At 37.8% G+C, this 72,089-nt stretch overlaps 1 protein-coding gene and 1 long non-coding RNA gene across 2 annotated transcripts; both read right to left on the bottom strand.

Moving 5' to 3' along the window:
* Positions 1-32,491: 32,491 nt before the first annotated feature.
* On the bottom strand, positions 32,492-34,818 carry LOC110778427 (uncharacterized). The gene is made up of 3 exons (XR_008922540.1): positions 34,750-34,818; positions 34,567-34,665; positions 32,492-32,599 (listed from the first exon to the last, which is right to left on the bottom strand). It is a non-coding gene; the product is annotated as an uncharacterized lncRNA (long non-coding RNA).
* A 7,781-nt stretch (positions 34,819-42,599) lies between these two features.
* On the bottom strand, positions 42,600-47,554 carry LOC130463005 (uncharacterized). The gene is made up of 6 exons (XM_056832015.1): positions 47,409-47,554; positions 46,763-46,850; positions 46,579-46,677; positions 45,311-45,327; positions 45,117-45,222; positions 42,600-44,060 (listed from the first exon to the last, which is right to left on the bottom strand). Exons 1-6 carry the CDS (start codon positions 47,552-47,554, stop codon positions 42,600-42,602), a joined length of 1,917 nt encoding a protein of 638 aa, XP_056687993.1.
* Positions 47,555-72,089: the final 24,535 nt, after the last annotated feature.

Here is a 72,089-nt window from a genome sequence, read left to right on the forward strand (position 1 = left end):
AGTTCTTCCCAAAAGCAAAGTATCTTGATCAATTTTCTAAGCTCCGATTATCAAGACGGATCTGATCGTGTCGGTGAACCAAGTAGAGGAACGACAAGTGGAGTTCTTTGTTCGTGTTCGTTCACAGATTATTGTGGAAAACACGCTTCGAATGTAAGTTTGCTTAATCTGTGCTTTATACATGTTTCCTGGCTTTGGGGATTGTTCCGCACATGTTATTATGTTTAACTGTATTCCCCTACACCACCCACTTATTATATACGTGGTAAAAATAATAAATAAATAATTTATTATACTCTGTGGAGTATTTATGAATGAAAGAAACTATGATTGCTAAAACGCAAAATCAAAGAAAACTCACATACCACATCACCACGAAGAATACAATTTTATCTTGTGGATGTCCATCACTCGTCGAATCACTACTTATATATTCCCATACGTCTAACATGGTGGAGACAGACAAATGTTCATCCAACCTGCTTCACCAATTTTAATATTTTAATTGTGAAATGTGAAATAAAATAATTTATGGAGATATTGAAGATAATAATATCATGGAATCGAGAATACTCCGCACTCGTAAAGTCATAAAATTTTATATATTAGTGAATTTGTTTGGTGATAGTTTCTACCTTATTACGTGTTTTCAGTACGTTAATAAATAGCGGACAGCTTTAATAAGGGACACAAATTTTGATAGAATATTAAAGCATTCACCCGAAAAGGAAAACGTAAAGAACGTAAAGAACAAAAAGAGACAGAGGGAGTAGTTGTTATTAGTTTTTTATCATCCCGTCTCATGTGTGGCGAGTCACACCATCAACTTGACAATGTGACGTGCACATATGGAATTGGATTCGCTACTCAAACAACCCCCAATATTCTTGTTTGTTATATCCGCTAGAGAAAATAACATACAAAGCGACATGGAACAGTGGTTAAAACATTTGAATGTGTCTTGCTTGATTTTGGGTTCGAACCCCATTACTGGTTGTTTTTCGCCTTGGTTTTAAGTAAACACACAATGCTAAGAGGACTACGGTCTACAGAGGTTTGTTTTTTGGGTAAAGGGTCATTTTGACATATTTCCCGAGTTACCTATTATGTTATTTGGGAGTTACTTAATATAATATTTAGTGTTATTATTTTATTACTCTATAATAAGGGATATTAACTTTCTTTTGAACTGTTACTTTTTAATCATTTTGAGTTATATTTTATAAAAGTTGGTTACTTAATAACGGGGGATGAATTACTATTTTACTACTTCGTATTAAGGGATATTAACCTCTTTCAAAAGGTTACTTTTTGATCATTTTGACTTACTTATTTTATAAAAATTGGTTACATATTAAACGGGAGATGAGTTACTATTTTACTATTCCATATTAAAGGATATTACGTTTTTTTTCTAAAGGTTACTTTTAATCATTTTGAGTTACATATTTTACAATTTTTGGTTACTTATTTAACGTCATATGAGTTACTATTTTACTACTACATATTATGGGATACAAAATATGACTCTTTTTCCAAAGGTGATAATATATATTTTTTTTTAGTTACTTATTTTATAAAAATGGGTAACTTGTTATAAGGGAGATGAGTTGTTATCCTACTTGTTATGAGTTGCTAAGTTTTAATCATTTCAAGTTAGTTATTTTATGAAAATGGGTTAAATAATTATTATACAAGAGATGAGTTATTATTTTACGTACTCTCCTTATTAAGATTCTATATACTAAACGAAAGAATATTAGGAATTGTATATTAATAAAATAATAACTGTGCTTGTTAATTAATAAGGTAATCTACTAATATATATTAATAGGTACATTTTGAACAAAGTCAATATTAGGAGAAGTTATTCTTATTCTATATTTGGAATCATAAGATCTTAATATTCTATAGTAGATTATATTTAAATAATATCTGAATATTCTATATTAGATTTTTAACTATATTCTAATGTATCTAATAATGTAAATATATTAGGAATTTAGTTTTTTTAAAAATAATTAATTTGTTTACACAGGGACACTTGTCAGCTCCAAACTGAGCGCCCTGTGTTTTAGTAGAGTATATAGATTGGAATGCAACTAAAATTCCTTTAAGCTGTTCAATCTCTTTTAGGTATTTAATTGGAGTGCAACTAAAATTCCCTAATGTAAATCTATCTTGGACGGTTTACTACTTTTAGCAGGTACTTACAATGGCAGCTACTATAAAGAGAAGTTACTATAAATAGAAACATGGGTTTGGGTAAATGAGTCAGTCAGTCTTAGAACGTTCGTTGCATAATTAGGAATACGTTTTTTCAAGTGGATGTTTTATTTCATCATCAAACTTACCGCTTATATCCAGAGGCCAAATGTAGGCGTCTACATAATGCTATGCTTTTTTTTTCCCTGAAGATATGTTACTGGGTAATCCTATTACTAAGTATGATATAAGGGATTTTTCTATTTTCTTACAAGATAATCAGCTTTCTATTTTTAAGACGGTAGGTAACTACTTTACCTGGGTGAATAACCAGGATTGTGCTGACATAATCCACTCTAGAATCGATTGGTGCTTTGAAAATATAGAGTGGCTAATGTAGTTTGCTGATGTGGTTGTAGAAGTGTTAGAGAAAGGTGCGTTAGGACATTGTCCTCTTGCTATTAATTTAGAGAATCTTGTGATTAAGAGAAATACTCCTTTTTTATTTATAAATGTTCTTGATGATCATGACTAGTTTGAGGATATTGTGTTATAGATTTGGGAGCATAATCTGCATCTAATCCTTTGTTGAATTGTTTGTATAAACTGAAAGCTCTGAAAACTCCTCTTAAGCAGCTTAACAACTGTCAGACTTCATAATCTAAGAGTTGATTTAATTTCTACTCAATATCAACTTGCACATGATCCTTTTAATACATCTTTGATAGAAAATGAACGGAAGCTTCTGAATGAGTTGGAGAAATGGAGCTTGATCGAGGAGAAAATATGGCATTAAAAGGCTAGAATTGTTTGGGTTCAGTTGGGTGATACAAATACAAAGTTTTTTCACTCTTTTGCTAAAGAGAAGAAAAACCAAAATGCAATCAAAATGCTTATCAGGAATGATGGGTCAAGATGCATTACCCAAGCTGAGATCACCACTAAAGTCAAGCAACTTTATCAGAATCTCATGGGCAGCTCGGCTGACAATCTTCTTATGGTGGAAAAAAATTTCGTAGCTGGGGGATATAGTTTTTCTATGCAACAACAAGCTCACCTCTTGAATCCTTTTACTGGCCAGGAAATTCAGGCAGCTTTAATTGGTATGGATTCACAAAAAGCCCCAAGTATGGACGGTTTTAATGTATATTTTTTTCAAGAAATCCTGGAATGTGGTTAGTCATAGTGTCATTGGGGCTGTTAAAATTTTGTTTGCTACTAGTTATCTCCCTAATATTGAGGATTGTACATATATTTCATTATTGCCAAAGGTTCCTAATGCTAGTCAAGTAAAAGAGTATAGGCCTATTGCTTGTTGTGTTGTACTCTATAAAATCTTCTCTAAAGTTCTAGCTAACAGACTTGAAGATGTTTTATCTAGTCTTGTTGGGGACTGTCAGTCGGATTTTGTCAAATGGGAGTCATTTTTGATAATATTCTACTAAGTCATGAACTGATTAAGGGTTATAGGAGGAAGAATTTATCTCCTAGATGCATGATTAAGATCGATCTACAAAAGGCTTATGAATCTGTAGAATGGGCATTCCTTAAACAATTTCTTCTGGAGTTTTGTTTTCCTACTAGGTTTGTTACTTGGATTATGGCTTATTTAACTTCCGTCTCTTATTCTTTCAATGTAAACGGGGAGCTCACTGAACCTATTAGAGAAAAGAGGGGGATTCGACAAGGAGATCCAATCTCACCATACTTATTTGTTTTAAATATGGAACATCTTAATAGGTGTCTCATGGGTTTGAAAACAAATACAGAGTTCAGATTTCACCCTAGGTGTAAGAAACTAGACTTGACTCATGTATGTTTTGTGGATGATCTGCTGTTATTTTCAAGAGGTGATATTGATTCAGTGAGGCACATGCTAAGTGCTTTTTCTATTTTCTCCGAATCCTCTGGTTTCAAAGCTAACCATCCCAGGAGGTCCATCTATTTTGGTGGTGTTCCTCATCATATACATGATGACATTATTACTCTGTTTAATTTCTCAAAAGGAGAGCTTCTTTTTAGGTACCTTGGGGTTCCTTTATCTATTAAAAATCTTACTGTCATCCAATGCCAACCCCTCATACGGAAGATCCTGCTACGAATTGAAAGATGGTCTGCTAAGTCAATCTCATATGCTGGCAGAATTCAGTTGGTAAAATCTGCGTTATTTGGGATTCAAAGCTATTGGTTCCAAGTGTTCCTTGTCCCCCAGAAAGTCCTAAAAGTAATTCAAGCAACTTGTCGGACTTTTATGTGGACTGGGAAGACTGGTGCTTCAAAACGAGCTCTTGTTGCGTGTGAGACTCTTTCCTTACCAAAGGCTGCAGAAGGGTGGAAGTTAATGTGCATTAAGACCTGGAATAAGGCTGCACTTTGCAAGCGTCTTTGGAATTGGCCCAAAAGAAGGATAAAGTTTGGGTCAAATGGGTTAGTGAATATTGGATCAAGGGGAGAAACCTTACCACCATTACTATTCCATATCAAGCTTCTTTGGTGGTAAGGAAAATTTTGAGTTCCGTAGAGTACTTAAATAGCTTTCCTGGTGGTTATGCTCTTATTTATCAAATGTATTTGTCTGTCAGGTATGTAAATAATCAGTTAAGGGGTGATATTCCTAATGTGGGTTGCAGAAAGATTATTTGTAACTATCTTGCTGCTCCTAAGTGTATTTTTATAATGTGGTTGACCATTGTGAACAAAATGGTAACTTGTGATAACTTTATTAAGATTGGTGTACATTGTAGTTTGCAATGTAACATGTGCTCAATTGAAAACGAATTAGTGAATCACCTATTCTTTGATTGCAAGTATTCTAAAGTTGTTTGGAGTACCATTCTTCCATGGCTGGGTATTTGTAGAAGGCATGTGATGTGGGATATGGAACTACAGTTCGTTGTTAATCAGTTTCGTTCTATGTACGGATGACAATTAGGGGGTGCGGGTACGGGTACCCCTTCCCCCGCATCCGCAACCGCCAAAAAAATTTACACCCATCACCTACCCGCCACCCGCAGCGGGTATAATTTTCACGTCCACACCTGCCTAGCCGGGTATATTCCTATAACCGTACCCGCTCCACCACCCGCGGGGATATCCACCAACCGGTTTTACCCGCCTGCTTAATAATATAATAAAAATAAAAAAATCTTGTTTCTACTGTAGTTTGATAGCCTTAACAGGCTTTACAGGCTTACAAGCCAATGCATAACAAGTATCGTCCCTATCCAAGGATTTCAAGATCCAATAATGCAACATATCAATGTCCTGAAGCTAAAAATAAAAGTATTTTTACAACGTTCTTAATTAAATTAGTACATTAAATAAACACGACAAATACAGAAAATTAATAATGTCTCCATAAATTACTTAAAGAAATACAAAAGTCTCAATCAACACACACAACATTTTCTTCCATATTAAATGTTGCATCATCCTCATCTTCAACATCGTCCTCAAGATCATATATATTCAACACCTTAACGACACCACCACCTGCAAAATTGCATAAATATGTATAATTAGAGTCAAAATTTGATTTTAGTATATCATAAATAATTAAATCAAATTAGTTTTACCTTTAATTTTCGCCCAAATCCAATTTTGAGAACACATCAAAGCCTCCACCATATTCGGATGAAGTCGATTACGATGAGGATCAATTACACGGTCGCTAGTACTAAATGCAGATTCTGATGGGACAGTAGAAACAAGAATGCTCAATATATCCTTTGCTATTTCTTGTAGAAGGTGATAATTATTTCCATTTGTTTTTCACCAATTAAGAATATCAAAATTAGGATCCCGTGCGAAAACTTTTTCATTCAAGTACTTCTCCAAATCAGATTTTACCCCAACACCATAGTCTTGTGACACAAATTGTGCATACTCTTCCATGTACATCGGACCCATACTACTTGTAACATTAGTTGAAGGCGCTTGGCTACTACTTGCTCGATTGTTACCACTTTTATTCTCATATTCCTCCACCAATTCCTTTAGAAAATCATAAATCTTGTTTTCCTCACCTTCAACATCACATGCATCGTAAAGTTTACGAAAGTAAAACAGAATGAGATTCAACTTGAACCTAGGATCAAGTATATATAGTTGCTAAGCCCATAAGACCATTAACATCTACTCAATATTTATTGTATTTTTCTGTCATCACTTGGACCATTTGTCTTATGTAAATGGTAGGTGAGGAAAACCACTTGTTTAATAACAGTTTAATCTCACAAATGTTAGGAAAATAAACATTGGCAGTAGGATATTTGGAGGCATAAAATAGATGTGTAATATCATTAAAAACTTTCAATAACTCACATATTTTCACAACATTATCCCAATCTTCATTAAGTGGTGCATTTTTATACAAATTATCTCGAACAATTAGAACCACAAACACTTCCCTATACTTCAGGGAAACCTCAAGCATCTCATAAGTCGAACTCCATCTAGTTTTACAATCAAGTACTAGCTTTCTTGAACAATTAGGAATAACTTGCTTAGCTACTTGTTCAAAATTTTGAGCTCTCTTATGTGATGAGGTCCAAAAGACAACATTGTCCCTTATTCGTTCAATACTCTTTTTAAATACAACACTTAACCCATCTCGAACAATCAAATTTAGTATGTGATCACAACAACGCATATGAAGAAAACGCCTATGCAACATCAATGTACCATAAGAAAATTCCCCACTCAAAATATCCATCATCGCACCATTTGTAGTGCAATTATCAACCGTTATATAAGACAATCTAAGATCAAGATTCCAAGATTGAATGCATTATTTTAAAGACTCGGCAAGCACCTTAGCTGTATGAGGTGCTGGGACATACAAAAACCTATTAGATTAACATGTACCCACAAAATACATCACAATATAGAAAACTAATATACTACTATTAAGAAGCTCAAAAATAAAATAAAAAGCTTGCGTAATTAATCACATAATACCTTGCATAAATGAACACAAAGACTACACAAGAAAGAGAAACTACTATTAAGAAAAATTCTAAGCAAGTAAGCATAAAAATATAGAGCAAGATGAAACCTGATGATTCGACTTTGAAGCTTCCATGACTTATCAATGAAGTGTGAGGGGACAACCAGGTTTCCCTTCTTTTGATGATTTGCAGTCCACATGTCAGTAGTTATTGCAACCCTTCCTTTAACTTTCCTTAGGCAAACCCTTATCTTCTCTTTTTCAACTTTGTACCTTTGAGAATGTCTATTTTTGTTTTGTTACGGCAGGGAACCTTGAAGCATGGTTGAAGAGTCTTTGAGTACTTTCTAAATCCATAATTCTCAACTATACTTAGCGGATATTCATGGAGAATAATCATTTCTGCTAAGTCTCTTCTCCCATCTTCTTAGCTGAACTCATATGGGCCAATGTCAACGTCTCATTTGTATCACAAGGACTACCAACTGACCCGAATAACCTTGTTTGTCGAATATCCATGCATTTCCTTTTTAAAAATTTTGTTGCAAGCTCTTTCAAGTGACATGCTCCCGCTCTTGGTCCTCCAGCCAGTTTCTTCGAACAATGTTTGCATTCTGCTTCTATCTCTCTTCCTACTTTTTTCCTTGTAAAACTAGCCCAATCTTCTGATGTATCTCTACTGGTTAGGGGCAAAACAGAAGGATCAACAACATTTGTTGGATCTTTTCTCTCGTCGATTTCTTCTTCAGCACCATTTTCTTCACCGGTATCCACTATTGTGTTCGAGGTACGACTTGCCTTAGTGGACGGTTTTGAGGAAGACTTTGTATTGATGTTACTCTTTCTTTCCATTCTTTCCTGTGAAAGTTACATGTAACAAAATAAATATGTTATGAGTAATGGGTAAAGACTATTAGGCATTTTACACATCATAAATAAACACATTGTTCTCACTAGTATAACAATGAAGGGTCTGCAATTAACACTGTTCACAAATTTACTGTGTATATATTAAGGCTCTTCTAGTGTAATTTGTCTAAAGTACGTGAGGTCATAGAGTACATGAGGTCATAGAATGCTAATTACTAAGAATTATGTTTACATATAAACACCCGATTTCCCTCCAAAATCAACACCATAGTTGCAACAATTACTAGTTGGGCTTACTTTTCTTTTCTTTCTACATTACTTTACTTCTTTAAGTACTTATTTAAGTAAAAATGCCGTTAATCCTATCCATGTTCACTGAACAATTTTACCAGACGTCCCAAAAATCCTATTTTTAAGTGAAAAGTATGTCATTATGCATCCTAAAAAAAAGATTAAAATTGGACTAAGCCCCAATTCAACAACCCCATGAACATGTCATACGAAAGCCTACATATTTGTTTAGTTGTTACCAAGTCCACCTTTTCTATCTATCATAGTATGGATTGGTTTAACTATTAATTAACACCTTCCTACATACAACCTCGCCTTAAATATAACTCTAACATAATATATATCAAAACTATACTCAAACAACGTAATCAGATATTCTTTTCGGTTTGAAATGATTAAATTCCAAACATAATTTCAGATTTTAAATTATTCAATGCAATTAACAAATAACAAATCCCAACAATTATATTCTATTAAATCATCAAAAAACGAAAGTTAAATAACAATGAACTAAATAGGATGTAAATAGAAGAAAATAGAAAAAAACGAATTATAAAACATTAAAACTGACCTTGAGCCTTGAGGATGAACTGTGGCTCACCAGAGACTCGAAGGTACGGAGGACAAAGAGTTTCTGCTCGGCGAGTCGGCGGCTCAATGGAGGACGATTGGAGTGGAAAACGTGAAGGCCCGACTCGGAGACGACGGGGAGACGACTAGGGTTTTGAAAAGTGAATGGAGGGACCGAGGGAGTGAGGGAGGCGTCGTTGTGTCTAACACAGTAACACTAGAGTTTTCAATTTTTCATCTAAATGAGTAATAAGATTAAAGGGCCTAATAAAATCTGGGCTAGAGTAGTAGAGTAGTCAGTAGTATTGTACTAAAAATTTATAAAATAAAATAAAAAGATTGTGTGTAGGAGGCGGGCGTGCTGGTGATAGGTTGTCGTACACCCGTCAAATATAAAATCCTAGCGAATTCTCCTAACAATGTAGCAGGGTGAGCAGGGTCGAATCCACAGAGAGATGACTATTTAAATCTAGCTTTCAAAGTATGGAGAAACTAACAATGTCTCAAAATTTAGGAGTAAAGGTTTAAACTAAAATAATTAGGAAAACTAAAACTAATCCTACAGTCGGGTCTTAAAACTCTCAATTCAACATATGCAGTACGATTGCTAACATAATCAGAATTGCTAGATGTAGGTAAGCCTCTAAAAGTCGATCTTTCGATTCTAAACCCTATTAGCATGATTTAATCAAACAATTGATCAGATTGCCAAGATTAATAATATAAACCTAATCAACTAGAAATATCAATAAATAATCAAACCATCAACAATATTGATAAAGATTAATAATATAAACATGGATTCCCAAACCCTAGAAAGCAAACTACTGGATCATGAAATAAACAATGAAAATCAAGTGTAAGAATGAAAACATAATTAAAAACGAGAAATAAAATAAAGAAAAAAATCAATAATACGTCAAAGAGTTACATTGATGGAGGATGAAGAAAACCTAGAGTTCATGAAGGGAGAAGAGAGAAAAAGAACGTAAAAAGAAATTTGGAATAAAAAGCATGAGAAAAATAAATTAATTCCTTTGAAGTATTTAATTATAGTTTCTATTTTCTAAAATAAAATAAAATAAATAAATAATAGAAGCAATCAATGATTTGGTCGATGAACGATGATGTGGAAATGACATCCGAGCACGAGCAAGTCACCCAAACGACGCACAAGGGCGTGTTGTGGGCGCAGGCACCTCGCAAGCCGAAAGATCCCTCGCTGGCCGCGAGTGATCCCTCGTTGGGAGCTTGTTGTGTGAGACGATAAATTGGTGCGGGCAGCGAGGTTTGGCGAAGTATAGCTCGCTGGCTCAAGAATCATCCCTCGCTAGGAGCTGTGTGCGAAGCATCAGACAACGCGAGATCCCTTGCTGGGCATCGGGAGATCCCTCGCTGGGAGTTGTGTGCGAAGCATCAAGCAACGCGAGATCCCTCGCTGGACATCGAGAGATCCCTCGCTGGGGCTGTTTGCAAAGCATCAAGCAACGTGAGATCCCTTGCTAGACATTAGGAGATCCCTCGCTGGGAGCTGATGTGCGCGCGATGACAATGGTACGTGTGGGCTCATTGGATAGTCGAGTCATCTTTGTTTATGTCATAACTGTTGTTCTAAAATTCCCCTAGGGACGTGTGACCTATCGTTAGAAAGCTCTTTAAGCCTACATTTTAGCGCAACAAAAATCCTCTCATTCCGAAATGTAGAACTTGAGATATCATCAAAAGAGTGAACGCTTGTCCGTTTTGATTCTTAGAAAAATAATGTTTAGCTTCATTGTTGACTTAAAATTATTCCTAGAGACATGTATTGATCCTCGAGTCAATATCCCATACATTCTTCATCCAAATCAACCCTGAACACTCAGAAAGCATCCAAGTGACCGTAAAAAATCACCTGAAATATTGAAGAAAACACAAACGGGGCGTAATAAAGAACGATAACGAAAAATTATGCAAATGTGACTCTAAATGCAACTAAAATGAGACGAATGCCTTGAAATGTAACCTAAATGCGCCTAGAATACCCTATACAAATATGATTCATCAAATTCCTCCAAGCTAGGTTGTTGCTTGTCCCCAAGAAACACTAACCAAAAGACAGAGAAAAGTGGCGCACATGACTTTAATTAAACCATGGTAAGACCAACCCAACTCTCAAGAAAACAATCAAACAGAGTTATTGAGACAGAAATCTAGCTCGGATACAAATAGAACCCCAAAGCATCATGATTCACAATTGAAACAACCAAGCTTAGCCACAAACTGTTCTCAATCAAGCTAGTCGTCGCCACGTACCTTGTAGAATATAAATATTGAAGGAATTATGTCCTTCACCCAAGGTGCATTAAGTCTAATACCAAGGTTCAGATTAATTGCGAACAATTAATTCAGTAAGATCAAGTGATCGTAACAGCTAGTTGGAGCAATGCTTCCGATCAGTGAGTTCTAATGGATATTAAGCTCACAACTTACTCTTGACTGAACCTATAAGGTCACACCAATGACATGTAACAGATCAGTGGAAATTCATTTAATAGCTATTCGAGAATTAGTTTGGAAAATGTATTATGCGATACGACCTTGCGTCGGAATCGTATATCATATCGCGAATATTCGTAAGCTGGGCGAAACGAATAATCGTATCGTACGATGGTAATTCGTCGTATACGATACGATAAATTATAGCTGTAAGGCGTTAGTCGCGAATACGAGCCGCATCGGAGCTGTCGGCCCGTCGAGGCAAGCGCGCAAGCGCGCAAGGCCCAACGAGCCAGCGAGCTTGCTATGCAGCAAGCAAGCAAACCCGCGGGACGTGGCAGCGCATCACCGCACAGCCACACAGCAGCGAGTACGCAAGGCTCACGGACCCTTGCTCCTCGGCTGCGCGCGTTGTGGGCTTCGGCCTGCAGCGTGTTGGGTGGGCGCGGGTGTGTGGTCGTGTGTAAGTGAGGCCGGTCAAGGCCCTTGGTCTTGGCCGGTTACACTAATATAATAATTAGGTTATTATATTTTTGCACACACTCCAACATTCAGTTTTCCATCTAAGCAAAACCTAATTCCAAAATTACGTTCTTCAGTTTTTCTCTCTGAAAAACTATTCATCCCGAAAAGCAAAAATCATGTGCGTTGTCTAAGCTACAATAATCAAGACGGATTTGAACGTGTCGGTGAACCAAATAGAGGAACGACAAGTGGAGTTCTTTGTTCGTGTTCGTTGATACAATGCTCGGGAAAACACGCTTCGAATGTAAGTTTGCTTAAACTGTGCTTTATACATGTTTCCTGGCTTTGGGGATGTTCCGCACATGTTATGTATGTTTAACTGTATTCCCCTACAGTGGTATCATGAGCCTTATGTATTCAAACCATTTTTTAGCATGATTTATTGTTTTTGTTGGTTATCGAAATTTTTGGAATTTTTGTTGAATTTTCGGAATTATTATGAATTGTTGGATGAATTGCGTAATAGGTTATGAATTCAAAAAGTTTCGTATTTTCGACTTTTCTGACTCTAATCTGATTGAAAACGATTTTCTAAGATCAAGTCATGGGAACGGAATTGCAAAAACAGGCCTCGAAGTATGTGTTTTTGGGCGTTTTTGTTAATTTTCATGTTAAAATTAATAAATTCGGAAAGTTTTTCAATTAATTGGTCGACCTAAACTTCTCGGAATTGATTTAAATTTTGACACAATGCTGTTGGGTATATTATTTAATTACGGTAAATATTTCAGCCGTTTTTATCAAGTATAAACCCTAATTTTGCTTTCCTCAAATTCGTAAATTTTAGATCGCTAATTGATTTTGTAAATAATTTGGGTCTAGTAATTTGGTTAATTGGGAAAGGGAATATAATTTCATGTTCAGTGGCGAATTTTAAAAACTATTGGATTAAAATTTTGAATAGTTTCGTTAATTTTAATCGACACTTAAACCAAATTCGTAAAAATCTGAAATTAAAATTTTAGAACGATTTAAAGTTTTAGATTCGATTATTTAAAAGTTCAAAATTTCAGTTGAAATTGGTCGTTCTTAAAATTTGAATAATGTTGGCCTTGATTTAATAATCTTAACGAAATTGGATTGTTGATTAAATTAATTAAATCGTAAAAACGTTATTTTTCGGAAATAAAAATCGTTAATTTTGTGAAAAATAACTTAATGAAAATGTTCGTGAAATAATTTTTTTTTTTAATTAGTTGGTCCGTAGGCACGAACCAAATGCACGAACACAAGGGTGGGGTGGACGTGTGGCTCGTCGAGCCATGCGGGCTGCCACGCCTGTGCCGAGCCGCAGCGACGCGGGAAGCAGCAAGCATGTTGCGTGCCGCGCGCACGCTGGGCGAGGAAAGAGGCAAGCAAGGCTGGCACGCCCTTCGCTGCGTCAAGCACATCATCACAGGGGCAGCGACAGCTGCGGGTACGTGGGGCGTTGGCTGCGGGGGCGTGGGCAGTTTCTCGTGTGCCTCGTATGCCACACAACGTGCATTGCTGGGCTGGGCGCAAGCCTAGCCCGCATTGCACTCGAACATTTTTTTTTTGTTTCATTGGGCTTGACATTTATGTTTGCATTAAAAATTGGCTAACGTGATAATTAATAATTATTGTATTTAACTTGGGCCGGGCCGTAAGTTTAATTTAATATTTAAATAATTAATTATCAGAAATAATTATTGGTTTGAGTGGGAGCCGCTAAATGAAATTAAAAATTAAATAATTATTTTTTTAGGTCGCATTATTTTAATTAAATTCAATTTTAATTAGAATAAATTCTAAGGATTAATAATTTGGAAATTGATTAGTCTTTTAGGACGCGTTTATGTGAACGTGAATTTTAATTAATTCACGTAAATACTTGCATATTAACATGGGCCATTCATTTTAGCATACGAATGGGTGAATGCGTAGAATATATATTTTATGCAATGCAGGTACTCCAAGTGACTAGTATGGCCAATATAGGATAGTTAAATACGGTCTGCGTACCGTTCTATCTTTGAATGTAAAGTTTTAAATATGGTATGCGTACCATGGAAATTTTGATGTCATTTATTATTTTCAAGTATTTCTAAGTTTAGAACTTTAAGTTAGCATTGAATGAAGATTCAAGACGATGCCAAGCTAACAAGATGGTGAAGAAGATTGGATGCTTCAAGACAAGAGCTTTGGGCCATACTAGTTCACCAATTTATTCATGCACTATATATATGTTATGCTTGAATGAATGTATATTATGCATGAATATGTTGATTGTATGACTCGATTAGATTTAGTTCACTAAATACTCGAACCAACATAGAAACAACTAGGTCCAAAGAAATATTGAGTTCAAAAATTGCCTTCCAAATCAAGCACTTACAAAAATCTAAGGATCTAACGTAGTAGGTTTATGCCAAAGCGAGGTGCTATATTAGTTGACTTAGATGGTAAGGCGTCCCAAAGGAGCACGTTGTTTGTGGTTTCAACTCAAACAACAATGGCATTATGTTGTGGCAATGGGATGAATTATGGTATTAATTTATTAACCAAGAGTAATTTGGAGATTACTAGCAATAGGTTTTGCTTACCTAGAATCTTAAACTACTTAAGACATGCCAAAGCTGCTTAAGGATTTAGGACTTTTAGGGTCTTGGAATCTTTTCATTCATTTTTGGACCATGTTTTGATTTTTGCATGAATGAAATGTTTAATAGCTTTAATGATTGCATGCTAGCATTATATGTGGATATGATGTCTGGATTATTTTTCACAATTGAGAGAATTGGTGGTTTCGTCAAAGAGTCGATAGCTATTGCACTAGTGCTGAATTCTCTTCATAGGGATTATGAGGGGTTTAAGATGCACTATCTCTTTAATTAGAAAGAGATCACATTCTGTGAACTTGTGGAATTGTTCAAGAAATTCTAGAGAATCCTTAAGTTCAAGCAAGACCCTTTGTATGTGAGGTGCACCAAATTCAAGAAAGTGTGCAAGGGGAAGAAAAGCAAGGCTGGATCTTCATCCACTCCCAGAGGGCAACTGGCGCCTTCCAAAAGCAAGATGAGGAAAAATGCTTCTCCTTCAACATCGCAATGCTTCAATTGTAATAAAGTTGGTCATTACAAGCAAGATTGCCCTAAACTAAAGGAAGAGAAGAAGAACGAGAACGTTGCTTCTACTTCAGGTATGTATGTTATACATTGTAATCTTGCTAATTCTACTTCTTGGGTATTAGATATTGGTTGTGGCTTACACTAATGATCCAATTCACAGGGACTAAGGAGAAGTTTAAGGCTTGATAAAGGCGAGATGGATCTACGCGTGGGAAATGGAGCACGGATTGCTGCATTAGCCGTAGGATCTTATTTTATTTCCTCGCCTAGTGGTTTGGTTTTGGAACTAGAAAACTGTTACTATGTTTCTAGTATCACCAGAAACATTATTTCCGTTTCAAGTTTAGATTCTAAAGGTTTTAGTTTTCAATTAAAAGACAATAGTTGTTCTTTTGCTTTGAATGGAATGTTTTATGGTTCAGAACAACAAGAAAATGGTCTATATGTGCTAGATACGAGCAAACACATTTATAACATAAATACTAAAAAGGCTAAAACTGGTGATTCCGGTCTCACATTTCTGTGGCATTATCGATTAGGCCATATAAACACAAAGCGCATGGAATTACTTCAACGGAATGGAATTCTAGAATCATTCGACTTAGAGAAGTTTGATCAATGCGAATCTTGTTTACTTGGCAAAATAACAAAGCAAACTTTCTCAAAGGTGGGAGAAAGAGCAAGCGAACTACTAGGGCTAATACATACGGACGTATGTGGGCCTATGAGTACGAAAGCTAAAGGTGAGTTCAGCTATTTCATAACGTTTACAGACGATTTCAGTAGATATGGCTATATTTACTTAATGAAACCCAAGTCAGAATCGTTTGAGAAATTCCGAGAATTTCAAAATGAAGTAGAGAATCAACATGGCATGAAAATCAAAGCTCTAAGATCAGATCGAGGAGGTGAATATCTTAGCCACGTGTTTGATGACCATCTAAAAGAATGTGGTATTCTTTCTGAATTAACGATACGGGGACACCTCAATGGAATGGAGTGTAGGAATGGAGGAACAAGACCTTACTCGATATGGTCAGGTCAATGATGGGTCAAGCCGAACTACCTTTACAATTTTGGGGACATGTGTTGCAAACAGCAGCACTTACACTGAATCTTGCTCCGTCAAAGCTGTTGAAAAGACTCCATACGAATTATGGACTGGGAAACTTCCAAAGTTGTCTTTTCTAAAGATTTTGGGTTGCGAAGCATATGTCAAGCGATTAATTTCAGATAAGCTCGAACCAAAATCTGACAAATATTTCTTCGTTGGGTATCCAAAAGAAACAAAGGGGTATTACTTCTACAACAAGTAAGACAACAAGGTATTCGTTGCTCGTGACGGTGTCTTTTTGGAAAGAAATCATATTTCCAAATTGACAAGTGGGAGAATAATAGACCTCAAAGAGATTCGAGACGAACAACGAACCAAGAACTCTTTAGAAGCAGTTCCAGACGAAGAACCTACAAGGTCTTTAGAAGAGCCAGTGGGAGTAGTTCCTCAAAACGTTGTTGCCCCTCGTAAGTCAAATAGAACTAAGGTTCAGCCGGACAGATGGACAGGCGTCCTCTTGAATGAAAACTTAGACATTCTCATATTAGATAGCGATGAACCTATGACTTACAAGCAAGCTATGATGAGCCCATGCTCCATTAAATAGTTAGAGGCCATGAAATCCGAGATAGACTCCATGTCTGAAAATCAAGTCTGCGATTTGGTAGATTTTCCCGATGTGTTTACACCTATCGGATGCAAATGGGACTTCAAATTGAAGAAAGACAAAGATGGAATTGTATACATAGACAAAGCTAGATTGGTAGCAAAAGGTTACAGGCAAGTTCACGGCGTTGACTACGATGAAACCTTTTCTCCAGTCGCGATGCTTAAGTCTATTCGAATAATCCTTGCGATTGTCGCGTTTCATGACTATGAAATATGGCAAATGGATGTCAAAACTGCCTTCTTGAATGGTGTTCTTGAAGAGACTGTGTTTATGACGCATGCCGAGGGTTTTGACGATCAAAAGAATCAAGGAAAGGTATGCAAGCTTAAGAAATCCATTTATGGATTAAAGCAGGCATCAAGGAGTTGGAATAAAAGATTTGATGAAGCAGTCAATAAGTTTGGCTGCATCAAGAATCAGGACGAATCTTGTGTATACAAGATGGTCAGTAGGAGTAAAATTGCATTCCTAGTCTTGTATGTAGATGACATACTACTTATTGGAAACGACATTCCTATGTTGGAGTCTGTAAAGACTTGGCTTAGAAAGTTTTTCTCAATGAAGGACTTAGGAGAGGCACAGTACATATTGGTCATCAAGATCTATAGGGATAGATCTAAGAGGATGATTGGACTAAGCCAGAGCACTTACATTGACAAAGTGCTAGCTAGGTTCAATATGATGGAAGCCAAGAGAGGCCATCTACCCATGTCACATGGCACATATCTAAGCAAGACTCAGTGTCCCAATACATCTGATGAGCGTAGTGAAGGAAATAATGCCCTTGGTCCAAGTATGCATTTAATGTTAAGTCTAATAAATGCGGTTCAGTATTAATTAACAAGTTAATAATTCAGTGAGATCAAGTGAGCTGAATGCCTAGCTAGAGGCCGCTTCAGTTCAAGTGGAATTAATAATATTAATCCACAGCTTACTCTTGACTTAACCCGTAGGGTCACACAAATAGTACGTAAACGGAACAAGTCTTTAATGACATTAAATACTCCATCTATGAATATTCGGAATCGACGGATCTTGGTTTCAGTGGGAGCTAAGATCGTCAAAGGCAAGTAAATGAATACTCCAGAAACGATGATATTGCCGGAAACAGAAATATGGATCGTATCGGAAATATAAATATTATCCAAGACGTAGATGTTGCCGGAAACGGAAACATGGTACGTATCGGAAAATATTATCGGAAATGGAAATATTGCCGGAATCGGAAATATTACAGGAAACGGAAATATTGTCAAAATCGGAAATATTATCGGAATCGGAAAATAATTCTAGAAACGGAAATATGAAATATTTGTTCGAAACGGAAATTAATTCCGGAATCGGAAATGTTAAATATTGTTCGTATCGGAAATGAATTCCGGAATCGGGAATTTAATCGGAGGCGTATCGTACGAATTAGCATCAGACGAGACTTGCTAGACGAAGGCCCAGCACGAAGCCAGGCCCTCGCCCAGCAAGCCATACGCATCAAACCACACGCCAAAGCCTCGCCAGGCCTAGCGCAAGGCCAGGCCCAGCAAGGCGTGGCGCGCGCGCGGAGCAAGTGGGCTGCGAAGCAATGGGCTGGGCGCCGTGCAGTTCGTGTGGGTCGCGAGGCATGCGCACGGGCTTTGCGGTGCTCGTGCTCGTGTGCGTGCTATACGAATCCTAAAGCTATTGGAATTCGTGCTATGATTAAATCTTAATCCTAGAAGATATAAATTAATTAAATAGAGTTCTAAAGGGATTCTAATTAATTAATTTAGTTTTCTAATAGGATTCTAAATCCTTTTCCATGATTCTATAAATATGTGCCTAGGGTCACAAATTTATACGCAAGTTTAATAAGTATTCAAACAATAAAAGCTAGGATTTTTAAGCAGAAAAATCAGCCATATTACTTGCCTATTTAGCCGAAAATAATAGTACCTTAAGGGCGATTCTAGTTGGTCAATCTTAAGGCGAATCCGGATGTGCTGTGGACTATCTACGGAGGGACGAAACTTGGAGTCCTAAAGACTTGTTCTTGTTCGGTTCGGGCGCAACTAGGGAGGGCACGCTACAAAGTGTATGCATCTTAGACTAATTATATGATTATGTGCAATTAATATGTATCCTGGCATTAAGGTTTTTCCGCATGATTTATGTTGTTCATATGTATCATAACCTAACACGTAGAAATACGAGTGGAATTCCATACGCTTCGGCTATTGGATCGATCATGTATGCTATGATTTGTACAAGGCCGGATGTGTCGTTTGCACTCAGTGCAACGAGCAGGTACCAGTCAGAACCAGGTGAGGCACATTAGACTGCTGCCAAGAATATCCTAAAGCACCTGAAAAGGACTAAGGATCAGTTTCTGGTTTATGGTGGTACAGATGAGTTGATTGTTAAGGGCTATACGGACGCAAGCTTTCAAACCGACAGAGATGATTTCAGATCACAGTATGGGTTTGTGTTCTGCCTCAATGGCGGAGCAGTAAGCTGGAAAAGTGCTAAGCAAAGCATTGTTGCAGATTCTACAACTGAAGCCGAGTACATTGCTGCCTCAGAAGCAACAAAGGAAGCTGTTTGGATTCGGAAGTTCATCGAAGAACTTGGGGTTGTCCCTTCCATTAAAGGACCAATGGCTTTGTATTGCGACAATAGCGGAGCCATTGCCCAGGCAAAGGAGCCTATGAGCCACCAGAAATCCAAGCACGTACTGCGGCGATTTCATATACTTCGAGAAATTGCTGAAGGGAAAGAAATCGAGATTCGCAAGGTTGGAACTAACGACAACGTCGCGGATCCATTGACTAAACTGTTGCCACAAGCGAAGCACAAAGCACATGTAGCAACGATGGGAATCAAGCATATTGGAGGATGGCTTTGATTTTCTAAGTTTTATTTTAGAACATCTGTTAGATCTGTGTTTAAAACAATTGTTTAACCATTTCATATTTATGAAATTTATTATTTCATATTCATTTAATTTTGGTTTATTATTAAATGATAAGTCTATGTGATTCAAAACATTCAAATGGGATGTCAAGATGGATTCTTCGACAAAGAAACACCCATAAGTGAACTTGAATATTGAAGTCACAAAGGATCCCTAATCCAGGTCATTGAAAGGTGGACGACCAATGACTAATGAAGATTAGATTGCAAGTAGATTTTTAGTTATGTTTCTTGAACTAGATTGACGGATGTCAGAATCTTTTGCATAGATACTTATTGGATCTTGTATTGGATTGACCATAAGAACACTTTAAGAGATTAAAGTCATATCATAAATAGTTCTCATTATTGGTGATTAGAACCATTCCTCAGAACATGAGTGATTATTTCTGCTCGTTTGAGAATTAGTTCGCTTTGATACTAGCTAAATGTCGCACCGTAAAAGGAGGCTCTAAAAGCAATTATTGGGCGTACTATGAATCAAAGTGAGTGTTCATAGGTTGCAAGAATGGATTGTCCTCCTATCTTTGATAGGATATGGTGTTTTTGTGTAACAAGGCCTCTTGGGGAGTTAGATACTGTGAAAATGCATGGCCTTGCTCAGAATGGTTAAGGCTTAACCTTCTGTAAAAGTTTAACAGTTGAGCTCTGTAACCCGAGAAACACTTCTGGACCTAATAAGGATGGCTTGGATCTTACCTTATGTTCAGCAAGTAAAACTAAGCGACAAAGGAATGTGAATGCACACTTGTCTGAATGACAAGTGGGAGACTAAAGGAAATATGTCCTTCACCCAAGGTGCATTAAGTCTAATACCAAGGTTCAGATTAATTGTGAACAATTAATTTAGTAAGATCAAGTGATCGGAACAGCTAGCTGGAGCAATGCTTCCGATCAGTGATTTCTAATGGATATTAAGCTCACAACTTACTCTTGACTGAACCTATAAGGTCACACCAATGACATGTAACAGATCACCAGATTAAATGAATCGGAAATTCATTTAATAGCTTTTCGGGAATTAGTTTGGAAAACGTATTACACGATACGACCTTGCGTCGGAATCGTATATCATATCGCAAATATTCGTAAGCTAGGCGAAACTAATAATCGTATTGTACGACGGTGATTTGTCGTATACGATACGATAAATAATAGTCGTAAGGCGTTAGTCGCGAATACGAGCCGCATCGGAGCTGCTGGCTCGTCGAGCCAAGCGCGCAAGCGCGCAAGGCCCAACGAGCCAGCGAGCTCGCAATGTGTGAGGGGGTCGAAAAAGCACGAGGCTAATGCGTGACCTCGTCCCTCGTGGGCGTGACGTTTCTTTTTGTCAAATCAGGTGTAATTGGATTTCCTGTGAGTTTACACCCAATTGACTAGTAATATAGGAGTCGCCATTCAGTTTTTAACGACAATGAGAAAAACTGACAAAACCCGGTTATCGTTACATAAAGGGAGTGCAATTATGTTTGATCACGACGGCCATAGGTTCCCTTCTGATCCCTGGTGTGGGGATCGCTCAACGTACACCCGCAGGGTAGAGATTGAGGGTTCGGGGGACTGTAACTACCGAGAGGAGTACTCGCTCTTCGATAACTCTAGAGGCAGGATATCCTTACTAGCTCAGCATAAATAATTGAAGGGACATGCGTTAACTATTAAACTAATCTGAATTGATTTTAGCAATATGCAACACATAATACTAGATCGATCGTGATTATCTGGTTTAGATTGATTTAAGGGACCTAGCATGATAGTTCAATTGTCCAGGATATTATCTTTATTAGGCGTGATAGAACAATCAGATTTAATAGTTTAACAGTTTTATAAAAGGGCGAGGAAAGCGATTAAATCATGCGAAGGGACACATTACGACGCACCCTTGAGAGGTGCGTCATGGTTCTCGGAAAACTAACCACTTTGGCTTTGCTATTTCTCCTTTTATTTAACGAATCTCAAGTTTCCGGGCTTAATTCTTCAGCTACAAGGGACAGGATACGTTCTGTTCGATTTTTGGATCGATTGCGACAGAACGCGGGATCAATTTCGCAGCGTGAGGCTTAGGCTTAGGGGTTGGAGTCAATACTCAGAATATGAATTGTGTGTGTTGGTTTCACGTGGAATTTGGGGCTGTATTTATAGAAAAGAGTTCGTGGAAAGATAGAATTTTAGAGCACTAATCCAAGAAGAATTAGGAGAGAACACGTACCCAGGTAATTTCAGCGCCCAGAGCCAGGCGTTGAAAATAGGGTCTGGGCCGTATTTCCTTGTCAGATTTGGACTCGTGGAATACGGAGTCTTTGAGACTTATCCGAGTCTTTTAGTGCGTATTAACTTTATGACGGAATGCGTCTGGGCCCGTTACGAACTCTAGGTTCATTAGGATTTTAATTAATACGTAACTCTTATTTTCGAATTATACTAGGAATAGGATTCCTCTTGCAAATTCTATCTCTTTTAGGATTTATGTTGGAGTGCAACACCTAATTTTTACAGGTTTCTATCTTTTATGTCTTTCCACTTTTAGCAACTACCCGTTACGGCAGTTGTTATTTTTAGCAGGTTTCTATAAATAGCAGTTTCGGGTGAAATGAAAAGGGTGATCGAGATTCGTTATTTTATAGGAGATGAGTTGCCAGGTGGAGATTTATGTTCTCATCATCGAACCTTCCCTTTTCGGGAATGGGGACAAAAGTAGGTGTCTACAGTAAGCCCCCACTTTGACTGAGTCTCGGGATGAGACGATGGTCAAAGTACTAGACGGAGTGCGTCACACAAGCCATGGTGTATGTGACCTGTTTTGCGAGGGTTTCACGAGCCCCCGAGTGATAACATTTGACTTAAGGGTCATCACTTGAAGTGTCGACATATCCCTCACGTTTCATTGGGATTTGTCAACGGATAGTATAGAAACTCCCTCACTTTGTCATTGGAAGTATCTAAAGATGCGTAGAAACTCCCTCACTTTGTCATTGGAAGTAGCTACAAATGTTTTCGAAATCAAAGCTATAAAGTGTAACTGGGCCTGGCCAAGCCCAATCACGAGGTAAAATGTTTTTTAAAGATTCTCATTTTCAGGGTTTAGCTAAACGAGAAAACCCCCTTGTTTTTATAGGACGTAAAACGAAGGAAAATCCAGCACATCGCTCTTTTTTGGAAAAAACGGAAAACCAATCCTTTAATTTTTGGAAAAAGGGAAAACCAGAAAAAGTTATCGCTGCAGCGACTAAGGACCTGCGCGGTTAGTGGCGCAGACCCCGCCGGCTAAAGATGGCGAGCCTGTCTGCTAAGGGTGGACACCCCGTCCGATAGAAGTGGATGGGTGTCCGTAGAAGTGGACGAATTTGTTTTGAAGTTTGTTTGTTTTTTTTTTTTGAAAATAAGGACCTACGCGGTTTGTGACGTAGACCCCGCCGGCTAAAGATGGTTAGCCTGTCCGCTAAGGGTGGACACCCCGTCCGATAGAAGTGGACGAATCTGTTTTGAAGTTTGTTTTTTTTTTTAAATAAGGACCTACGCGGTTTGTGACGTAGACCCCGCCGGCTAAAGATGGCGAGCCTATTTTGAATTTGAAGATTTTATTTTTCGAAAACTGAGGACCTACGCGGCTAGTGACGCAGACCCCGCCCGCTGAAGGTGGGCGAGCCCAGTCCGCTGAGGGTGGACGTCCCTGAATTCGTTTTTTCGATTTGGAACTCGAGTGGTTCGTGGCGCGATCTTGCCCGATTGAGGTGGGAAAGTCCCTATTTCTTTTGTTCATCGTGATTTCTTTTGAGAATTTCTTTTATTAACTCTTGTAAGAGCGAATTCTTTCGAGGGATGCTCGGATTTAGTTGTAACCTGAATGTGGGTTGACAACGTGCTTAGACGGACCATTGTCTCGTGGTCATCATCTTTCATGGTTCTGAGCTAGTCTTTTCGGCTCAATTTTGCCACTACCTAGGTCCTTGATTAGGGGACTATGTATAAGTATCAACGGCGACTTTTGTCTTGAGGTCGTAATCCGGTTTTATCTTTTGAGTTTATCCAAACACGGGACTTCATACAGCGTAGTCTGGGAATATTGTTTTAACTTTTCATACTCTCTTTTGAAATATATATTTTCTTTCGAGCCCCCAAGCATTCGTGCTTGACGGTCATTTCTTGTCAAAGAGGTTCCTTGGGGATACGCATTTTGTAATGTCCTTGATCGTGTTCGGGATCGTGCTCGTAAGTGCGAGTGATCTTTGTAGTGGCGTGCTACTCTTAACGAAGCCGTGAGGTGCGACATTCAGTAAAGAAATCGGTAATTTTCGAGTCGAATGGATACGGCAGGGCCCTATAGAAGTCAGGGTTTCTTTTGGGCCTGGGCTCATTTTCAGCGCCTAGGCCTGGGCGTCAGAGATAATTCACGCCCAGGTGGGGCGTTCAAATTGTTGTTTGGCCTCTTGTTCGTTCGTTTATTTCACTTGGAAATTCTACGTATTCTCTTCTCTTTTGTTTTTCTTTATTTTTGGAACGTAGAATTTTATTAGATATCACAATGAGTCGAGTGATCGTGATGATTTCTCGAGAAGCCGTAGCCGATTGGTGGACTACGGTGTTTTTCGCTTTGGGGCGATTCTTTAAAGGAACTGTCGCTCTTAAGGCGTATAGTTATTGCAATAGTTGGGCGAGTCTATATGGCCTGAGGAACATACCTTGAGGCGTAAGACTTTGATCGCTCTTGTATATACTTTTTTCTTTTGAACGTGTTCGTGAATGCTCGATTCTTAGAATGATGATATGAATGTGCGAACGAGCGTTCATAGAATGGCCGTTGAGTGTGGTCCATTAATCAGTTTGCTTGAATCATTTTTTTTATTTTTTATTTTTTTTGGAGCAATGACTGATGTTGAATAGTTTGCTTAGAAGCTTGATAGGGTTCAGGCCCATTCATGAAGTGGGCTCAAGCATCGTGCCTTTTTCGATCGTTTAAACATTTGCTTCGAGATTTTTATTTTGCTATGGTCGTTTCGTAGCTTGGAGCCCCCAAGTATGCATATTGGGATGCTTCTTTTTGGCGTACGATTTTTGTAGGTTCTTTCGAGAAAGATGCCTAGGGGTTCCGCTCGTGTAGGTGCGAGCTATCCCTACCGTGGTAGGTAATATTTTGCTACCTTTAATCCTTAATGTAGAAGTCATGTGGCTTGCATTTGGGAGATAAGTAGTCTTTGCCTCTTACTCTTGGTCGTGCCCGCATTAGTGCCATATGCCTTACTCTTTTTTGTTTAGACTTGTACCGTGGGATGGTTGAACTTATGGTGCAACGTAGGCTTGTGTTGCCTAATAGCGTGTCTTAGAACATTCCTCTAGGTGTTGGGATATCATTATTATTTTTTGCATTGGAGTACTTCATCACGCCTTGTTCAGGTGCTCGAACAAGTGTAACACCTTCTGCGTGGGTGTGCACGGCTTATTACTTCGTTCGATGCGAGGATTCATAAATGTTTCTTTCTTGTTTTTATATCTGGGCAAAATTTGGCAAGCAGATAGATTCAGCGCCCAGGCTGGGGCGTTAAAGATATCGGCGCCCAGCTCTGGGCGTTGAAAATGATTTCTGGGCGGATTTTGACAGTTTTTATTTTTTTATCCTTGATTTTTCTTTTGCTTTTGCTTTGGAACGACGTAGACTGTGTAACGGGCGCTTGTAGGGCGTGCGTTATGTGCAGTGGTTTGGTCGGAGTTTTGGTGACTCGCGATTTCAGTTACCCTTGTTAGTGGGGTGACTTTATATATTCTAAGTAGTGCTTAGAATTTGGGAGGGGTTGTATCCATTCTAAGGTTCGTTTTACACGATTAAACCTTAGGATTGTGCCCCTATGACGTGTGTATAGCATTAGCGTCGAGAATTTGCGATAAAATCGTCATTTCGACCATTTTTAGAGTGTTTTTCGCAAGCCCCCAATTGTAGCTACGGGATTGGCTTGGTGCTATAATGCTTGACATACGTTTTTATGCATTCATGGTGACACGGATCATGAATAGTTTGAACCAGACTCGTTTAGTGCGAGGTATGTTCGAGTAGTGATTTGCTGCTTCTCTTGTAAATGTCGTATTTTGCGACATTGCCATGGTCAACGTAGTCACATGTTGAAGTGTGCCTTGACAAAAGGCTAGGTGCCTTTCTTTACCCATAATCATATTTAGAAATCTTTTGACTCACTTGCAACATCGAGACAAACGCATACTGAGATTAAACCAACGACGCTTTATTATGTTGGAAGAAGTCTTTGAAAATTATTTGAAATCCGAGTCCTACTGTGTACAATCCGAGGTGTCCTAAGTAAGTTGACTTTATAGAAGGGTTCATACAGGATTACATGAGTGAATAAAAATACTGTTACGATTTTTGGAATGCCGTCTAAGGATTTGCCGGGAGCCAGGGTGCAGGCGTCAAGATATTACTTGTGCCCGTGTGGCACATGCTTTGGGCTTTTTGGGGCCATCTTTTCCAGAATTGCGGGAATATAAACCGCTTTCAAATTGACTTAGATTTACTTGGTGTATGTCTGCACAAAAGGTCAAGGTATACTTAGTTCTTTCCCTAGCTCTTTCATTTCAATTTTTTAGCCCCCAGTTGCTATTATGTCTTCCCATTAATGATGCTTTTAGATTTCGATTTTAAATGCCCGGGTCATATGTCTGAGTAGGGTGAGCCTTGGTTAAGTGCCAAGTCCTATTGACAATGTCTGATTTTTTTCAAAGGGGATTCGCAAGAATTTGAATTACTATGAACGGGTTCCCTGAGTTCGAAGGAACGATGGGGCGACGCCGTAGAACAATCCTCTTTATTGCAAGCTTACTGCCTTTACTACTTGTTGGCGATTATGACTGTGTCTAGTGGTGAAAGAAGGTCTTTAAGTGAGTTACTTTGCTTTAGGGAGGGTCAAGTCGAGTACTTTAGAGGTCATGGACGCTCGCGCTAGCCCCCATTCTATTGAGGCCAAGCGATCTTTTGAGTATTGGCTACGTGCCTAGGAGTGTGAGTTCTCCTTCTGGGAAGGGTACGTGCCCTTATTATTTTTCGATGTGTGCTCATTAATTTTGGCATCTTGATGACTTGGATTCTTCCTTTGACTTAAGTTTTTCTTTCGACTTGGATTGCAAGTGATTAAATTTCAATAAGGGACTCTATTTTTTATTCTTGTTATTCTATAGGTTTTAACATTTTTGCAAATTGGTTGGACCAAATCATGGATTGCCTACGTATCCGCCTTAAATATATTTAATTTGGAATCAGGTCTTGCGTAGTTCTTAGCCAGAAAATGGTTTCTTAGAATGCCGATTTTAAACAAGTACGTTCGAGTGCAACCGCAATGTTTGAAATAGGGTGAAATAAGTGTAAGAAAATTTTGGAGCGCGCGTATTTTGCGTATTTTATACGATCTTCTACCCCCCAAGTGTTCGTTATTCTTCCGCATGTATATAGGAAAATATACGAACACTTTTAGGAATTGGGAGTTGAAAGCAAGAACGGCGCCCAAGCCTGGGCGCTATTATTTTCGGTACCCAGGTTTGGGCGTTTGGTGGGCCTATAGTGGACCTTTTAATTTTAGTAGGCCTAGGGTGGTCCTTCAAATTGTCTTACTTTGCAAGCGTATTTAGTCGTTTATTAAAATGTGCAAGTAGCGTAGATTCAAAATGTTGTTTTTACTTTATTGAAATTTAACGAAAGAATTACATCGAAAATAATTTTCTTTGCTTCTTTTCAGATTCCAGTTTTCGGGATTTAATTGGAAGTTGTGAATTAGACTCGAACTTTCATTAATTTTTCTGATTATAACCCGTGCAGGAACATAAGGAGGTGGCCTAGACTCAAAATAATGACGTGGCGTAAGCCTATAATACTTGACCAAGCAACTTTAAGACTTAGGCTATTTGGACCATAACTTTCATTGGTTGACACTTTAGATTTTAACCCTTGGGTCTTCATTTGTTATGCGCCATTTTGCTTAATGTTGGCAAGGTAGTTAGTTGGGGAGATCGAATTTTCATTTTTGCAAGACTAGAATCATTAGTGTGGCTTCCCTCTTAGTGTGTATTGCTTTACCCCAATGGTAGCCTTATGGCATGCCGATTTGGGTATTTTTATGGTTTGTCATGTTGCATTCATGGAAAATCTTTTACTCCGTACTTAGGAATATTTCAAGGGGCGAGTGGCTCGAGAGGACTATGATAGTCGTGACCCAATGTGATCATAAGCCTTGAGGCCATTAATTATTTTCTTTGCCAATGGTATTGACACCTTAGGCTCACTTTGGGGGTTGTGAGACTAGGGAGGAATGATTTTCAGAATGTGACTGTTTCCATTTTGCAAATACTTGAATTACATAATATATTCTTTTTATTGGTGAGAGAGAGTATTGAGGCCGTAGATTCTTAGCAAGGGATGACAATTACATATGGGTGCTTTATTTATTTCTTTTAAATGTTAGGAAGGGAGACTCAATATGTTTTAACCTTTTAACTTGCAGAACGACACCAAGCATTAGGACCGATTCTATGTATAAGACCACTAAGACTTAGGATTTAGATTGTACTTTGGCATAGCCTAGTCTGGACTCGGATTTACTTATTTTTTATTTGAGCATTATTTTTTTCTTTGAAAACTTTATTCGAACATCATTTTTTGAATACTTTGCCCATGTGACATCCAAGGTTATTTTAATTAGCATGCTCGGTTTTGGTGTCAAATATTGTCGTCATAGGAGGCCTAACAACGACACAAAGAGTTTTTTATTTTTTATAAGCCAAGGGGGCATGCACCAATGAGAGGGACCTAGTGGGCGAGCGATTGGGTTTGGGACGGGTGTACTACTAGCGAAAAGTGCCGAGTCCACAACATTCGAAGCGTATGCACCCCCCGGTTGGCGATGGGTATCCTTAGTCCCAACTCCTAAGGTGAAACATCTCAACGGAGCCAAGATTCGTTATGCGGTTCTGTCCGTTCACATTAATATGCTGATTTTCAGGTCGTCCCAACTTGATGGGGAAATAAACGCGGGATAGGATCGTTTCACCCTTTGGCTATTTTGATTACCTACGAGCACGAGTATTTCCTTCACTATCCCCAGCGGAGTCGCCACTGTGACGGGGTCGAAAAAGCACGAGGCTAATGCGTGACCTCGTCCCTCGTGGGCGTGACGTTTCTTTTTGTCAAATCAAGTGTAATTGGATTTCCTGTGAGTTTACACCCAATTGACTAGTAATATAGGAGTCGCCATTCAGTTTTTAACGACAATGAGAAAAAACTGACAAAACCCGGTTATCGTGACATAAAGGGAGTGCAATTATGTTTGATCACGACGGCCATAGGTTCCCTTCTGATCCCTGGTGTGGGGATCGCTCAACGTACACCCGCAGGGTAGAGATTGAGGGTTCGGGGGACTGTAACTACCGAGAGGAGTACTCGCTCTTCGATAACTCCAGAGGCAGGATATCCTTACTAGCTCAGCATAAATAATTGAAGGGACATGCGTTAACTATTAAACTAATCTGAATTGATTTTAGCAATATGCAACACATAATACTAGATCGATCGTGATTATCTGGTTTAGATTGATTTAAGGGACCTAGCATGATAGTTCAATTGTCCATGATATTATCTTTATTAGGCGTGATAGAACAATCAGATTTAATAGTTTAACAGTTTTATAAAAGGGCGAGGAAAGCGATTAAATCATGCGAAGGGACACATGATGACGCACCCTTGAGAGGTGCGTCATGGTTCTCAGAAAACTAACCACTTTGTCTTTGCTATTTCTCCTTTTATTTAATGAATCTCAAGTTTCCGGGCTTAATTCTTCAGCTACAAGGGACAAGATACATTCTTCCTTGTCAGATTTGGACTCGTGGAATACGGAGTCTTTGAGACTTATCCGAGTCTTTTAGTGCGTATTAACTTTATGACGGAATGCGTCTGGACCCGTTATGAACTCTAGGTTCGTTAGGATTTTAATTAATGCGTAACTCTTATTTTTGAATTATACTAGGAATAGGATTCCTCTTGCAAATTATATCTCTTTTAGGATTTATGTTGGAGTGCAACACCTAATTCTGACAGGTTTCTATCTTTTATGTCTTGCCACTTTTAGCAACTACCCGTCACGGCAGTTACTATTTTTAGCAGGTTTCTATAAATAGCGGGTTCGGGTGAAATGAAAAGGGTGATCGAGATTCGTTATTTTATAGGAGATGCGTTGCCAAGTAGAGATTTATGTTATCATCATCGAACCTTCCCTTTCGGGAATGGGGACAAAAGTAGGTGTCTACACAATGCAGCAAGAAAGCCAGCCCGCGGGGCGTGGCAGCGCATCACCGCACAACAACACAGCAGCGAGCACGCAAGGCCCATGGCCCATGCTGCTCGGCTACACCCGCTGTCGGCTTCGGCATGCAGCGTGTTGGCTGGGCGCGGGTGTGTGTTCGTGTGTAACTGTGGCCGGTCAAGGCCTTTGGTCTTGGCCGGTTACACTAATATAATAATCAGGTTATTATATTTTTGCACATACTCCAACATTCAGTTTTCCATCTAACCAAAACCTAATTCCAAAATTACGTTCTTCAGTTTTTCTCTCTGAAAAACTGTTCATCCCGAAAAGAAAAAATCTTGTGCGTTGTCTAAGCTACAATAATCAAGACGGATCTGAACGTGCCGGTGAACCAAATAGAGGAACAACAAGTTGGTTCTTTGTTCGTGTTCGTTGATACAATACTCGGGAAAACACGCTTTGAATGTAAGTTTGCTTAAATTGTGCTTTATACATGTTTCCTGGCTTTGGGGGTGTTCCGCACATGTTATGTATGTTTAACTGTATTCCCCTACAAATATATGATGTAACGGGGGTAAAATGACAATAGAAAGAAACAATTTTCACTCAGTCACTAAACAAACATACCGATCAAGAGGTCTTTATAATAAGCTTGTAATGGGGCTAGGTACAAAGAAAGCGTAGGATATAATTTGGGAAAAAGTGAGAGTAAGGTCCAACCTTGGGAGCAAAGGTAAACTATATGTGTCGGCGACGATAATGCCAAAAATCCAACTCCATCGAACCATGAATTCGAAAAATCAAATAAGCTACAACCAAGGGGAAGAACATAATATAATGTCAATGATCTTTCTTTAATCCCCTTTCCTTGCCTTCAAACTATATACAAAATGAATAATGTACTTTTTTTTCTATACTTTTTTTTCTATTTTTTTTATATAAAATAAAATGACGAAAATGAAAGTACAAAAATAAATAGTAACTCCTATAAGTTTGCCAACAGTTATAAACACCATTTCCGAACCACAAATCTAAACATAGCCTCGAACCACGAACTATTGGCTTAGTGTGTCAATCAATCAACACTAATGAGACCATTACGAATACTGAAGCTCCCACAAGCTAAACTCGGGACAAGTAACCAACGGGGAGAATATGGCTCAGTTTTTTGGAGATAAAAGAATAAACGGAAAAGGTTACAACATGGGTATGAAAGGCAGGAACTGATGTTTCTAAATTCGTCTCAAGGCTTCCTAAGAGAATAACGTAAGAAAATAACCTCTGGCATACGCTGCACAAGTGAGTTACAAGTTAACTACTAATGAATCTCAAGCCAAAATCAAACAATAACAAGTCACATCAATCAACAAACACATAGTAAGGTGACCTACAAGATAATTGGCTAGCTATTCTTGACACGAGACCAACATCTTACCGCATATCATTCAAATAATTAATAACCCTAAAAAACCACTTTTCTGGAAAAGAGCTTTCTTTGGGTTTTATTTTTTAGCTGATTGCTGCACGTTATTTATTATTTTATTTTTATTTTTTTGGCACTAAAATGTACGTACCGTATATACATACGACCCTATAAATCGAGTTCGAGTCTTGTAGCTAGTTTTTGCCATCTGATAGTACTATTATTGTTTACAAAAGTGTAACATACTTATAATACCAAAATAATCCAAATCTTTCATTAATAAAAAAAATATTACAAAAAATGTTAAGGTTTAAAGGAAATTAATGTTTCGTCCTATAATATATCTTCTCCGCAAAGAAATAAAAAATTCTAAAATAAAATGAAGTCATAATCACCTACGCCATATCACCATCTTTATGATCCATACCATCTTCAGAATCTTCATCTAGTTCCTTATCCTCGGACACATAGGTAACCCATACATCCCTTAACTTGTCAATCTTCGCTTGAGAATAAGTAGTAGGTACTCCACTGTAGTACTACAAAACATCAAAAAATTTGCATTACACTAGAGGAAAAAACCTTATAAGTTGCTCTTAAAAGTGGCTTATAAGGTGCCCTTCGTAAGTGCCACCAATGGGGGGGTCACTTATGTAAAATTATCAAAAGTTGCCCTTAATAAGGGCAACTTATAATCTTATAAGGTGCCCTTGTTTGCAACAAGGGCACCTTATGTGAAACTTATAAGGTGCCCTTGTCGCAACAAGGGCACCTTATGTGAAACTTATAAGGTGCCCTTGCTGCAACAAGGGCACCTTATAAGCTGCACATAAGGTGCCCTTGTTGCAAACAAGGGAACCTTATAAGCTGCACATAAGTTGCTCTTGTTGCAAACAAGGGCAACTTTTGAGTTTTTTTTTTTAAAAAATAAAAAATAAAAAAATCTGCAATATAATTCCTAATATTCTGCAATATAATTTCTGTTTCATCAAACACCATCTTGACATTCTCAAAAATGATATAAATTTCAAATTTCCAATAATATTACCGAATTAATTCAAATGTAATTAACTAAATCGATAAATAACAAAATAATGTAAGAGTCATGAATAACTACAAATCTGCTCTATTTATTACACTGAGGGTAGTTCACAATCGTTGAAGTACATAGCCCACTTGTCTCGAACCTCATCCAACTCCTTTTTGGTAAAGGGCTCCTCCCTTGGAGTTTTGAAAACCTTTAAAAGAACACCGTACATGCAAACCAATAAATTAAATTAAGTTTCATATGCGAAAACAAAAATTAGATTGGTTGCGAAAACAATTATATTGGACAAAAATGACATTTTTGAACCGAACTACCAACAAACGAACCTATTTCCATATTCTAAACGTTTTTCATGATACATATGATTAGTTATATGATTATAAGACTCATTTCAAGTTCGTTATGCACGTCTATGGTTCATTTGGGTCGATATAGGTCATTTATGGTAAAAAATGGCATTTTCGATCCTAATTACCAACAAACAAACCTATATCCATATTCTAAATGTTTTTCATGATTCTTATGATTAATTGTATTATTATAAGACTCATTTCAACTTCGTTATGCACGCTTAAGGGTCATTTGGGTCGATGTAGGTAATTTATGGCCAAAAATGGCATTTTCGATCCCAACTACCAACAAACGACCCTATTTCCATATTCTAAACGTTTTTCATGATTCATATGATTAGTTATATGATTATAAGACTAATTTCAAGTTCGTTATGCACGTCTATGGTTCATTTGGGTCGATATAGGTCATTTATGGTCAAAAATGGCATTTTCGATCCCAATTACCAACAAACAAACCTATATCCATATTCTAAATGTTTTTCATGATTCTTATGATTAATTATATTATTATAAGACTCATTTCAACTTCGTTATGCATGCCTAAGGGTTATTTGGGTTGATATATGTAATTTTTGGCCAAAAATGACATTTTCGATCCCAACTCCCAACAAACGAACCTATTTCGATATTCTAAACGTTTTTCATTATTCATATGATTAGTGATATTATTATAAGACTCAATTCATGATATTTATGAACGTCTATGGGTCATTTGGGTCGATATAGGTCATTCTTGGTTAAAAATGGCATTTTCGATCCCAACAACTAACAAATGAACCTAAGGACACTTTCTAAATCTTTTTCATGATTCATATGATTAGTTATATGTTTATAAGACTCATTTCAAGTTCTTTATGCACACATAAGGCTCATTTGGGACGATATAGGTCATTTATGGCCAAAATTGCATTTTCGATCCCAAATACCAACAAACGAACCTATTTCCATATTCTAAACGTTTTTCATGATTCATATGATTAGTTATATGATTATAAGACTCATTTCAAGTTCGTTATGCACGTCTATGGTTCATTTAGGTCGATATATGTAATTTTTGGCCAAAAATGACATTTTCGATCCCAACTACCAACAAACGAACCTATTTCGATATTCTAAACGTTTTTTATTATTCATATGATTAGTTATATTATTATAAGACTCATTTCATGATATTTATGAACGTCTATAGGTCATTTGGGTCGATATAGGTCATTTTTGGTTAAAAATGGCATTTTCGATCCCAACAACTAACAAATGAACCTAAGGACACTTTCTAAATCTTTTTCATGATTCATATGATTAGTTATATGTTTATAAGACTCATTTCAAGTTCTTTATGCACACATAAGGCTCATTTGGGACGATATAGGTCATTTATGGCCAAAAATGGCATTTTCGATCCCAAATACCAACAAACGAACCTATTTCCATATTCTAAACGTTTTTCATGATTCATATGATTAGTTATATGATTATAAGACTCATATCAAGTTCGTTATGCACGTCTATGGTTCATTTAGGTCGATATAGGTCATTTATGGTCAAAAATGGCATTTTCGATCCCAATTTCCAACAAACAAACCTATATCCATATTCTAAATGTTTTTCATGATTCTTATGATTAATTATATTATTATAAGACTCATTTCAACTTCGTTATGCATGCCTAAGGGTCATTTGGGTTGATATAGGTCATATTAGGTCCAAAATGGCATTTTCGACGGTTCATGCCAATTATAGGCGAATAGTTTTTTTAACTAATTTCTAGCCTAATAATACATCATAAATAAGATATTTTATGTACCTTTTCCAGATCTTGAACTTCCTTGCAACTTTTGAATATGTCATGCATGAATTTCATCACGTAATAGCCACACTCGACCCCACCCTCTTGTTGGGCGCACTAGATTAAAGACAACATAAATTAGATAATAGGAAATGTAATTGATTTGGCCGTACAATAACTAGTGAACAAGTTATTAGTTACCTTAACTGATTTCCATTGAGGAAGTGCGCTTTTTTTTACATTCATTTTCATCAACACTCTGCAATTCCACAATTCATTGGAAGTTAATTAACATTAAATGCTTGAATGTAAAATATGATTGCAAGTTTTATTTGATATATACAAAAAAACTAAATACGGAATGTACTTATTCAATAGTGACTTGACCAACACGGATCGTAATGGATCTTGACGACAAGAATCAAATTGATAAATTGTGTGGCTTGAAACACATATCACAAGGAGCATCCAATGGAGGCTGTAATCACAAAAGAGTGGTTTAATAATCCATAATATGCCACAACAATCACAAAATATCATTATAATCGACACTAATGTAGGACAATAAAGATATTAAAGCAAAGGCATACTCTTCAAAGTACGGGGCTAATATGAAATTGTTTTTCGCTTTTGTGCATTGACGGATACCGTCATCGAGATATTGACTGACTTCGGCTCAATTGTTCATGAAACTAGCACCACTTATTGACTGTGGATCCAACCACCCAATATGACTATCCGAACTAAAATCATCGAACTGAAGAGACCTAAAGAACAAGCAAACATAAGAATAATCGAAACTTGGCAAACCATTTACCTTAATAAATACATTACCATAACTAACTATATTAATTACCTCATGAAGACTTGTATCATTGAAATATTAAGCATATCAACTTTGAGGAATTCACATATATCGTCTTTAGTTACCCATGCTGTGCCATGCACGGAAAAGTGGAATAATGACATGTCCATCTAAACTCCAATAGCATTACCATCCGGTAACTCACTAACAAGACTATGCAACCATTTGCACGGCTTACTAAGAGAGTCAAAAACATCTGATTCCACAAGTAAATTTGCATGAGAAACTGGACCTTTCGATGATTTAAGTTTGGAGTTTTGACTCTTGCCTTGTGAAATTCCTTTTGCAATCAACTCCATTGATCGTTGACCATCTTTGCTAGCTTGAGTTGGTGGTTTCTTTTGTTTAGCTTTCATTGGTGGCGCTTTTAGTTTCTTGATGATCTGTAAGGTTAATTTACAAAAACCAAGAGATTATGAAAAAACTTGTTTATTGAAACATATAGGAAATGTTATGCAAAATAGAAAGGCGTGGAATTAGAAACACAAAACACCTCGTCTGAAAACTTCACCCATGCAAATGGCCATAGTACATAAGAACCGGAGGCATCGGCCAAAGTATGGAGGAAATTGTTGGGCACCGGAAGTATCCAATCCAAATAGTCTTCATGAACATTGTATGGGCTGACCGCATCATAACCACTCGGGACTTGCTTGAAGTGGACTAGTGGTCGGTCACTTTGTGGTTGTGCATTCGCATTGGCCACCACATACAATTTCTCACCATTTGATTGTCCCGGGTGTAGTAGTTCGCAAGGCGTCTCCTCCTAACATTCAACCATCAAGATATGCAATAAGTAAAAATTTAGCCATCACGTTATTGAATGAATTAAAATTCCAAAATTTATATAAGAACATTACGGAATTAAACTCCAGAATTCAGCTCACCTTTAATTCAGGCATTGGTTGAACTCCAAGCATTGGTTGAACTTCAAGCATTGGTTGAACTCCAGTAGACGGCTGAACTCTAGCAGGTGGTTGAAATCCAGTAGGTTCTTGACCTTCATTAGGTGGTTGAAGGTCAAGAATTGGTTGGCTTGATGAATCCAAAGGGCTACGGCGGGGTAACTCCAAGCTTTGTAAGCCCATCTGTTGTAGGATTGCCTCAGTTATCTCCTTCTTCAGTTCTTCTCTCATCGAAGCTATATCTGAAGCTGTTGAAGATGCACTGAAGTTTGAGTTGGTGGGCTTGCGATATTCTTCACCATACGCCTTTTTCAAGCCAACACGTACCCCTCCGAAACCTCTTGGATGCCCGGAAGGGTCAGGTCCAAGAGTCATGTACAAGGGATCCTTGTTTAAAACTGAAGAAACCTTTCCTTCGGCACATGCTTGTTGATATTCAACCTATTTTATGAAAACAATATAGAAAGTGATTGTTACATTAATACAAAGGTAGACAAAATGTATAATATATATATATATATTAATTCAAATTATTGAAAATCACTCCATTTACTTACTAGTTTATCACAAGCCTCTTTTGTTTCGGGATTAACAATTACATATTTCCCATTTTTGTCGAGACTATGCATCGAACACCACCAATCATTGGCACGGGTGTTGCCACTGTTGGGGTATAATCCTTTTTCTTTCCATCTCTTCCTCTTTTCTTCATAAGTCTCGGGACCTAGCCGATGAGTATGTTTTTTCTTCTTTGCATAATTTGAACACTTTTGGCGCTTTGCCCACAAAGTATACATGTCAACTTCAATGCAAAATGTAAACAATAAATTTATAAAGTACGTAGGTAGATTGTTTGAAAATTTACCACTGCATCTGGAGTTGTTTTTTGTGCAACAAAAGCCTCCCATTCCTCTGGTGTGATGTGCTTCCAAATGTCAAAAGGGAGCTTTATCGGTGGCGCTTTTTTACCTTCTTTTTCACCATCATTTTCTCCTTCATTTTCACCTTTCTCTACCTTACTTATCTCTCTCGTCTTAGAAATCCAGCCACTCACCAACTTGGCTTTGAAGTTTTTGAATCTCAAACGTAAATTAGATTCAAAAACGTCCTTCTTAGCTTGGGAAGGTTCAATATGGAATTGATTCTACACAAACAAATAAACATGGAAATGTTAGTTAACATGTATAGTCCCAAGCATAAATTCCCGAGCGCAAGACATATGATTAACAGCTGAACAGATCAGAAACTGACCTGTTCAGCTGCTGATCTGCTGCTGCTCATCTGCAACAGAACAGATCAGTTTCTGATCTGTTCAGCTGCTGATCTGCAGCGGCAGATCAGCAGCTGAACTGATCAGTTTCTGATCTGTTCAGCTGCTGATCTGCTGCTGCTGATCTGCACCTGAACTGATCAGATTCTGATCTGTTCAGCAGCTGATCTGCTGCTGCTGATCTGCAGCTGAACCGATCAGTTTCTAATCTGTTGTTAGCATGTTTTGGTGATATTTTCAGTCTTCTGGAATAAGGAAAGATTCTAATTCAGAAATACAGAACATACATCAGAGAATTGAGGTTAAAATGTCAAACTTAAACCCAAACTAGGTTCATTGCACAAGAATCCATTAGTTATGCAGTATGGAGGAAAGTGAATGATGGTGGTGCAATTTAAAGAAGTGAAACTTCAATTTGTTATGGGAAAAGGAGGATATATAAAAGCAAGAAACTTAAGTATATGTCCTGGAAATTTGTTTGATTTTCTACCGTGCATCACTCTACCACCCGTGTGCACCTCAAACACATTCTGCACCATGTATAAAATAAACGCTTTGCACGTTCATTAAACTCGCGAAGTACTTGGTCATAGTTAGATTTTGTACTGATTTGCACTAATCCAATCAATACAAAGAACAATAGAACACAACATCTTAGACTTGAATGGATAATCAATATAAAATTTAGTGCAACTTTAACAATCCAATCAAAATAGTTACAAGGTTGGTTACACACTGTAATACACACACACACACACACATTGTCACATCCACAAACCAAAGTATGAATGAAATGAAGATTCTGATCTGTTCAGCAGCTGAACTAATTAGTTTCTGATCTGTTCAGCAGCAGATCAACTGCTGAACAGATCAGAATCTGATCAGGTAAGCTGCTGAGCAGATCAGAATCTGATCAGTTCAGCTGCAGATCAACAGCAGCAGATCACCTGCTGAACAGATCAGAAACTGATCTGTTCAGCACCTGATCTGCTGCTGCTGATCTGCAGCTGAACTGATCAGTTTCTGATCTGTTCAGCTGCAGATCAGCACCAACAGATCAGCTGCTAAACAAATCAGAATCTGATCTGTTTAGCACCTGATCTGCTGCTGCTGATCTGTAGCTGAACTGATCAGTTTCTGATCTGTTCAACTGCAGATCAGCAGCAACAGATCAGCTGCTGAACAGATCATAATCTGATCAGTTCAGCTGCAGATCAGCAGCAGCAGATCAGGTGCTGAACAGATCAGTTTCTGATCTGTTCAGCAGCTGCTCTGCTGCTGCTGATCTGCAGCTGAGCTGATCAGATTCTGATCTGCTCAGCACCTGATCATATCGTTGTTATGTTCGGACGTATTAGTGTGTATGCCATACTTATGTTCGGACTATTTGCATGCTCTAGTTCGGACATCAAGTACACGATTAGATAAATTTCTAGAATTAAAAATTAGGCTTACCATTGCATCATCCCAAAAAGTTTTCTTCAAGCCCTCGGGTACATCCTCCCATTTCAACAAAATTGAAATCTTCCGCATACAAAGGCCTGTAAATGTTGCATACTTACGGCGCCACTTACCACAAGGGTTATCGAATTCATTGTACTCCAAGTACATCTCTTCTCTCGCCCCAAGTCCTTTTGTTGGCCCTCTCCCCTTTTTCTTCACACGCTTTTTAACACTTTTACTTGTGCTAACTTCATTTGCCACCACATGTTGATGGTTATCAATTGGGGGGGGCCTATCGGCCATAACCTCAAACTGCTCAATTCTGTGTATATATTCATCATATTCACGATCTTCCGACTCACCTTTATCTGCCTCCACCGCTGCATCATAATCCCCATCCTCACTACGTTCATCATCATCATCATCATCCATCAGCTCATCCATAATAGGGTCATCATTATCATGCATGATATACCTGAAATTAAAGAAACAAAACCACGTCACAAAACAAATATGTTTATGAAACTCGTTTCAAGTTCGTTATGCACGCTTAAGGGTCATTTGGGTCGATATAGGTCATTTATGGCAAAAAATGGCATTTTCGATCCCAACTACCAACAAACAAACCTAAGTCCAAATTCTAAACCCTTTTCATGATTCATATGATTAGTTATATGTTTATAAGACTCATTTCAAGTTCGATATGCACGCCTATGGGTCATTTGGGTCGATATAGGTAATTTATGGCAAAAAAATGGCATTTTCGATCCCAACTACCAACAAACAAACCTATATCCACATTCTAAACCTTTTTAATGATTCATATGATTAGTTATATGTTTATGAAACTCATTTCAAGTTCGTTATACATGCCTAAGGGTCATTTGGGTCGATATAGGTCATTTATGGCCAAAAATGGCATTTTTGATCCCAAATCTAAACAAATGAACCTAAGTCCAAATTCTAAACCTTTTTTTATGTGTCATATTCTTAGTTAGATGTTTCTAAGATTCATTTCAAGTTATTTATGCACAGCTAAGGCTCATATGGCTCGATATAGGTCATATATGGCCCAAAATGGCATATATAGTCCAAATTCTAAACAATTCATCCAATAGCACACAGAGAAAATAGTCAAACTTATATTAAAAGAAATGAACCTAAAAACAAAGCAAGACTACGAGGCCGAAGCCCAAATAGTCAGGCTCAAAATATGTCCAATACAAAATACCAAAATACCAAATACGTACAATACAAACTACCAATAGCTAAATATAGTAGCTTTAGGTTACAAATTTCAACACAACACAATACACAAGTACATTGCATCAATACGGTTTTCTTCAGTACACAATATACAAGTCTTGCACCACCAACACAATACACAAGTCTTGCACCACCAACTGCTCCTTGTTGGTTGTTTCTTCATGCTAGTCTGAAGTCGCCTCTTGTGTTTTCTTGATTCATGTACTGTAGACCAATTGAACATGTGGCCTGTTAGTACGGTCCAACACACAGTGACAAGACCTAAATTAAAAAGCTAGATGTTGTGCCAATTTAACTTGTTTAGTTCATACCTCTAACCATTGCTAGATTTCGTCATCAACAAGTATTCCTTCCGTGTGATCTGAACGCATGTAATTTGTGTCATTATCCACATTGTTTGTCACTTCAGTTTCGGGATTGGTGAATGGAGGTGTATCATCAAAAGCATCATACTCGTCCTCATCCTCAACATCACCGACACCGAGGATGTTTCTCTTTCGTGGTACAACAATAGACCACTTCTTATCGGCAAGGTCGGTTATATAAAATATTTGCTTAGCTTGTGATACAAGTATAAATGGCTCTTCAGTCTCACGCAAACGACCCAGGTCTACAAGAGTGAACCCGCAAGGATCATCCCTTTTTACACACCTCTTATTATTATCAGCCCACTTGCACCAAAACAGACCAACAGTCAATTTTGTTCCGTACTTAAGCTCCCATATATCTTGGACTCGCCCGTAGTAAGACAACTTGGCATCAACCGGAGATCCATCCTTAGCACTAGCATACTCTCTTGATGACGCCACAAGAGAGACACCACTATTTTGCACTGACAAGGACTTCTGATCTTGGCGCTCGGTCCAAAATGTGTATCCATTGACATCATAACCCTGATATGACTGCACGGCTTCTCGAGGACCAAGAGCTAGATACTGAATAGTTTCACAAACAGTATTACCAGCTACCTCTAGTTCACCCATCACCTTATCTTGGAACCATTTAATGAACTCTCTATTATGCAATTGCGTCAATTCTCTTTCCCCTTTGGAAGGGTATTCATTAGCCAATTCCTGCTTATGCATCACCAAATATGGGTGGACGACTAGAATATGATGCAACACATATAAGTGAGCTTGTAATAGCTTATGCGTAGGAGGTGAGATCAATTTTGACCCAATTGTACCCTTGCCTTCTAGTCTTCCCTCATACCGAGATGTAGGAAGTCCAATCGTTTCAGGTTTTGCTAAATACTCGGCCACAAAATTTCCAACTTCTTCACCCACGTTGCCTTGAATCATACTACCTTCTGGTTGTGCAGGATTCCTCACTTTATCTTGTAAAACACCCATGTGTCTCTCAAAAGGTTAACACCACCTCATGAACACTGGACCGCACAACTTAATTTCTCGAACAAGATGGCAAATTAAATGAACCATTATGTCAAAGAACGAAGGTGGAAAATACATCTCAAATTCGCATAATGTTTGGATTACTTTGTTCTGAAGTTCATCGAGTGTTGACGGATCAAGCACTTTGCTACATATCGTATTGAAAAATGAACAAAGACTAGTAATACTATGTCTCACATGCTTTGGCAATATCCCACGAATTGCTATGGGTAAGAAAGTTTGCATCATGACATGACAATCGTGAGATTTCATACTTGTCAACTTCAACTCGCCATTTCAAGACACAAATCTTTTCATGTTCGATGAGTACCCCGAGGGAGCCTTAATGCCATACAAGCACTCACAAAATAACCGCTTTTCTAATTTGGACAATGTGTAACAAGCCGGAGGCAAGTAATGGGTTTTCTTCTTCCCTTTGTCGTTGCCCTTTTCTTTGCCTTTGCCTTTGCCTTTGCCTTTGCCTTTGCCTTTGCCTTTGCCTTTGCCTTTGCCTTTTCCTTTTGTCTTGGCACCCCCTGTTTCCATTTCCTTCGTTCTATTATTTCCCGAAGTCTGAGGCCACAGCTCTGGACGAAGCCCCTTACTTTTAAAGTATTCTCGCACTCCCTTGGTATCCTTTGTCTTGCCCAAAATATTCATAAGTGTCCCAAGAATTGCTTCACAAATATTTTTCTCGATATGCATGACGTCAAGACAATGCCTAACCGGTAGATCTTTCCAATATGGAAGTTTCCAGAACACAGACTCTTTTTTCCATAATCCAGTTGTACCCTTGTCTTTCACTAACTTGCCGAAGACCGTTTCAACACCCTTGACCCGCTCATAAACTTCCTTACCAGTCAACGCTCTACGGGCGACATCCATCTCAACATTCCCATCGAATGCTGTCTTCATCTTACGATAGGGATGATCACGTCTAAGAAGCCTTCGCGTTCGCAAGAACACATATTTGTGACATTCGGAAATATATTTGGATTGTGTATCCTCTTCACAAGTCGGGCAGCTTTCATTCCTTTGTTCTTGTAGCCGGATAAGTTACCATAAGCAGGGAAGTCATTGATGGTGCAGAAAAGCATTGCACGCAATCTAAACGTCTCATTTGCATGTGCATCAAACACAGAAACCCCTTCATCCCACATCTTTCTCAAATCATCAACGAGAGGTTCAAGGTAGACATCTATGTCGTTTCCCGGTTGTTTAGGCCCCGATATAAGAAGCGACAACATGATGTACTTGTGTTTCATACACAACCAAGGAGGTAAATTATATATGACTAAAAGTACTGGCCATGTACTATGTTGGGAGCTAAGAGTGCCAAATGGATTCATCCCATCCGTACATAACCCAAGCCTCAAATTCCGAGGTTCCTTACCAAAAGTGTCATGAAGCTTGTCAATAGTCTTCCACTGGGGAGAATCAGCAGGATGCCTAAGCAAACCATCTCTCTTCCTTCGATCAGGATCTGCATGCCACCTCAAATTCCTTGCATCTTTTTTTATCGAAAACAAGCGCTTGAATCTCGGTATTATGGGAAGATACCACAACACCTTAGCTTGGTAAACATTCTTACCCTCGCTTACCCCTTTGCATTTGTAACGCGACACTCCGCACCGTGGACACTTATCCAAATTCTCATACTGCTTATGATATAGCAGACAATCATTTGGACAAGCATGTATCTTCTTGTACTCTAAACCAAAGGGACACATGAGCTTCTTGGCATAATAGTTCGACCTGGGAAGTTCATTGCCAGCCGGTAACATATCACTTAGCGCCACCAACAACTCAGTGAAACTAATGTCAGTCCAGCCTCCGCTTGTCTTGATATTGTAGAGTGTGCAAACAACGGAAAGCTTGCTATACTTTGTACAACCAGGATACAATGGCGTTTCAGCCGCCTTAGACAAGCACTCAAAAACACGATCGCGAACTTCATCCTCGACCTCGTGCAACATGTCCTCGACACGATCATTATCATCATCAATATTATTTTCAACGTCATCGTCATCCTCATCCTCAAAACAATCGGCTTCCCCTTCCGCATAGATAGCTTCTTCTTGTTCATGCACAACATTCTTACTAGAATTACCTACGTACACTCCACTCTCACCATGATAAACCCATACATGGTAATTAGGTCTAAACCCACGCATAAATACATGATCTCTAATCACCAAAACATTATTGACCGTGTTCACATTCTCACAATCGGCACAAGGACAATAAAACTCTTTGACCCCCGTACTAGCTTGATGTTGTAAAGCACTCATACAGAACTTCGAAACCCCATGCATGAAATCCTTTGTGTCACGTCTACCATAAATCCAACTACGATCCATCTCCGGGAACTTCTAAACAAACCAAAACCCCCGTTTAATTGGCATAGAAAAGCAAAAACTCTACCACTTTAGCATATGAAACCAGAAGTTGATTTATCGAATGAATGCATGCTTCCAAAGGTCCTTATCACTCCAACCTAACCCATCCTTGAACGTCTAACCCCACTAGTGAATGCATGTCAACTATTCAATTCTAAGGAAAATCCGGCAGCATTTCCCTACTGTTCACCAAGTACACGATGTAGGTAAGTTATTACCTACATATGTACCCAGAGAACAAAATAGGGAAACGACGAGCCAGTATATTCCTTAGAATCAAAAAGAAGACATACATTCACTTCCTAAGTGAGATTAGACGTCCAAGAACAGTCCCAAACCGGGGACTATTCAAGACTTACTCCTAACGAGTAAGTCTTGAACGGGTATCTAGGCATATGATGATGATGCATTTACTTCTAGACAATAATGTAAACAGTAAACATATATACATAAATGCTCGAAAATAAAGTGTAAAGGGGGAAAACTCACCTAAAAAACAATCGACAATTTAATTTTCTACTGAACAAGGTGGGGAAGCGTCTAGCCTGCACATAAGAGCAAGAAGCTATTAGATTACAAAAAAGTGAATTGCATGTGTTCTACTGATAATAAAAAGATTTTAGGCCGCATACAGATGAGATCAACAAATTAAAAATAAGGAATTGTGTTCTTGTTAATAACAAGATTTAGACCTTATTTTCATAACTCGTTTGTTTTCTTTGTTTTTATAAAATTTTAAAGTTTAATTGGTTTTATTAGTTTTTAGTTTTCATTATTTATTTCTAATTGTAATTGTACTTCTATTATAATAATAATTATTATTATTATTATTATTATTATTATTATTATTTTTATTATTACTATTATTATTATTATTATTAATTATTATTATTATTATTATTATTATTATTATTATTATATATAATTTTGATTTGTATTATTATTATTATTATTATTATTATTATGCAATACACCACTGATCACCTCCCACGTACCACCACCTCCCTCCCACGTACCACCACCACTGACCTCTTCCCTCCCACACTGCCCACCACCACCTCCCACCACCACCAATACAACTCCCTCCCACTGACCACCTCCCCCCACTCCCACCACCACCGAATCAACCAACGCACTACCACCACAAGAACAAAACCGATCGACAAAGCAATTTCATATTAAATAAGGGTGTAATGTAACTGAATTATGTAATTAAATCATACCTAGGAACATCAACCACCTAATATGGAGAGAATTGAGTGGTGAGTTAAGAGAATTACCGCCGGTACGTGAGAAGGATCAGATCGAGGAGGCGCCGCGTAGGGCTTTGTCGTCGGTGAACATGAAAGCCTCAGAGGATGCCGGTGAAGAGGAGGCGCCGGTGAAGAGCCTTGTCGCTAGGCCGTGAGAAGAACGTACGTGTAACAGAATTGCAGGCCAGCTGCGCGCGAAGAACGACGGTGAGGATGGTGCACGGTGATGGTGGCCGGAGTTTGAGTGCGCGGTAAAGAAGAATGGCCGAACGTCGGTGGTGATGGTGCGCGGTGATGGTGGCCCGAGTTTGAGTAAGTTTGAGTGTGGACGAGAGCAAACTTGAGTAGTACGGAACTTTGAAGGCTGCTGTAGTGTTGTTGCATGAAATAAGAAATACTTAGGTTTAAGGTGCCCTGGTTTCAAATTGGAGGAAAAGTAATATTTTTTTTTTAAACCATTATAAGTTGCTCTTGTTGTATGAGGGCACCTTATGTTGAGCAACTTATAAGCTTTTTTCCTCTAGTGTTAGTATAGTGTTCATTGGTGTTGTTCTAGAAATGATCCGATAAAAAATGATCTAAACAAAACTGATTAATTAGAACTGATCAAAACTATAACTATGGATTCTTAGGTTTTACATTTAAACCTGTTATTTATAAAGCCTAGAATTTTCAGTGAGTGCAAGTATTCTCCCTTTATATGTATCACCATATATGTGGTTTGTATGACTTGAATGTTTAAAAATCAACTAGCTAGGACATTTTCTTGCTTAGATCATTGTCATCTAGAAACCTTCATGAAAGGAGATATTCTATTACCAAGACCTAGGAATATTGACTAGACAGAAACTTTGATCATGCTTTTAATAAAAGGAATTTGTGCCTTTGTCACAGGTTTTCAACCCCAAACTTGAAACAGCTCACAATTAAACATAGATTTGAGAACTGATTAGAACTGATCAAAACAGAACTGATCAGTTCAATTCTGATCAGAACATAATTGATCAGTTCTGAACAGAACATAATTGATCAGTTCTGAACAGAACAAAATTGATCAGAACTGAACTGATCAGTTCTGTTCTGATCATAACTGAACTTATCTGAACGGTTCTGTTCTGATCTGATCAGAACAGAACAGTTCTGATTAGTTTGATTCTGATATGAACAGAACTGAACCGAACTAATCAATAACAGTTATGTTTTGGTATGGTGACAGATAATATTCATTTAAACGGTACCTGATCAGGAATAACTTGTCGTCTTTTTTCTATAGTCTCAAGCATGTAGCGGCATATATAATATCCACACTCGTAGGAGTTTAGGGGTTGACGAGGACACTTGCAAAAAAAATAAAGCAATAAATATGTTACGAGCTTATACATATAGTCAAAGGTATGCATAAAGAAAAAATATGGTACATACTTGTGGTTTCTTCCACTTTATCCCTGGATTATTCTTTTTCACCTTCTTGATATCCTTCCGATATTTCTCGCTAAATTTCTTGATCCCACTGTTGAATTGTAAAAATATTAGATTTAAAATATAACAACACAAACATGTATTTTGAGCTTAAAAAATGTAATAGTACATACTCATTGATGATCTTTTGAGCATATTCACGAATTTCATTGGACGCTCCGGCTGGATCAAGCCAAAATACTACTCCATTCCAAGGACTTATGACCGCAACCATCCAATGCCGACTGTTTGGAATGTATTAGTTAGAACCACTTGACATTATTTTCATTGTGGGGTGCAACTAATAGTTTTGTAATAAGAATTCTATCTACACTTACTTCTCTTTATAAGGAGAAAAAAAAGTTGATTTATATTTTTCCCTTCATTTTGACCGAAAACCTTCGCTAAATAGTCAAATATTTTTTCTTCTCCATCAATTGGTGTCAAAGGAGATAAGTAATTACAATCGCAAAATCTGTACATTCAGGCTACACTATCTTGTTTACACATTTCGCTCAAGTACCTTGCACAACAATATGCATATGCATTATATATATCATATAACGAAAATAAGAAAATATCTCAAAAAAGTCAATGATTAGGCACTTACTTCATAAAGATGGACAAGTGAGTAGCTTCAATCTCTCTTTGGAAGCACCAATCAAACATATTCTCATAATCAACACTAAGTTTTTGTTCATGACCATACACACTTGTCGGGATTGTTATTGTTATGCACTCCTCGTTAGCTTTCATTTTCATAGCTTGGATCTTGAATTTACGCAACAAACTAGTGGTTAACTTGGCACGATCCTCCTCAGATATCACATCCTTATGAGTGGTTGATGCTTGTGATGATGGCGTTTATGGGGATGGGGAAGACAAAGGTTGTGTTGACGGTTTATCAACCTTAATAGAAAAAAAATTGACTAGTTAAAGCATGTAAATATGGTATCAATGCATAGTTAAATTTCAGATTGAAACAATTTAATACATTATCCTTAGGAAAAATCAAGTGACTTGGCCACGGAGCAAAACTATTCTTAGTTTGAGACACATAAGTGAATTCTGAGGTTGGACATAACACATGAGCTGCTGGCATCATCACTTGATCAACCGAGACTCGAAGAAGACCATTCTCAACCTTAATACCATGAATAATTATCACTTTTGTTCCCCTATTTATCTCCACCTTTCCAGTGGCAGCAATTTGGAGCTCTTTGTCACTTTGAATCGCCAAATAACAATCACCCCAACCCTTAAATGCATGCAATTAAGTTATCATACCATTAGAACACATCAATATATACAGAAGCCAGAGTAAGTACTGGCGATAACAAGCTTCTTATTCAACAATGCAGCACTATCTTATGTATTCTACAGATTGCCATTGCCTATTTTCCAGAATTCTACAGATTAATGTTGGATATCTGAATCCTGGGTTAATGGGACTTTACATTGTGTTTCTATGCTGGTTTTCCATCAGAAGGCAATCCCTACTTTCTTTAAATTAGTTCTCATGATCAACCTTCTGTTTTAAAAACCATCTTCTTACGTTCAGTCGCGGTTCTGTGTTTTTACAGTGAGCCTCCAGGAACTAAATGCAACAGGAAGGCGGAAAGTTCAGTTCGGACTGACTGGCTTACCATCATTGTAATTTCTCAGGAACCCTTAAATGCATGCAATTAAGTTATAATACCATTTGTGATGTAGTAGAGAGCGTTACGGTGTTTGATGAAGAAGCATCAGAAATTGAAGAGGGTAATTTTGTGTCAGAAGCAAACTGTTATGATAGAAGCAAACACTCTGATGGTAAGCTGGTATATGGATCAAAATCAGCAAGGGTTACATAAAAATTATGTAACTAAGTTGGTATATGGATCAAAATCAGCAAGGGTTCAGCTTCTGGTTCATTATATAGATGAGCAAAGTAGAGAATGGTAAAACAGTTTAACCTTTCATGGACTATTGTAACTTAGCTAACTATTTAACTGAAGAATACGTGTTTTTAAACTGTGAAGGGATTTGTGTCAAAGTTGTTTCGCCTAGCAGATTCTCTCATCTTTTCTCCTAGGCTTGTTCTGTACTCGTGGATGTGGATACTCTGCTTTTTGTTCGATTTATCACAGGCCTAGGGTATATGGACTTTTGGTTGTATCAGCATGATAAAAATTACTCCCTCCGTCCCAGAATACTCGCAACGTTTTGACTGGACACGCTTGCCAATGCACAACTTTGACCACCAATATCTTTAACTAATATTATAAAAATTTATAAAATATTAATATTTTGAAAATATATATTAAGATGAAGACAACAATATATTATATACTAACATTTATTTTCATATACTTGAAATAAAATAGGGTCAAAGTGAATTATGTGAATAGTGTAAAAAGTCAAACCGTTTCGAGTATCCCGGGACGGAAGGAGTATGTAACCAAGCTGGTATATGGATCAAATTAAATCAGCAAGGGTTCAACTTCTGGTTCACTATTCCCCTATCATCTATCAAAATCATATTAAATAAGCTTCTGCTTCTGATGTGGATATTCTACTCTTTATCTCATTTTCTATACCAAAATCATTATTAAATAAGCTTCTGCTTCATTATTCCCTATCATCTATACCAAAATCTGCAAGGGTTATAAAATGATCAAGTTAATAATGAAGGAAATATGTCCTTCACCCAAGGTGCATTAAGTCTAATACCAAGGTTCAGATTAATTGCGAACAATTAATTCAGTGAGATCAAGTGATCGGAACAGCTAGCTGGAGCAATGCTTCCGATCAGTGAGTTCTAATGGATATTGAACTCACAACTTACTCTTGACTGAACCTACAAGGTCACACCAATGACACGTAACAGATCACCGGATTAAATTAATCGGAAATTCATTTAATACCTTTTCGGGAATTAGTTGGAAACGTATTATACGATACGACCTTTGTCTGAATCGTATATCGTATCGCGGATATTCGTAAGCTGGGCGACACGAATAAATCGTATCGTACGACGGTGATTCGTCGTATACGAAACGATAAATAATATATCGGAAATATATTAAATCCCGAATACGAAGGGCATCGGAGTTGCCAGCCCGTCGAGCCAAGCACGTAAGCGTGCAAGGCCCAACGAGCAAGCAAGCTCGCAAGCAAGCAAGGCAAGCCCATTGGGCGCGAGCACGCAGCAGCAAGCAATAGCGCAACAGCAGCAACGTGCGAGCAAGGCCCACGGCCCAGCTGCTCGGCGCGCGCGCTGTGGGCTTCGGCCTACAGTGTGTCGCTGGGCACGCGAGCGTGTGTCCGTTGCTTGGCTCGCACGGCTTGCTAGCCGACCTTGCTTTTTGCTTGGTCGGTTAGTAAGGTTAATGATATAACCTTACAACCTAGTTTCCAACATACACACAATTCATACACTCAAACCCTAGAGACACAGAGAACCCTAATTCTCTCTGTGCCTCCAAAGTGAGTTCTTCCCAAAAGCAAAGTATCTTGATCAATTGTCTAAGCTACGATTATCAAGACGGATCTGATCGTGTCGGTGAACCAAGTAGAGGAAAGACAAGTGGAGTTCTTTGTTCGTGTTCGTTGACAGATTATTGTGGAACACACGCTTCGAATGTAAGTTTGCTTAATCTGTGCTTTATACATGTTTCCTGGCTTTGGGGATTGTTCCGCACATGTTATTATGTTTAACTGTATTCCCCTACAGTGGTATCATGAGCCTTATGTATTCAAAGCATGAATTAGCATGATTATTATTGTTTTTGAATTGTCGAAATTTTTGGAATTTTTGTTGATTTTTCGGAATTTTTTTTCGAATTATGGGATTAATTGCGAAATTGGCAGTTCCGAAATCAAAAATATTTGCTTTTTGATTTTTAAAACCCTAATCTGATGGAAAACGATTTTCTAAGAGCAACTCATGAGAATAGAATTGCAAAAACAGGCCTCGAAGTATCGATTTTTGGGCGTTTTTGTTAATTTTTCATTAAAAATTAAAAGTGTTGGACAGTAATTCAATTAAAAGGTCGACCTAAACTACTCGGAATTGCTTGAAATTTTGACACAATGTTTCTGGGTACATTCTTGATCTATGGTAAAACTTTCAGATTTTTTCGATAAGTTTAAACCCTAATTTTGCCTTTCCCCAATTCGTAAAATTTGAAACCCTAATTGAATTTTAATTAATTTTGGTTTAATAATTCGGTTAATTGAAAAAGGGGGTATAATTTCATGGGTCAGTGGCTAATTTTAAAAATTATTGGATTAAAATTTTGAATGGTTTCGTTAATTTTAATCGCACTTAAACCAAATTATTAAAAATCTGAAATTTAATTGTTTATGAACGATTTAAAGCTTCGGATTTTATTAATTAAAAGTTCAAACTTTAAATGTTGATTCGTTCGTTCTTAAAAGTTTTAATATTGTTATCCCTTGATTTTATAATTTTACGAAATTGGATTGTCGTTAAAGTTTATTGAATCGTTAAAAATCGTTGTTTTTCGAAAATAAAAATCGTAATTTTTTTTGAAAATAAAATTAATGCAAGTTCGTGAATTAAATTTAACGAACCAAAAACACGAACATGAACATGGTGGAAGTATGGCTCGTCGAGCCATACGAGGCCATTATGCTCGACCGAGCCATGCGACACGGGCAGCAGCAGCGATGCTGCGTGCCTCGTGCGCGCTGGGCGAGGGAAGGGCAGGCGAGGTAGCTTGCGGGGCTGCGACGAAGCTAGGCGCAAGCCTTGCGACGTCGAGCGCTCACGATGCACAACACGCAGCGCAGGGCAGGATCGCTACGGGGACGCGCGCGCGCGAGCGATGGGGCGGGGTGCGCGAGCTCTTGCTCGTGTGCTCTTGGGCCTCACGCGAGGCGGGGCTGGGCGCAAGCCTAGCCCAATGAAGCAATTGGACTTTTTTTTTATTTAAATCGTTTAATTCGTTGGGCTTCGTATGTTTGCATTAATTTGGGCTAACGGGATATTTAATTTAATATTTTATTTGCTTGGGCCGGGCCGCGAGTTTTAATTTAATATTTCATAATTAATTATCCGGAATAATTATTGGTTTGAGTGGGAGCCACTTAATGAAATTAAAATGAAATAATTATTTTAATTATTTCGTAGGTCGCATTATTTTAATTAAATTCATTTTAATTTGGAAATTGATTAATCTTTTAGGACGCGTTTATGTGAACGTGAATTTTAATTAATTCACGTAAATACTTGCATATTAACATGGGCCATTCATTTTAGCATACGAATGGGTGAATGCGTAGAATATATATTTTATGCAATGCAGGTACTCCAAGTGACTAGTATGGCCAATATAGGATAGTTAAATACGGTCTGCGTACCGTTCTATCTTTGAATGTAAAGTTTTAAATATGGTCTGCGTACCATGGAAATTTTGATGTCATTTATTATTTTCAAGTATTTCTAAGTTTAGAACTTTAAGTTAGCATTTGAACGAAGATTCAAGACGATGCCAAGCTAACAAGGAGGTGATGAAGATTGGATGCTTCAAGACAAGATGTTTTGGGCCATACTAGATCACCATTTATTTATGCAATTTAATATACATATATATATATATATATATATATATATATATATATATATATATATATATATATATATATATATATATATATGTTATGCGTGAATGTATGAATGTATGTATGCTTTGCATGAACAGGTTGTTTCCTATGAATCGATTAGTTTTAAGTTCACTAAATAATCGAACCAACATAGAAACAACTAGGTCCAAGTAATATTGAGTTTTAAAAATTGCCTTCCAAATCAACACTTACAAAAATCTAAGGATCTAAGATAGTAGGTTTACGCTAAAGCGAGGTGCTATTTTAGTTGACTTAGGTGGTAAGGCGTCCTAAAGGAGCACGTTGATTGTGGTTGCAACTCAAACAACAATGGCATTAAGTTGTGGCAATGGGATAAATTATGGCATTAATTTATTAACCAAGAGTAATTTGGAGATTACTAGCAATAGGTTTTGCTTACCTAAAATCTTAAACTACTTAAGACATGCTAAAGCTGCTTAAGGATTTAGGACTTTTGGGGTCTTGGAATCGTTTCATTCATTTTGGACCATGTTTTTGTTTTTTGCATGAATGAAATATTTTAATAGCTTTAATGATTGCATGTTTTTGCTTTTATTTCAAAGTTATTGAATTGTATGAATGGTTATTTATTGCAAATTCTTTTCGATTGTAGTAATCAAAATGGTCGCAAACATAACGACAATCATATCATCTGAAATTCTGGATGTCGAGTTAGACTTGACTAATTTTCTTGAATGGAAAGTGAAACTTGTCGAAGTTTTGAAAGTTAATGGCATACACTATGTCATTGAACAACCTTTCCCTAGCTATGATGCGCGAGGAACGACTCCTGAAAGGTACAGAAGTTGGGCACTTCATAAGTACCTTGTCACGGAGTTCATCCTTAAGTCTATCCCTGAGAGTTGGAGAGGGAGGTTCATTACTTTTGAACCTCAAGCTCTCCTAAGTAGCCTCGAGGATAAGTGTGCGGGTTTTCGACCCTTTTGCCAAACTGGTGGCAATGGGGTTGACGAATTGGCTAATTCGATGAGCAATCTCAAGCTCGTAACCCCACGCAAGTCGTGCCTAGAAGTCAAACTTCTGGAGGCACAAAGGCGTATCTACTCTGTCAAGATGGACAAAAACACATTAATTCGGTCTCATGTGGATATGATGTCTGGATTATTTTTCACAATTGAGAGACTTGGTGGTTCCATCAATGAGTCGGTAGCTATTGCACTAGTGTTGAATTCTCTTCATAAGGATTATGAGGGTTTTAAGATGCACTATCTCTTTCATCAGAAAGAGAGCACATTCTGTGAACTTGTGGAATTACTCATAAAATGCGAGAAAATCCTTAAGTTCAATCAAGACCCTTTGAATGTGAGGTGCACTAAATTCAAGAAAGTAGGCAAGGGGAAGAAAAGCAAGGCTGCATCTTCGTCCACTCCCGGAGGGCATCTGGCGCCTTCCAAGAGCAAGATGAAGAGGAATGCTTCTCCTTCTACATCGCACTGCTTCAATTGTAATGAAACTAGTCATTACAAGCGAGATTGCCCCAAACTAAAGGAAGAGAAGAAGGACGGAAACGTTGCTTCTCCTTCAGGTATGTATGTTACTACATTGTAATCTTGCTAATTCTACTTCTTGGGTATTAGATACTGGTTGTGGCTCACACTTATGTTCCAATTCACAGGGACTAAGGAGAAGTAGAAAGCTTGATAAAGGCGAGATGGATCTACGCGTGGGAAATGGAGCACGGATTGCTGCATTAGCCGTAGGATCTTATTTTATTTCTTTGCCTAGTGGTTTTGTTTTGGAACTAGAAAACTGTTACTATGTTCCTAGTATCACCAGAAACATCATTTCCGTTTCAAGTTTGGATTCTAAAGGTTTTAGTTTTCAATTTAAAGACAATAGTTGTTCTTTTTCTTTGAATGGAATGTTTTATGGTTCAGCACAACAAGAAAACGGTCTTTATGTGCTAGATACGAGTAAACACATTTATAACATAAATACCAAAAAGGCTAAAACTGGTGATTCGGATCTCACATTTCTGTGGCATTGTCGATTAGGCCATATAAACATAAAGCGCATGGAATTACTTCAACGGAAAGGAATTCTAGAATCATTCGACTTAGAGAAGATTGATCAATGCGAATCTTGTTTACTTGGCAAAATGACAAAGCAACCTTTCTCAAAGGTAGGAGAAAGAGCAAGCGAACTACTAGGACTAATACATACGGACGTATGTGGGCCTATGAGTACGAAAGCTAGAGGTGAGTTCAGCTATTTCATAACGTTTACGGACGACTTCAGTAGATATGGCTATATTTACTTAATGAAGCACAAGTCTGAATCGTTTGAGAAATTTCGAGAATTTCAAAATGAAGTAGAGAATCAACATGGCAAGAAAATCAAAGCTCTAAGATCGGATCGAGGAGGTGAATATCTTAGCCACGAGTTTGATGACCATCTAAAAGAATGCGGTATTCTTTCTGAATTGACTGCTCCGGGGACACCTCAATGGAATGGAGTGTCGGAACGGAGAAATAGGAACTTACTCGATATGGTCAGGTCAATAATGGGTCAGGCCGAACTTCCTTTACAGTTCTGGGAACATGCGTTGCAAACTGCAGCACTCACACTGAATCGTGCTCCGTCAAAAGCTGTTGAAAAGACTCCATACGAATTATGGACTGGGAAACTTCCAAAGTTATCTTTTCTGAAGATTTGGGGTTGCGAAGCATATGTCAAGCGATTAATTTCGGACAAGCTACAACCTAAATCTGACAAATGTTTCTTCGTTGGGTATCCAAAAGAAACTATGGGGTATTACTTCTACAACAAGTCAGACAACAAGGTATTCGTTGCTCGTGACGGTGTCTTTTTGGAAAGAAATCATATTTCCAAATTGACAAGTGGGAGAATAATAGACCTTGAAGAGATTCAAGACGAACAACGAACTCAAAACTCTTTAGAAGCAGTTCAAGTTGATGAACCTCCAAGGTCTTTAGAAGAGCCAGTGGGAGTAGTTCCTCAAAACGTTGTTGCCCCTAGTAGGTCAAATAGAACTATTTTTCAGCCGGACAGATGGACAGGCGTCCTCTTGACTGAAAACTTAGACGTTCTCATATTGGATAATGATGAACCTTTGAATTACAAGCAAGCTATGACGAGCCCAAGCTCCATTAAATGGTTAGAGGCCATGCAATCTGAAATAGACTCCATGTCTGAAAATCAAGTCTGGGATTTGGTTGATTTGCCGGATGGGTTCACACCTATCGGAAGCAAATGGGTCTTCAAGTTGAAGAAAGACAAAGATGGAATTGTATACATTAACAAGGCTAGATTGGTAGCAAAAGGTTACAGGCAAGTTCACGGCATTGACCACGATGAAACCTTTTCTCCAGTCGCGATGCTTAAGTCTATTCGGATAATCCTTGCGATTGCCGCTTTTCATGACTATGAAATATGGCAAATGGATGTCAAAACTGCCTTCTTGAACGGTGTTCTTGAAGAGACTGTGTTCATGACACAGCCGGAGGGTTTTGTCGATCAAAAGAACCAAGGAAAGGTATGCAAGCTTAAGAAGTCCATCTACGGACTAAAGCAGGCATCAAGGAGTTGGAATATACGATTTGATGAAGCAGTCAATAAGTTTGGCTTCATCAAGAATCGAGACGAATCTTGTGTATACAAGAAAGTCAATGGGAGTAAAATTGCATTCCTAGTCTTGTATGTTGACAACATACTGCTTATTGGAAACGACATTCCTATGTTGGAGTCTGTAAAGGCTTGGCTCGGGAAGTGTTTCTCAATGAAGGACTTAGGAGAGGCACAGTACATATTGGGCATCAAGATCTATAGGGATAGATCTAAGAGGATGATTGGACTAAGCCAAAGCACTTACATGGACAAAGTGCTAGCTAGGTTCAATATGATGGAAGCCAAGAGAGGCCATCTACCCATGTCACATGGCGTATATCTAAGCAAGAATCAGTGTCCCAAAACATCTGATGAGCGTAGAAAGATGAGTGGAATTCCATACGCTTCGGCTATTGAATCCATCATGTATGCTATGATTTGTACAAGGCCGGATGTTTCGTGCGCACTCAGTGCAACGAGCAGGTACCAGTCAGAACCAGGTGAGGCGCATTGGACTGCTGCCAAGAACATCCTAAAGTACCTGAAAAGGACTAAGGATCAGTTTCTGGTTTATGGTGGTACAGATGAGTTGATTGTTAAGGGCTATACGGACGCAAGTTTTCAAACCGACAGAGATGATTTCAGATCACAGTCTGGGTTTGTGTTTTGCCTCAACGGCGGAGCAGTAAGCTGGAAAAGTGCTAAGCAAAGCACTATTGCGGATTCTACAACTGAAGCCGAGTACATTACTGCCTCAGAAGCAGCAAAGGAAGATGTTTGGATTCGGAAGTTCATCGAAGAACTTGGTGTTGTCCCCTCCATTAAAGGACTAGTGGCTTTGTATTGCGACAATAGCGGAGCCATTGCCCAGGCAAAGGAGCCTAGGAGCCACCAGAAGTCCAAGCACATACTGCGGCGATTTCACATACTTTGAGAGATCGTTGAAAGAAAGGAAATTGAGATTTGCAAGGTTGGAACTGACGACAACGTCGCGGATCCATTGACCAAACCGTTGCGACAAGTGAAACACAATGCACATGTAGCAACCATGGGAATCAAGCATGTTGGAGAATGGCTTTGATTTTCTAAGTATTGTTTTAGAACATCTGTTAGATCTATGTTTAAAACAATTGGTTTAACCATTTCATATTTATGAAATGTATTTAATTCATATTCATTTAATTGTGGTTTAGAATTAAATGATAAGTCCATGTGATTCAAATCATTCAAATGGGATGTCAAGATGGATTCTTCGACAAAGAAACACCCATAAGTGAACTTGAATATTGAAGTCACAAAGGATCCCTAATCCAGGTCATTGAAAGGTGAACGACCAATGACTAATGAAGATTAGATTGCAAGTAGATTACTTAGTTCTGTTTCTTGAACTAGAGTGACTGGATGTCAGAATCTTTTGCATAGATACTTATTGGATCTTGTATCGGATTGACCATGAGAACGCTTTAAGAGATTAAAGTCATGTCATAGGCAGTTCTCATTAATGATGATTAGAAACCGTTCCTCAGAACATGAGCGATTATGTCTGCTCGTTTGAGAATTAGTTCGCTTTGATACTAGCTAAACGCCGCACCATAAAAGGAGGCTATAAAAGCAGTTATTGGGCGTACTATGAATCAAAGTGAGTGTTCATAGATTGCAAGAATGGATTGTCCTCCTATCTTTGATAGGATATGGTGTTGTTGCATAACAAGGCCTCTCGGAGAGTTAGATACTGTAAAATGCATGGTCGTGCTCAGAATGGTTAGGCTTAACCTTCTGCAAAAGTTTGACAGTTGAACTCTGTAATCCGAGAAACACTTCTGGACCTAATAAGGATGGCTTGGATCTTACCTTATGTTCAGTAAGTAACACTAAGTGACAAAGGAATGTGGATGCACACTTGTCTGAATGACAAGTGGGAGATTGAAGGAAATATGTCCTTCACCCAAGGTGCATTAAGTCTAATACCAAGGTTCAGATTAATTGCGAACAATTAATTCAGTGAGATCAAGTGATCGGAACAGCTAGCTGGATCAATGCTTCCGATCAGTGAGTTCTAATGGATATTGAACTCACAACTTACTCTTGACTGAACCTACAAGGTCACACCAATGACACGTAACAGATCACCGGATTAAATGAATCGGAAATTCATTTAATAGCTTTCGGGAAGTAGTTGGAAATGTATTATACGATAAGACCTTTGTCGGAATCGTATATCGTATCGCGGATATTCGTAAGCTGGGCGACACGAATAAATCGTATCGTACGACGGTGATTTGTCGTATACGAAACGATAAATAATATATCGGAAATATATTAAATCGCGAATACGAAGGGCATCGGAGTTGCCGGCCCGTCCAGCCAAGCACGTAAGCGTGCAAGGCCCAACGAGCAAGCAAGCTCGCGAGCAAGCAAGGCAAGCCCATTGGGCGCGAGCACGCAGCAGCAAGCAATAGCGCAATAGCAGCGACGAGCGAGCAAGTCCCACGACCCAGGTGCTCGGCGCGGGCGTGTGTCCATTGCTTGGCTCGCACGGCTTGCTAGAGGGCCTTGCTTCTTGCTTGGTCGGTTAGTAAGGTTAATGATATAACCCTACAACCTAGTTTCCAACATACACACAATTCATACACTCAAACCCTAGAGACACAGAGAACCCTAATTCTCTCTGTGCCTCCAAAGTGAGTTCTTCCCAAAAGCAAAGTATCTTGATCAATTGTCTAAGCTACAATTATCAAGACGGATCTGATCGTGTCGGTGAACCAAGTAGAGGAACGACAAGTGGAGTTCTTTGTTCGTGTTCGTTGATAGATTATTTTGGAAAACACGCTTCGAATGTAAGTTTGCTTAATCTGTGCTTTATACATGTTTCCTGGCTTTGGGGATTGTTCTGCACATGTTATTATGTTTAACTGTATTCCCCTACAAATAAACCAGATACTTCTGGTTTAAACTCTTTGATCATCTAAACCAAAAATCATGGATAATAACTGTTAAAAGAATGCTATACCAAAACTAGAAGCTCTGATTCAATAACTTGATATTATGCAACACATCAACCTAACCCTCCTGTTTGGCTGACGTATGGAAGGAGAAAGAAACACAACAACAGCAGCTGGAGCTGAAGTACACAGTAACATACAACATGGCAGAACAGTTTTATCAAGTAAATAAACTAAATTAGTTCAGTTTAAAGGTACGTGATTGTGAGAAAGGAGACCGTGGTTTTAAAGGGTATCTACGCGATCTACTCTAACCCATATTACTTAACGATTAACGATACGCATGCTAACGATGCAGTAATGTATCATCTTTTTTCTAAACAAGTCATAAGTTTTATTTACTTCAGAAAATTCTCTAAGATGTTAGCATGCAGCGATGTATCATATTTTTGCTAAACAAGTCTTTTGTTTTATTCACTTAAGCAAATTCTCTAAGATGGGTGATGAAGAGGGGAAAGATAGGACCCTGTAGGAAACAACTACAACTGAGAGCTTGACAAGAAATCAAATCCTCAAATAATTTGCATGTACGTCTTTAGGACGCAAAGATCAATCATATCAAACGGGAGAGAGCTGAAGTTCTAAGTAACATACAATATGGCAGAAGAAGAGAAAAGATCTAGAAAAAAAAAATCCAGAAATACTCAGTATTTATCATTGCATTTAAAGGAAAAGATTCAGAAAAAAACTCAGTTTGCCATATTTTTCTACAAATATAAGTGCAAGCATGTTATTAAAAACTGTGACAATGATTAAGCATAACGTACCTCAGGAAAAGTATGTTGTACACTACTCATGGGCTCATGCCTTAATGGATCAACACCACCGAGCTCATGCCTTATTGGATCGCCACTGATAGGCTCACGACTTGTGTCATGGGAAAGACCAAAATTCTGATCTAGTTATTGATCCCCTTCAGTTACATGTTGCTTAGGCCAAGGAACACGATAGGGAGAAATCTCAACCTGTTGTACTTCTGTAGTAGGCTGAGTCTCAACGTGTTGTACTTCTGTAGTAGGGTGATTCCCAATATGCTGTACTTCTGTAGTAGGCTGATTCGACACTGGTAACTGAGAACCACCATTTTGGCCATTAAATCCACTAAACTGTCCACCCGGATGAATAAATCGACTAAGCTGGCCACCTTGATTATTAAATCCACTAAGCTGACCACCTGGATGATTAAATCCACTAAGCTGGCCACATGGATTATTTAATCCACTAAGCTGGTTACCTGGATTATTTAATCCACTAAGCTGGTTACCTGGATTACCAAATTGTCCACCAAAATCTCCGAATTGGCCACCACCTAAACCTTGGGTGGAGAAAGTACCAAATTGGGGAGCACCAAACCCTTGACCACCAAGTAGCAGGGTAACAAAACGCCCAAATGGGGCAGCACTTTCAGATCTTTGGCTATTAATACCTGAACCACCATGAACTGTCATGAATTGTCTCATTTCCTCGGGGTTGAAATTAGGGCTCGACATAATGTAAGACATCAACAAATTTTGATTGTTTCTCATATTTCCCATCTCTGACATCAAAAAATTGACTTGATCTCTCATTTGGTTGTGAGGCGTTGGTTGGTTGTATCCAAAGTACACCTTGTTTGAAACCCCCGATCCAACACCCCTTACACGTCCACCTTGCTCGGGTTTATTTATTGCTTTTGCTAAGATATCATCCCGACCTTTGGTGACTATCTCACCTCTTTGAGCTTGAGCATCCAAATCATCCTTGCAGTAAAATTAAGGAAAGAGAGAAAAGACAATAAGAAACATGAAAGGAAAAATATTTCTGTAGTTACAAGCAGCTAGAAAAGAGACCGGGAATAACTATTCAATTCAGCAATTCATAATAAGAAGGTAGTGATGGCTTCTGTGAAAGAACTAATCAGAATATATAGGGTTGATGGTAGTGTAGAAATAAAGAGAAAAAAATTCTTACAATTGCTTGAGCGATTAGTTCATCAGCAGGATTCTCAAAGAACAGTTGACCATCTTTTTCTTTAGAATGAGCTTTGAGCCAAGTTACATGTCAAGGAAAATCTGAAACATGTACCCCTTTCTTTTGAAGCTGTTTTATCTAGAATTAGGAACCAACATAGCAAAAAGTTTAGTTCGAAATTCAAGCTCATAGTTGATTAAACAAATTTATAGCAACTTACTATCTCTTCCTCAAAATAAATGTGTCCTAGCCGGCCTCCTAGATAGCTTGAAGTCTTTTTCAGTGACTTTTCTCTATTCTTTGCACTTAGTACCTTAGCACACGATCCTTACATGGTTAGCATACACTATTATCAAGTTTACTAACATTAAAACCAATATAGTGAAAGGATACCTCAAAATCAGAATTAGTATATGTCTTGATGAATTTGTTCCAATCATTTTGATCTATCCATGGATATTTCCATGGCGATTTTTTCCTTAACACCTTTTCCTTATTTTTTCTTTTTCTGTACAGCCAAAACTTTCTCAGTCTAGTTAAGACCAATTTTTTACGCCCCTCTGGTATGTCGAATCCTTTCTACATAATGTGTTCTAGTGAGTAACATATTTAAGCTCTATATAGTTATTCTAAAGCTTCAATGAAAAAAAAATGTTATTATAAAGCATTAGGAACGAACAATTATGCTGGCAGATAAATTAAAAAGTCGAATCGAACTCATGTGTTCACATCAAAACAGAAAACTGCATTTTAAACTGCTGCAATGTTCTGAACAGAACCGTTCCATTCTGAACAGAACCGTACCGTTCAGTTCTGAATAGAACCGTACCGTTCAGTTCTGAACAGAAAGTTCTGAACAGAACTGAAATGAACAATCAAGAACCATACTGTTTAACATGTTTAGGGATCATAGAATTAATGATCAAATTTCAGAGAGGATATTCGTAAAGGTTCAGAGAACCAATTCAGTGACATAGTTCAGAGAAAAAAAGGTTCGTTGAAATAGTAGAACATTCTTTAAAGACATCTCCAATATCTAGAACATTCTACCTGATGACTTAGTTCTCTTATTTGGGGCAGCAAGTTTGAAACAACTTAGAAATTACTAGATCATGTGGAGTATATGTTAAGTTATATAATATCCAAAGGTTTCTTACACCGCCATACTCCCAATATAAATATGCATTTATCGGCACATATGAGCACTACTACACACAAAGCCATTCTCTACGTACACTACAAGTCTTTCTCAATATAAATCAACTTTTATTTGCAAAAAACAGAAATTGTAAAATTATGCTTACCGCAACAAAATCATACACTTCATCCAAAGTTGTTGATGGAACATCACCCAACTTCAAATAGTTTATGTTTACACGTTCACGAGCAACCACACCAATGTAGGAAGAAAGGATAGTGCAGACTTTTCTGTCGCCAATCTTTCTGTCGCTAGTTGGAACTCCATATCTAGTATGCCAATCCACGGGGATTTTGGTTTCATTCTGAATTGCTTTCCCAACAATTGTAAGTACAGTGCGACCTCTCTCTTCCTCACGATGAGCTTGTTCAACATCAGATGTATTATTTTCAACAGTTGCACCATCTACAACTTGGCCGACGTGCTTTTTCTTTTTTGCCATTAACCTGCATAATTTCAAAGATTAGATGCAATCACAATATAGCAAGAAAAAATGACAATAAGTTAAAAAGCATGAAACCAGAAATGAAACCAGAAATACAAGGGCGATTAAGTATGCCACGTACCAATCCCTTAAAAACTCGATCAATTGCTTTAACTTAACATAAAAAAATTCAATACCTAAAACGATTTTTCAACAAAAGTAAACTCAAATCATGATAAATCTTAATCATAGAGAGTCAAGTACATTTTAGGAGTTTCCATACAATCTACTCAAAAGCAAGAAAAAAAAACTTCTCCAAAACTACAAATATGGAGTAAAATCACAAGACGCGTCATTATCACAAGAGCTCCATCACCATAGGCCTGAAATAACAGTAGTCATCCTCATAACAAGAGCTTCATTTTGATTGCGGCGACGCTTCCGTGAGTTCCTCTTATTAGTATCCTTAGCAACCCACATACCTTCATCATGGTCAGTTCGTACATAATTCGAAGAATAACAAATATCATCATTCTCGCATTGTACCTTCTTAATGGTATATCCTTCCTCCAACAAATCATCATCATCATCATCATCATCACCATCAATATCTTCATCTTCATCTCCATCATCTTTAATATCATAACGAGACGGTGGTGTAATAACCACTGACCTTCTCATATCAGATGGGCCAGTCATATAAAATACTTGTTTAGCTTGCCTAGCTAATATGAAAGGATCTTCCTTATGCCCTTGTTTGTCAAGATTGACCACATCACATCCTAATAAGTCATCAAAGGAAACACCGGCAGAATTGTCAACCCATTTGCATCCGAAAAGAGGAACGGAAAAGTCATTATAATGTAGCTCATATATCTCTTCAATGACACCATAATATCGCATTTTACAATACACTGGATTCTTATCTTTGACGCTAGAAAAATGCATGGCTTCAGCCTCTAAAGTCACCCCACTGTTTTGCATAGTACTAATTGCATCTTGATCCTTTGTGTAGAATGTGCAACCATTAATGACAAACCCAGAATAGAAGGAGGCATTGAAATTGGGTCCATAGGCTAAACTCTTGAGTCGATCAGAGAAAGTTTGAGGTGAAACAAGAAGCTCCCTCATAACTTTTTCTTTAAACCAAGTAAAAAATATTTGATTATGTTCATTTTCTATGGACTTCTCACTTGCCCTTCTATTTTTTCTCAAGAAATTCATGTGTCGCTCAATATAAGGTCTTACTTCATCCTCGTTATGAAGAACATATGAGTGGGCCATGATCCACTTTTCACTTGAAAAAATCAACTTGTTTGCGACCTATTGTCCCCTTTCCGTCCATTCTTCCATGATGACGAGATATAGGCAGACCTACAATCTTCACATTTCCCATTAATTCACCGTAAAGTGCAACAACCATCTCATATTGGACTCGCTCAACTATACAACCTTCAGGGTGAGAAACATTCATCACATACCCCTTGTAGGTTTTCATTTGTCTTTCAAAACCCCACTGCGCTCTCAAATACACTGGCCCACAATATCTTACCTCCCTAAACAAGTGTAGAGTCAAATGAATCATGACATCAAAAAAGGATGTAGGGAAATACATTTGCAATTGGCACAGAATAATGATAATTTCATCCTCCAAATCATCGAGGTGTTTAGGATTAATGACTTTGCTGTAGATTGCTTTAAAGAAACAACACAGTCTAATAATGGCCTGTCGAACATTTTTAGGTAAAATAGAACGAATAGCCACAGGTAACAAGTATTGCATCAGAATATGGCAATCATGAGACTTAAGACCCGTAAGCTTCAAGTTCTCCATTGAAACAAGGTTGTTAATGTTCGAAGAAAAGCCTTCTGGTACTTTTACTCCCGCCAAACTCTCACAGAACTGTTCTTTCTCCTTTTTTGACAATGTATAAGCAGCGGGAGGCAAGTATTTAGCGCCATCTATTTTCATTTCAACCGGTGAAGTTCAGGTCTGATCTTCAATATTTCCAAATCGATTCTAGCTTTAGGGCCATCTTTTGTCTTCCCGGGGACATTAAGTAGAGTACTAATAAGACTATCACACACATTCTTCTCAATATGCATTGCATCTAAAGAATGTCTTACAAATAGGAATCTCCAATATGGCAATCGCCAAAGACCACAACACTTCTTATAACCTTGTTTAGGAAGCTTTGAGTTGCTTTTTTCCCAAATGTAAGTTGTATATCCTTTACCTCCTCAAGTACCTCCTCTCTAGTGCGGATCTTAGGACGACTTTCAAAGTTTTTTTCCCACTGAAGGCTTTCTTTAGCTTACGATAATTATGATCACTATGCAAAAAACATCGATGATCATAAAAAGCCATTTTTCCAGACCCCGATAACCATTTCCCCTTGAAACCATTTTCACACAAGGGACATGCCGCCCCTCCTTTCACTGTATACCCCGAAAGATTGCCGTATGCTGGATAATCTTGGATAGTGGTGAACAACATTGCTTTGAAATTGAAATTTTCTTTGCGATGAGCATCGTAAATCTCTACACCCTTATCCTATAAAATCTTCAAATCATCAATAAGAGGTTCCAAGTACACGTCGATGTCATTTCCAGGTTGTTTTGGCCCAGAAATTAACATCGTCAACATCATGTACTTTCTCTTCATGCACAAGGACGAAGATAAGTTGTAAGTGACCAGAATTACCGGCCAAGTACTATAGGTGCTACTAAGAGAGCCAAATGGGTTTATGCCATCATTAGACAATGCAAGGCGCAAATTACGTTCTTCTTTACCGAACTCAAGAAACTTATCATCAATGAATGACCACTGCGGGGAGTCAGCTGGATGCCTAAGAAGCCCATCCTTTATACGACCGTTTGCATGCCATGTCAATTTTTCAGCATCCCCCGGGTTCGCATACATTCGTTTAAACCTTGATATTATCGGGAAATAAAATAGTACCTTAGCCGGCACACCTTTCTTTTTCTTTTTCTTGTATCGCGAAGCATTACACACAGGGAAACTTTCTAGTAATTCTCGTTCCTTGTAATATAAAACACAATCGTTAGGGCAAGCATGAATTTTCTCGTAAGGCAAGCTCATTGCGGACAGTAACTTTTTCGCCTCATAAGTACTTCCTGGAAGAACATTATTAGCTGGAAACATACGTTGCAACAAATAAAGAAACGAGCTAAACCCTGCATCAGTCACACCATAACTTGCCTTCACATTGAATAAATCCATCATACCCCCCAATTTAGTGTATTCGGTGCAACCAGGATACAAGGGCGTTTCATTATCATTTAACAACGACTGAAGTGCTTCAGGATTTTCAATGAAAGTATCCTCAACCACACGCAACATGTCTTCAAATCGATCACCCCTCATAAGTTTTTTGATCTTGATGACTTGCACCAGCACCACCCATAACAGTACCCATTGAAGTTCTTTCTTTGGCTTCTCCATGGAAAATCCAATGGGTATATGTTTTATCAAAGGCCCACTTACTTAAATGATTATGTATTTCGTCAACTCTCATGTGCATGAGATTATGGCACTTAAAACAAGGACAAGGTAACTTTTTCCTACCTCTACCATTTTTCACAGCAAAATTAATAAAAAATTTCACTCCATCGGTGTATATTTGGTCACCATGCTTTGAGGTCTTTATCCAACTTCGATTCATTCCTACAAAAGTTAAACAGCCATAAAAAAATACACATAGATTCCAATGATAAAAAAGTAAGTCAATGAATGCTTTAAGTCCTTATCGCTTCACACGTATTTAATGTTACATAAAATACAAACATACAAGATAAATACAATATAAAGTAGTAAACCGCATAAACAATAAACAAGAAGTACGTGATTCTATTATACGACTAAGTAAATAGGAAATTTAAATTTTACAACTATTAAACTAACAAAAGATAGGAAAAGAAATAGATATACTTCTCTTACCTTATTGAAGTACGCAACTCCTCAACAAAGTAAATGAGCAATCCAACCAAATCCAACCAAAAGAGTTGTCAATAACAAAAACAAATGAGTATCACCTTAATTTTTTTTTTTTGTAAGTAAGAAATATATTAACAGTCGAACAATATGTACAACGGAGGACCCCCAAACTAACAAGAAAAAAACAAACCAAAAACACACCCCAAACAACAAAATACTACGAACCAACAATCAATTCATAACAAGAACACACCCAAAAAGTCAACTCAAGCCAAATTAACCACAACAAACAAGAGTAAACAACACTACAACAGACACTAGCAGCTCAATCTCAAGCCTTCTACCACAGAAGCACAACACAGCTATCATGTTCAGTAATCATATACCAATCTGATAATCCGACTTCTAAGATAAAAGAGTGAAACTGAGGTAGTCAAATCTTCTGGCTCGACTGACCTAGGACTTAAATCAATTTGTTTGTTCGGTCCACTTGATAACTGAGCCAAACATTTTCTGGCAAGACAACTGAAAACAGACCAGCCTCACAACAAACAAGAGTAAAAAGCAGCAGCCAGCACTGCTGCAGACACTAGCAGCTCAATCCCCATCATTCTACCACAGAAGCACAACTCATACCAGCTTGAAACATGGTCTTGCATACTGAGAATGGATTAAAGCAAGATTAAAACACACCAGGTTCAGAGACTGGTTTGAGCAATCTCTCTCCTAGCCTTAAGTATGACTCAAGTTCAGAACTCTCAACAACACTAGTTTCTGAAAAAACGAATAAGGAACTCGGCTAAATTGTGTTCCACCTTTATTTAGCAGAAGAAATATCCTCAAACCATCACATTAGAATTAGGAGAAAGATAAAAAAAAAATCAGCAAAATCCCATACCCAAATTATAGTCAGATTAATCAGCCAAAAATCACCTTAATATTTTCTGAGGCTACTGTTCCTGTTGGTGATCTCATAGCAGCAGATTAATCTTATACTAGTTCACAGTAGGAAACTAAGAATACACGAAACAAATTCTACCAATCTCTCTCCTAGCCTTAAATATGACTCAAGTTGAGAACTCTCAACAGCACTAGTTCCTGAAAAATTAATAAGGAACTCGACCTATTTGTGTTCCACCTTAATTTAGCAGAAGAAATATCCTCAAACCATCACATTAGAATAAGGAGAAACAGATAAAAATCAGCCAAAACCAATCTAAAACAAATTGCGTTGGCATTGCTATGGCGTCAATTTACCCCCAAATAATCAATCGAATTTCAATACCTAAAATTCAATAATTCTAAATTATAAAGGAAAAATTGATATTATCGGTCCCAACTATGGCCGATTTACTTTAAAAGGTCTCAACTTTTGATTATGTCAGGGTGGTCCCAACTATAGAGAGTGTTTTCCAAAAATGGTCCCTTAGTTAAAATTAAGTGCTAAATAACTTAATTAACACTCATATCTCTCGTGCAATAATCATATTTTTTAATTAAATGAAGTAAATGGAACAGTATGATATGCTTAAATCAACTTAATTAATAGTTTAATAAACCAAAGGACCATTCTTGGAAAACACACCTTAAAGTTGAGACCACTCTAGAATAATCAAAAGTTGGGACCTTTAAAAGTTAAACGGCCATAGTTGGAACTGTCAATATCAATTTTTTCAATTATAAATTACAATAGTTTATAGCACAAAACAACCAATTACACAAAAATCAAATTGAAAACACTGCATAAAAATAAAAATATTAGGGCATGTCAATTTAAATTATCAACCAAAAGATCGAAATAGAAAGAAGAGAAATACCTTGTTGCAGAGTTAGGTTGAGTGAAGAGAAGAGGTGGTGCGTTGAGTGCAGAGAAGCAGCGTGAGCGGTGGTATTGCAAACGGAGCAGGAAGAATGGCGAATTCTATCAAGAACGAACGAAGAAGATGAAGGGAGTTTTTTTTTTTGATGGAGGCGGCAAAGGCTTCCAATTTAATTTAGATATATCAATCCCGCTAAAAGTGCAAACAAAATTTTTTGTTTTGTTTTGTTTTTATCTTTTCATTTAAAAAATATAGATAAAACAAATTAAAGGAATAAACCACCTAAAAAAGGAGGTTTCTTATCTATTTATTTGATTTTTTTAATTTTTTTTTTCTTTCAAGAATAAAGAAACCTCCTAAACAGATAAATGGTTTCTTAGGTAAGGCAGAATATTTAAAGCACAAACAAAGAGACCATTTTTCTTTCGGGTGGTCTTTTACATTTCAATCAAATAAACCTCTTTTCTAACATAAGAGGTTTATTATATTAAGAAACCTCTTATTTTATAAAAGAGGTCTCTTATTGGTGATACTTTTGGCCAATTTTGAGGTAGTGTTGGTTCACACAATGCCAAGAAGTTATCAATGTATAGCACAATCGACTGAATTTTAGAATATAATCATAGCTAAGTTCAAAAGAAGCTCAAGAGAGTCAAGTAAAGTCCTGACACGGTTTGAAAGTCAAATACACAATGCATGGTATAAAAACATATGAATGCAAGTAAAAAATGCAACTAAATTTATCAAAATTACTAGGAAAGCAATACATTTTCTTTCGTTATACGTAAACTCCCACCCCTAGTGTGTGATACAAAGCGTACAACACCTACAAAAAAAAAACTAGACTAAAGTGCAACTAACATGCGAAAATCGATGATGACAAATATCCTCCCCCAAGATAAACAACATATTGTCCTCAATGTGAACAAAGAGGGAGCAAAATCAGAAAATTGAGAATAAGGGAAAAGGACAACTCGATCACAAACATGAAGCTTTGCACTAAAGGCTTTGACGTCACTGCCACGATGTGGTAATGAAACTAGCCAAGAAACCAGGTAATGCTTGAACCTAGAGAGATATTTCATCACTTAAGCACACATTAGGTGGTTAGTAATAAAAAAAGGAATTAAAACATTAAACCAGGTTGCCTCCCGGTAAGCGCTCGGTTTAAGGTCCCGCTCAACCCTACTCAAATTGTTAATCATAAGAATCCAACGCCTTGAGTAATTCATCAAATGCCCCTACAAACATGTCATTGAGCACTACGTATGGCTTGAGTAAAACTACATTCATCCTATCAAATAGGGTATTAGATAAATAAGCAGAAAAAATAAAACAAAAAGTAAAAGAATCAGAAGTAGAAGTAGAAGAAAAATCAAAGGAAAAAGGAGAATATTTACAACTTCTCTCTAATTGCTCCTCGGGCAATGTAAACGTTTAAGAATGAGCATCTAGGTCGGCAAGGCCAAATGTATCATGGAATGGATACATATTGATAAAGTACGAAAGACTTAACATGGGGGATGAAGGAATAGGATCAAGCCTCCGCGAGAACGGGACATAGAGGGGAGGAGATATGGGCTCAACATTAATGTCTTTCTCTACAATTCCACCCTCGTGAATAAGCTTGTCATTAAAACCTTCAACTAAAAGTTTCGCAATCAATGGTTTCTCAACCATCGATTCTACAACCATTAGTGATTCTTCATCCTCCAAAGTCTCCATTATATTATATCCAACTTTTTCTCATCTTGACCATTACAAGTACCAAAAGTCAAACGATAACCTTCCTCTAATGAACTAGCATCAAATCCACCACCACCACCACCATCATAATCATCATCATCATCATCATCATCATCATTATAAAGGATTTTCATGTCACAATAAGATGGCTCGAGTTGGTAATTTTACATATCAAATTGAAGGAAAGGGTTAACAATATTAATATATGATTCGTTATAGGGGGAAAGAGAAATATCATGGTGATGACAATGACAACAAGAACAATAATACGGGGGAGGGGTGTGAGTTTGAGGAATAGGAAAAGAGAAATTTTGCAGATTAGGTTCAACAAAAATTGTCATCTCCCACTCATATGTATCTCTAGCTAATTGCTCAATCAAATTGCAACACTCTTCTGGAGTCTTCTCCACAAATATATAACTACTCATGGAATCCAACACCAATCTTGTATCTTCATTCAATCCCTCATAAATCACCATACATAGTTCCCATTGTTCAAAAATATGATTTAGACCAAGAAAATCTCCGAGCCTATAATAATATCTCAAAAACACTTCATTCTCAAATTGAGGAAATCAAATAGAAGCCATTTTATATTAAAAAAATGGGAAATTTTTTATACACAAATGAAAAAATATATACAATGTAACCTCACCAAAAATAAAAGCTAAAAAGAAAAATAAAACCTTCTCCCCTGCGACGACGCCAAAATTTGATAGGTTGTCGTACACCCGTGAAATATAAAATCCTAGCGAATCCTCCTAACAATGTAGCAGGGTAAGCAGGGTCGAACCCACAGGGAGATGGCTAGTTTGGAGAAACTAGCAATGTCACAAAATTTAGGATTGAAGGTTTAAACTAAATAATTAGGAAAACAAATTAAAAGATCTAGGGCAATGGTTCACCATGTTTATAGTTCAAAATCAATAAAAAAAACATCAACAATTCAAGTACTCAAATTATCTATAGAACGTGTTAATCCTACGGTCGGGTCTTAAAACTCTCAATTCAACATATGTAGTACGATCACTAACATAATCAGAATTGCTAGTTGTAGGTAAGCCTCTAAAAGTCGATCTTTCGATTCTAAACCCTATTAGCATGATTTAATCAAACAATTGACCAGATTACAAAAATTAACAATATAAACCTAATCAACTAGAAATATCATTGAATAATAAAACCATCAACAAAAATGATAAAGATTCATAATTTAAACATGGATTCCCAAACCCTAGAAAGCAAACTACTGGATCATGAAATAAAAAATGAAAATCAAGTCTAAGAATGAAAACATAATTAAAAACTATAAAGAAAAAAAAAAGAAAAAATCAATAATACCTCAAATAGTTACATTAATGGAGGATGAAGAAAAACTAGGGTTCATGAAAGGAAAAGAGAGAAAAAGAACGTAAAAATAATTTGGAATAAAAAGCATGAGAGAAATAAATTAATTCCTTTGAAGTATTTATAGTTTCTATTTTCTAAAATAAACAAATAATATAAGTATTGAATGATTGATCGATGGATGATGACGTGGCAATGAAATCCGAGCATGAGCAAGTAACCCAAATGACGCACAAGGGCGTGTTGTGGGCGCAGGCACCTCGCAAGCCGAAAGATCCCTCGCTGACCACGAGTGATCCCTCGTTGGGAGCTTGTTGTGTGTGACGACGAATTAGTGCGGGCAGCAAGGTTTGGCGATGCATCGCTCGCTGGCTCATGAATGACCCTCGCTAGGAGCTATGTGTGAAGCATCAAGCAACGCGAGATCCCTCGCTGGAAATCGGGAGATCTCTCGCTGGGAGCTGTCTGCAAAGCATCAAGCAACGCGAGATCCCTCACTGGACATCGAGAGATCCCTCGCTGGGGCTGTGTGCAAAGCACCAAGCAACGCGAGAATCCTTGTTGGACATCGGGAGATCCCTCGCTGAGAGCTGATGTGCGCGCGACGACAATGGTGTGGGCGCATCG

The sequence above is a fragment of the Spinacia oleracea genome, chromosome 6 (assembly GCF_020520425.1).
Source record: "Spinacia oleracea cultivar Varoflay chromosome 6, BTI_SOV_V1, whole genome shotgun sequence".
NCBI classification, from domain to species: Eukaryota; Viridiplantae; Streptophyta; class Magnoliopsida; order Caryophyllales; family Amaranthaceae; genus Spinacia; species Spinacia oleracea.

Excerpts from the sequence above, each read along its gene's own strand:
- LOC130463005 (XM_056832015.1), bottom strand. The coding sequence starts at position 47,554 with ATGAAAGCTAACGAGGAGTGCATAACAATAACAATCCCGACAAGTGTG. Across the intron at positions 46,678-46,762 it reads TAAAGTGGAAGAAACCACAA|TGTCCTCGTCAACCCCTAAA; the intron begins GTATGTACCATA and ends TTTTTTTGCAAG. Across the intron at positions 44,061-45,116 it reads GGCAGTGTGGGAGGGAAGAG|AAGTTCCCGGAGATGGATCG; the intron begins GTCAGTGGTGGT and ends TGGTTTGTTTAG.